General features: G+C 41.7%; 2 protein-coding genes across 2 annotated transcripts; one reads left to right on the top strand and one right to left on the bottom strand.

Annotated features, from left to right (window-relative positions):
* Positions 1-15,924: 15,924 nt before the first annotated feature.
* LOC130848758 (heat shock protein HSP 90-alpha-like) lies at positions 15,925-21,425 on the top strand. The gene is made up of 2 exons (XM_057727161.1): positions 15,925-15,966; positions 20,504-21,425. Exons 1-2 carry the CDS (start codon positions 15,925-15,927, stop codon positions 21,095-21,097), a joined length of 636 nt encoding a protein of 211 aa, XP_057583144.1. The 3' UTR covers positions 21,098-21,425.
* Positions 21,426-22,687: 1,262 nt separating this feature from the next.
* On the bottom strand, positions 22,688-48,887 carry LOC130848757 (pregnancy-associated glycoprotein 2-like). Its single transcript, XM_057727159.1, has 9 exons — positions 48,835-48,887; positions 47,593-47,743; positions 46,507-46,624; positions 46,276-46,394; positions 44,853-45,043; positions 43,821-43,937; positions 42,192-42,333; positions 42,008-42,106; positions 22,688-22,870 (listed from the first exon to the last, which is right to left on the bottom strand). The coding sequence occupies exons 1-9, from the start codon at positions 48,885-48,887 to the stop codon at positions 22,688-22,690; spliced, it is 1,173 nt and encodes a 390-aa protein (XP_057583142.1).
* Between the last annotated feature and the right edge of the window lie 23,202 nt (positions 48,888-72,089).

The raw sequence follows: 72,089 nt of genomic DNA, 5'->3' as shown, positions 1-72,089 counted from the left end.
AATAGAAACCTTAGTAAAGACCCTGGAATGTGGAATATCAAGATTTCAGGCTTGGCCAAAGGTATCCAGCCAGTGATTTTTAAGTAAACAGCATTATATAGTGTCTAAATATCAGATACAGTTTTCTGAAAGCTAGGTAAGATCTTCAAAATTGTTTATAAATAATTTACCAAAATAAGAGGCCACTGGTCTGACTAAGCTGACCGTAGATGATATTTGGGGTCTGATAGGAACTTTGGAAGAGGCCTTCTCTCTTAAGCTAAATGAGGAAAAGTAAAACTTTCGAACATAGGTGAATGTGTATGTGGCCTTCAATATCATTGAGGTAATCACCTAATTCTTTGAAAAAAACAAAACAAACAAACAAACAAACAAACAAAAAACTCTCCTTGTTTTACCTATGCAGTCTTTAGAAGACCAGGAATGTGTCTCCAAAAATCATCCAAAAACCACCAATCTTTTTATCTCTCCTAAAACCTTTCCTATTTCTCTTAAGAGTCTTGTAAATATTAAACAAAGGGGAAACAAAGGTAAGCTAAGAGGAACTTGCCTGTATCTTTGAGATGAAAATATCTTATTTTGTCTTCTCAGGAACCCTTATCTCTGTCATGTTTTTAAATGCAAATTTTAAAAAAGAAGGTAAAGTAATTTAGAACTTCACTTGTCAAGGATAAATAGAAATCCCATGTGTCTTTTCTATAAGCACTAGTAAAAAGAGTATAGCCATCTAGATAGGTGACCTTGATTTTTTCCATCTACCAGAGGCTCAACTGAATTCACCCTCTTGTAACTGTTGAGTTCTATGTTGTACCTGTCGACTTAACATCAATGCATAACATTAGAGTTGCAAGCTAAGATTTATTTGGGGGAAAATGAGGAATGCAGCCTTGGAGTTAGCATCCCAGATAGTTCTGATTAACTGTTCCAAAGAGGCAGTGGGAAGGTCAGTATACATGTGATTTTGGTGAAGAGGAAGTACATGAAATTTACTATATATATATGTATATATATTTTAGCAGAAGGTCTCTGCTAGCTACAAGGAGAAGTTGTCACCATGAAGGATTTTAGAATTTTTCTAGATATGAGAAGGTACAAGAATTGGGCTCATAAAATCCACTCCTGAAAATATCTGACTATCTGAAGACCTATTCTGCCAGGTTTTTATAGAGCACACATTGCCTCATTTTAGATCTCAGCCCTGATTTTTCTTCAGGTTGATTTTGAAAATCAGTAGCTCCAGCAGTACATGATTTATTCCCTGCAGAGTTAGATGGTAAGTGCCAATAGTGAGTGCCAATTGTAGTTGACATACCTGGCTCAGGACTGAGATTTTGGAATGGGAACTATGAGGCCTCAGTGATTGTGGCTGTGTGTTCATATGCATATATGTGTGTGTTGTAGATGTATGGTATTGCCAAAAATTAAGTTGTAAAGAGCTCTATTTAATTGACATAAAGGAAATTAGGTGCTTATATAAATACTCAGAAATGGAAAATAATCTGGTCAGAATGAATTTCAGGTTCATGTCATCTGGAAACTATTGAGTACTAAACTGATATCTGGTATTGAAGATGGCTTAAACTTGTTAGTTTGATTAATATAGACATGTCTTTATAGTCATCCATGTTGAGTATAATGCTTCTGTTGTACCTTGGTTTAGTAGAGATCAAATGACACCTTATTTTGTTATAAGTTTGTCAACAAGTAAAGTAGCTCAATGTTAAAAATAAAAACTTATAAGGAATGTACAATATATGTTTTCAATAAAAGAAGGTGGGAAGGATGAGGAAGAAAGTACTGAAAATAGCTTTGCATGATCAGGATTTTCTAGGATTGGATTAAATGTAGTTGGGTATATGGATTTTGTTGGGATTGGGCTGGGCCAAGACTGAATTTGGTATCTCCCTTGAAAGTTTTCTTGAAATGCTATGTTTAATAACAGGTACCATGAGTTACTTTGCATTATCTTACCTGTATTTCCTTTTGAGATCATTTGTACCTTTGGTTAAGGAATAAGTAGTGTCTCACAGTGACCTAATATCTTATTTGACCAAGTATTTCAAAAGTTTTTGACAATCTCCCCAAGTAACAAATTTAATTGAGTTTCCAGCTAACTGTGGGGTACTTTAGAGGGCCTCTGAGGTATTTAAAGATAAATATTTTAATAGGATTATTTTGTTAAACATAGTTAAATATAATAAAATATAATCACTCATAATCCTGCTTATTGTAACCAATTTTTTTTGTTATACTGTAATGAGATGTACAACCATGCCATTTAAATCTTCTGTCATTTATACATATTTTTGTACACTGGTGTTGGTACAAAAAGTGTTTCTTCATCATGGAGATTCATAGGAAAACTATGGTAGCAATTACAAAGAGTTCCACACAAGGATTATGACTATGTGAGTATTCCAGCCTATAGTGACTTAAAACAAGGAGGTGTGCTGAACTGAGGGCCCCTAGATCAGGCATCCAGAGATTTTTACTCCCTGACAGGCAGGACTGATGCCCCTACTCAGCCCTGAAGTAGTTACAGAGGATGGACCATTGCTGTTCTGCTTCCCATAAGAATATGGGAGTAAAATCTCTGAAGGGGGAATGAATCAGGAGGGAAAGGGTCAGGTTACAACCTTTGAAAGAGTGACATAGCCCAAGAAGATGACGTAAATTGTGGAGCTCTAAATGGGTCCAATTTGGGGACATGTCAACTTCCAATTAGACTTGAGCCTCAATAATACAAACTTAGGATCAAAAAGTGGGCAGTGGTTCAATTCCTGGAAATCCCCACCCCTTCCTGGAATAGCTGGAATATTCCTCCCATTCATTAGCTAATGAAATTACCCAACCCTATAAAAACTGACAACACCATACCCTGCTGCCTTTCTCACTTTCTGAGATGGTTCACAGTCTGTCTGCAGAGTATGTTTTTCTCTAAATTAATCCAATTTTTACTTATTAGTTTGTCTTTCACTGATTTTTTTCTGCAATGAGACATGAAGAACCTGAGCTTCATTAAGTACTGAAACCAGGTGTGTGATCTCAGTTGGAAGACTTTGGGTTTTGGCTGGGTTCGAGTCTTGGCAGTGTGGGTTCAAGTCCCAGTCAGGGTTTTGGCCAGGTTTGAGCCATGCCACATGGGTTCCAGTCCCAGTCTGTGATTTGGCTGGTTGTGAGTCCTGGCCCTGTGCATTCATGTCTCAGTCAGGATTTTGGAATGGTTTGAGTGCCAGCCACCAGGGTTCAAATCCCAATCTGAGCTGCAAGGTTTCAATTTTATCATAAAAAGAAATTGATTGAAACAAGTATACAAACAGCCATGATTGGGACTCCCATGGGGGCACGGTTGAGAAGATTCCACACTGGCAATTCAGGTGCTTGGGTTCAATGCCTGGTTAGGGGACTAGATTCCACATGCCAAAACTAATAGTTCATATGCCCAAAGTAAAAGTCCTTCATGCCGCAACTGAAACCCCCAGGTGCTGCAACTAAGTCCCCATAGAGCCAAATAAATGAATAATTTTTTTTAAGCCCGAAGTATAATCTTATGTATGTCTCCACCACATTTTCTTTACCCATTCAACTGTTGTTGGATCTATGTTATTTTTACATCTTGGCTATTGTGCATGATGGTACAATGTACATGACATGAGACATATTCTTTTGAGATCACAATTATAATTTTTTGGAGTAAATACCCAAATGTGAGATTGCTAGATCAAATAGGAATTCTCTTTTTGACTTTTTTGAGGAATCTCCATTATGTCGTCCAGCAGCTAAACCATTTTACATCCCCACCATCAGTGTGCAGGGTTCCACATCCTCATCAACAATTGTTATAGTTTGTTTTTCGATAATGACCATCCTAAAAGATGTGAGATATCTCATTGTCATTTGATTGCATTTTCCTGATGATTAGTGAGGGAGGAACTATCCTCCCAAGTTTACAGAATAGGAAACTGCTGTCCAGAAATGAACTTATCAAGGTCACATGATCGGTAGGTGTCGGAGGTGGAATTTGAACCCAGACAGGAAAGCTCCAGGATGTACATGCCTGGTGAGTTCAGTGCACTGTCTTCCATGTGCTTAGCAAATCTGGGGTCATGCTGTTTTCTATTCTGTTCTTTCCTCTCAACGTCATATCAGAACAATTTCTCCTAAGATTAAATAGTCTCCTAAAACACAACTTTAAGGTGGCTGGTGGCATGATGGCCTACTTATGCTGTGGACACTTTATGTTTATGGGCCTTGGGATATCCCAGATTTTCCCTTTTCTAAGAGATTCTGAAGACTACACCTGGCTTATTCATGTTTGCAGGGTCTTCTGTCATCACTTTCGCATAAACCTTAGAAGTTAAATAGCTGGGGCAAATACCATACATATTTTAAGTCATCTCCAAAAAGATTGTACCAATTTACACTCTTCTGAGAAGGGTTCAAAATCTGTCTTTTCCCTGTTTTTTCTATCTTTTCTGTCACTGGTGGCCATAAAACTCTATGGACTGCAATCGGTAAGTAACAAATGTGGAAGGTGGGAGAAGATAGTTGCTTTGAAGGTCAGGCTTTGGGACTTCCCTGGCAATTCAGTGGTTAAGACTCTGCACTTCAAATGCACAGAGCGTTGATTTGATTCCTAATTGGGAAACTAAGATATCACATGCCTGCAGTGCACCTGAAAAAATAAAAATGATGAAGGTTAGAATTTATCCTCCTGTTGGTGTCACAGGCTACAAATATAAAGCTCCCAAAATAGTGGGCTCATTAATAGATAAAGCTCCTGTCCCAGGCTTAGGCTCATCTAGCAAGGCAAAGCCTGAAGTTTGCTGGTTGATATTATGGTAGTAAGCCCTGCTGACACGTTATGTTTCCCGACCTGAATGCAGCAGTGTGTTCTAGTGAAAGCAAAATGAAATCATAGAATTCATTTATTCAACATATATTTAATGGTGACCTACTATGTGCCTTTAACCAGTCCTGGGGCCAGAAGTTGGGAGGAGACCTCTTTCATCTGTACAATGGGAATCATGCCCTGCAGGGGCTCATTGGGAGTCAGGGAAATGACATATGTAATTACCCAGAACTATTATTCTTACTCTTATTGGTAGTGTGTCACCAATGGAGAGACATTGCTTCTGGTTCCCTGAAGAGCACTTGGGAAATGAGTTTGACAATCTGTTCATTTAAGTCTCCATTAAGCCCAGATCATGATACTTAGTGTAAAAAAAAAAAAACAAAAAAAAACAAAAAAAACAAAACAAACAAACAAACAAACCTGTTCTGCTCTCAACTTTTCCCCCTTTATAAGCTCTGCAACGTGTCTGCTTTCACTCTCCTCAAGCCAATCACAATCCAGTGCCATCCCAAACGGACCAAGCAGATGTAACCGTGGACACATGGCAGGTCTGTACACACATGGTAACTGCAGGGCTTAGGGGTGTGTTTCAGGATGGGATGGCAAGACTGAAGCCAATTCCCCACCCCAGCTTTTCCCAAGCCTTTCCCTGCTTCCCTGAGAAGGAAGCCCCTCACTCCTCTGACCTCTTATATACACTTCAATTGTCCTCTGAATCTGGGCCTCGCCATTGAGTGTTGCATATTTATCAGTCTCCATGAACCATGGATGAGTTCCTAAACTTGCTCTGTATCCCTGGGCTTCACCACAGCACCTGGCACACAGTACGTGCTCAAAAAATTTGTCCTGAATGAAAAGAGAAGGAAGGAAGGGAGAGATTCCTTCTGCTGATGTTTTTCTTGCCTGCATAAAAGCCCATCCTATGCATTATGTTGGGGTGTGTTTTCCACCTTATTTATTCTTTCCTGCTCCTTCTCTCATCTGGGTCTCCATCCACCACTGACCCCTGCTATCCCCATCCAGTATCTCCAGGGGGGAAGAAGTGATGCTTCCACTCCAATTGTGCCAAACCATGGCAGCTTGAACCAAATGGTTTGTAATTCTGCCCCTGGAGGAAGCTCAGAAAGGCTGAAGGTTTTGTGCACCCTGGGTATCCCTTTACATCAGTGGTGTCCTCCTCAACAGCCTTGGAGCCCAAGTGAAGGGACATAGTGGGCCTTGGAGGGGTGGGGCTGGCTCAGTGATGCACAGGGGCCCATCACTTGGATCACATGCCAAGTGGGACTGTAAAGGTCCTCCACTGTGTGGGTGGCAGAGAGCTGGTGAGTGGAGTATTTGACTAAAGGGAAAACATCTCAGCTTGAAGGGCCTCACCAAAACCCACCCCCTTCAACAGAAGGCCATTGCCAAAGTTCCTCTGAGATGGGAAAAATAGAAACTGCTTTCCTTACCCTTTATCATCCCTTGAATGAAGAGGTGGCAGAGTTTTGGGGCCCTCACAAACTCTTTCATGGGCTAGAATACAACCCTGCCACTTCCTTTGGGGATACCTCACCCCAGGTCCAGTCATGTCATCCTGGAGGAAACTTAATCATGTTGGGCAGGGCCATGTGTCCAAGTAAAGCCAGTCATAGTACTCCATGACCCCTCCAGGATGGATGTTCTAGGCCTGGACACATGATTAGAGATGGACCAATCAGAGTCCTCTCTGGTACCCTGTTTCCTGAGCCTGTTTTCTTATGGATTAGAGGTCTTGGCAATACACGTGTAGAAGCCTGAGGGAAGAAAGCTGTCAGGCTAAGAGATTAAAGATGAGAGATGGGAAAGAGCAAGCGAAAGAAAAAGTGAGCTGATGGTGTCTGATTTCTTATGTCCAGTCACTGAGATGTGTGGATCCACTCTGCTTCCTGTGTCCCAGATCTCCAGTGTCCCTCCAATAAATCTTCCCTTTACTTGAAGCCACTTGGAGTTGGCCTCCTTTCAGTTGTGGTTCAGATGAGGTTCTACCTCTTGCCTAGTTATGATTCACCTCCCCAACCCAAAGAGAGTCACCCATTCGTATAAGCACCATTGGGAATGGAATCCTTTATTCTACTGAGAATAGGGGATTGCTGAGAACCAAGCATAGTTCACCACCATCTCTCAGTGGTATTTCCCTATGTGTGAGTGAGTGTGTGTGTTTGGAGTGGGCCTGCTTGATTCCTAAAGCAGCCCCAGCAGTTACACTGCAGGGGTGAGGCCAGTCCTGTTGTTTTCCCAAATGTAAACTGTGGAATACAGCCTCAGGAAGATGTCACCTGTAATCCAGTTCTCCACGTCTCCAGGTGCAAATTCTCTGTGCCCCCTCAAAAGTTGCTAGCACAGTAGTCCTGACAAATCTTGGGGAGATGGAAATACACCCCAGTCAGCCTGATTCCTTATCTTCTCCACCAACCCCAACTTCAGTATCCAGAACTGGAATCTTCTTGGTTTTATTTCTCTCCTTTAGAAAGAAACTAGTTTCTCTCTCAGCAGCTGTGGAAGTGTGATGCCCTTCCAAGAACAAGAATAGCTAAGGCATGTGGTTGGCCTAGGGGGCAGGGAGGGAAGGATTGGGTTTGGGATTAGCAGACGCAAACTACTTTGTAGAGGATGGATAAACAGCAAGGTCCTCCTGTATAGCACAGGTAACTATATTCAATATCCTGTGATGAACCCTAACAGAAATGAATAGGGGAAAAAAAAAAAAATATATATATATATATATATATATATATATATATATATATATATATCTGAGTTATGTTGCTGTACAGTGGAAATTAACACAACATTGTAAATCAACTTTACTTTAATATAATTAAAATAAAAAGAAAGAGTAAGAATGGTTCATAGTTCCCCTGTTCTTTCCTTCTGACCATGTGTGCTGTTTTCTCTGCAGAGCATGCCATTTTTCTCCCTCTTCCCCATTATCCATTCATTTAAGACTGTGCTCAGCTCCTTTAGGAAGCATTCGTGGACCAATGCTCACCCTCTCTGGCCACTCCAGTCTGGGTTTGGTGACTTATCCTGCAGTTCCCCTTGTTTGTAGCCTTCATCTCTCATAATCTGGCCCCAGCACCCCATGGCACAGCCCCCAGAATTGCCATGTGCATGGAGTCTAGTGTAGATTTGCCCCAACCTAAGCAGGCCTCCTCATGCCTCCATGAGGCTGGAGGTTTTTGATTACTGAAATTATCTCTTTCTCAAAGCCTTCTTTGAGCCCATCATCCTCTTTGAACTCCCATAGGGAGCTGACATGAAGCCTCAACCCTGTACCAGGACTGTGCATTCACTGTGAACCCTATACACATGTAAGCATCCAACCTCCCCACAGAGGGTCTGGTAGCCCAACATATGGAGTGGGAACTGGCACTTAGCAAGGGGAAGTTGCAGCCAAGGACTAAGAGAACCATTTAATTGGCCATCCAACCAGGACCCTTTTAAGATGAGAAGGGATACCATTAATTATTATGGTGTGACAGCACACAAACTATCTCCAACCAACCCCATTTATCACTTGGCCTGTTTAAGGAATTGCTATAGCTGAATTTCCATGTTCATTCACCTGAGGGCTCTGGTGGAGCTGAAGCTCTTTGAGGGCAGAACCCTTAGTGTTCCACTCTCCTTGTGCCTCACACCATATCAGCATGGGTTGGTATGTCCCTTTATTCCAGGTTGATGGATGTCCCAGACTGTCCTTTACTCTCAAGTGATTGATTTTGTGGGAGGTATTGGCCCAGCCACAGGGGTTCAGCAGCATCTGTGGTGGTGTGGTTTGGCCTTCAGAGGGCCCCTTCCTGCCAGCAGCAACCCAATGGTTCCTGCAAGTTCCACATTTGAGAACCAGCCCCCAGAGTTGATTCCTCACCTTCCAGATGGAAGCAGGAGGGGGCACTGGGAAGTCATTACCTTTGGTGGGGAAGATGATCGTATGCAATTGTGTGACAGAGATACATGGAACCATGTACTGTTAGAGAAAGAGGGTGAGAGGCGAACCCATCTCATCCCTGGTGAGTGGATAGACCTGGAGTGACCCTGGGGCATGTCCTTTCAGATCATGAGTGAAAGGCCTGGTGTCGGTGAGTATGTAGATGATGGTGTCCAGTCTAGTTGGGCCAAGCAGCAACATGGTACCTGTATCAACATTGTCTTGGCTGTGTGCAACAACCCAGATCCAGCCCTTGCATGGTGATTTTTATTTACAAAACTCAGTTCGGGGTCAGATGTCACCTTGGAGCCATATTATGCTCATGTAGACAGTCTCTCAGTCAACTTCTGCATCAAGTGTTCTATACTGTTTCATGTAACTTGAAGCATCTTACTATGATTTAAAGACAGGACTTGTGAAGCTCAGACTTATGTGGTCAAGTAGAACCCAAAGACATGCTCCAAAATGACTCCTCTTCTAGTCAGGTTGTGGAAGACAGAGGTGCTCCCTCGGAAGGTGAGCCTGGGGTAGCCCAGGCTCAAGTGCCAATAAAGGGTGAATACTCCATCCCAAACCAAACTTGCACAGGCCAAATGCCTGGACCACATTGACAAGGTTCCCGATCTGTGTGAGAGAAGAGTGTTCCCACATAAAAGTTTGGGAAGTTGCACTGAGACTGGGCTGGGATGAAGATGCCATTAACACTGAAAAAGAGACCTGAGGCCTGGCTGTGCCCTGGGTTGACCTCAGATGATTAGCCCAAGCTTGTACAGGACTTTTGGTTCCATTTGTGCAGGGCTGTGCATTTTAACCAACCCCTGCACATCCTGCACACACTATCTGAAGGGAGTCAATTTGGCCTCACATCTTCACTATAGGTGGGGAAATGGAGACTCAGGATAGGACCAAATGGTTCCCACTTGAGAAGAAAGTGAGTAGAGAGCAGGGTAGTCTTGTCTTTGGCATCACTATGATCAGATGACAGAAATGGACTGAATTCATTGCAATGCATTGTGGATTCTGCATCAGCCCAGGAAGACAAAAGCCCATTGTACAATGTTGCTGCCAGAGTTCTTATGAAAATTCTGCCTGGGAAACATGCTTTTCAGATGTACATGTTTGTATATTTCTGTGTGTGTGTGTGTGTGTGTGTGTATGTGTGTGTGTGTGACAGGGAAAGAGAGACAGGGAGAGAGAGAGAGTACTGTAACCCATTCCACATCTGTGGTCTCCTGCTTTCTCCTCCCAGACACCTGAAGCCCTCCAATGCCCCCAGGGCCCCAAGATCAGGTTTATCCTCTCCCCAGATAGCCCACATCTGCATGAAACTTGACTGGCCACCCCAGTTCCAACACTTACTAGATGCATGAGCTTGCCAAGACCCTGGATCTCTGTACTTCAGTTCCCTCCTCTGTATAATGGAATTAATGATAATAGTTGCTGTGTGGGGTTGTTGCAGGATTAAATATGGTATTATCATGAAAGTGTTAGGCACAGTCTGAGAATAGATAAGTGGGTTTTTTTTTTAACCCTCTCTCCCTACTCCCAGCAAAATAAACCTTGAGCTGCTCATGGGCAAAGGAGCTGCAATTCCACACCCCAAGGCACCCTCTAGGTTAACCATTCTGAGAGTTTGTGTGTCAGCCGGGAGGTTTTATCCACAAGGACATGCACTGCTTGGCTGGTGGCCTGCCTCTAGGGGCTGTTGGGGAAGATGGGCCCTCCCAGTTGGTCCTGAATGTGTTTTGTAAGCAGCAGTTACTCTCACAGGCAGCCCCGACTCAGCTTCTTGTTTCCAGTTACCCCAACAGAGTCATAGCCAAGAAATCCAAAAATCATTCCAGAGCTGGATTTGAAGTTGATGGGCCGGCCTAAGAGCCGGCAAGTTGTAGAGAAGTGAGGGTCGAAGAACTTGTATGTATCTGCAGACACAAGTGATGTGTGTCCACCAGGTGCCAAGGATGGAGAAGGGCATTGGAAGGGGAGTATAATGTGGGAGGGTGTGGTTTTCAGGGAGTCAAAGCAGGAGGGACTAGAGCAGTAGATGGAGGGCACCCACAAGTCAGATGAGCCACTGTGACCCTGAACTCCTAATAAGGCATTTCAGCAGTGATGTTGCCGATGAAGGCAAGCTAGTGTGGCTGGGGAGGCGTGGTTAGGGCAGGCCTGGCTGCACTGGCCACCCTTAATTCCTAGAGGGCTGCCTCCCTGGAGGTATCCCATGTCTCCTGAAATCACTTCCCAACCACCTCACCTCACAGCCTCTGCTCAGACTGGTGCCTTCATTTGATTTTCCTTTTTTTTTTTGTTTTAATCCATGTGGGATGTTCGTTCTCCAGCCAGGGATCTAACCTGCATGAGTGCAGTATTAGCTCTGAGTCTTAACCACTGGACCTCCAGCAAAGTTCCAATGCCTTCATTTGAGAAGCTCTCCAGTCTCCAATTTGAGGTCCAGCCTGAGTATTTTCTTCTCCGGGCAGCCCTCCTAGGTCACCCCAGGCCACTTTCTCTAAACTCAGACCATGTCCTATCAACACCACACAGTTGGCCCTTTTATTGGACATGTATTTACTCTTTGCCTATCACTCAGCCTGGCCTATGCATTCTTGAAGGAGAGACAAGACCTTTTTTAAAATCAATAACAATAAACAGAGTGTCAGATTTTTATGGTGTCACAGGCCATAGAGCTCAGTAACTTTTTTCTGGTGTCCTTCTTGAATCTGCAGAGGCTGACCTTCCTCTTCCTGGGGTTTCAAACTTGATGTGCAGTTGCCTTTATCTTTGGATCAGACATAGCTCACCTTTCATCTGTAACTCTGTGGCTCACTTAGTTCAGAAAGAACAAACTCCCTCAAACCAATGAGATATCTTTGGCACAAAATGGATACTACCTGCTACCTGGTCATTGCTGGGCACAGTCACCACAGACCAAGAGCTGAGGATGAAAGTGCCTTCTTCTTTGGGAATGGGGTCCCTTCCCAGCACCAACATCCAGCCAGGTACCTCCAGATGAAACCCAGTGTTAGGCCAGAGCACCAGGGAGTGCTGTGGAGTGCCATCCTCCCAACACACTCACATCCATGGTGTTCCTAAGGGGTTGAAGAGAAATTTGGGGGTCATCACTGGCATTCTGGGACTTGTCATCAATGTTTGCCTCCAGGGAATTTGTCAGCAGGATTTTCTCCCTGAGAGTTTCTCACATGGACTTGATCTTCTTTAGAGCGCTATTTCACTGGGCATGGGGAAAAGGAAGCAAAAAAAAATGCACCGAACAACTCCAAGGAACACCATTTTCACATAAATCATGATGTGACTGGCATCCGCAGAGTTGTGCAAACCTGCAGGTCAAAACGATGACCCTTGGGCCCGCTGGTGCCCAGGGAAAGTTATTCATCTATAAGTGTGAGTTGAGCTTTAAGATTGTCAGGGAATGATTACATTTCCTTCTAACCCTGATGTGTGGATGAATAAGAGGACAGGAAAAACCCTAGAAAAGGAGATGATGCCACTTATAGTCCCTGTATTTACATGACTATGTGTTCTTAGAGGACCACCTTCCTGAGGATCCCAAACCACTTCATGTTTCTTTCCTGGGTCTAATTACTCAGGAAAAAGCATGCAGTGGTGGGCAAGAGCTCCTAGTTATACATGCTCTGACCTGCTCTAATTGTCCCCATTAAGTCATTAATGGATCTGATAAGAATTACTAACCTATTGATAAACTCTTTACCTCCACCAGTGTCCATGGTGAGTGGACTTAGAAAATTCTCATAATACAGAGATTTCTACTATAACCTCTTCTTTGGGTCTTGGTTGCAAACTGGACTGCATGGACTAAGAGTGGGTAGACTCTTGCCAACTTGGATATAAAACACTGTTACTCCTAATCTCTCAATATATTGGGATTGCCATATATACATTACTAATAAGAAAAAATTATATATAAAATTGTACACTTTAAACATGTGCAGTTCATTATATGACAATTATATCTCAATACAAGTTCTTAAAAAATAAAACACGGCTACTAAAGTGATAAAAGTACTTGCTAGGGGCCACACTTGACATTCTTGATCTCATGTGGTCTTCCTAGCAACTTCATGAAATGTTCATTGCTGTCCTCAGTTGGAAAGGAGACTGCTAGGAGGAAAAGAGTTCAAATGGCAAAGTGAAGTTTGAGGGACAGCACACAGACATCAAGTAGCATTAGGTAATGGGAGAGATGGCAAAGATGGGGGCAATTTTAATGCCAATCTGCATCAAAAATCTAGGCCAGAGTAGTATTACACTGGCAGAGTTTCACTTTTGGAAGAAATGTGATGCATGCTTCCACAAGATACTTTCTGTCATCCAACAGACATATATAGAGAACCAAGTGTGCTGGGTTCTGGGTTAGATGCTAGGACATCAAAGTCGAGTAAGACACAGGTGGTACTTATCTTCAGGGAGCTAGCACTGTAGGGCAGTTGTCACAAACACATGGCCCAGAAGACAAGAGAAATGAATGGAAAAACTGGGTGGGTATCATTGACTTGGGGCAGACAGCACATGCCCTACCAGTGGGGGCAGCCTCTCCTCAGCTCCAACCAGTGTCTGCCATGCTGAAAAGCAGTCTGGTTGGCCAAGAATTCAAGAGAAGGAAGAAGTGTGGATATTTATATAAAATCCCCTGATGTTAATTGTTAGCAACTATTTCTTTTTTTTTTCCCCCACAAATCATTGTGTGAGACAAATGAGAAACAACTGTGTGCTGGATTTAGCCTGCAGGCTGTGCAGGATTTTATTTCTGGTCTAGAAGTGGGAATAGAGAGGGGACAGAGAGGAGCTTTCACTGATGTCATCGAATGAATAAGAGACAATGCATCTTAACAATGTTGATTTCCCTTTCATGTGTAAAGAAAAGTCACCAGAGTCCATAAACCAATGAATTAAATGATGTCCACTTGCTGAGCATTTGATATAATTCTGCAATAGAATCCATGCCTTGAAACATTTTGTCTACAAAAACAAACATATAAAGGACTAATTTTTAAGTGTCTTATCAATCAAAGAAGCCAGCAAAGAACACTCAGAGTTCCTGCTCAGCCTGAGATGAACAGGCTACCTGTTAGACTGTTATTCCACCAAAGTAAAGACAGTAGAGTTTTATGGGTCCTTCCAGGATTCCCAGCACCTGGGTGTTCCTGGGTGAGATCTATCCAGGCTTGTCCCTTGGGTCAAACAATGGGAGGCTGACCTGGTCAGCATGTGGGTGATTGATGAGGTGTGGCATCCCCCTACTCAGTTTTGCATAGTGTTACAATTCGGTGTTGCTGGTTCAATCCTATGGAAGAGACTTGACAGCACCTGACATATAACACACAAAAATGCCATTCAGCTCAGCAATTCTACTTCTAGGGATTTGTCTCAAAGATATACTGGCAAAATACAAAAAGACATACACAAGAGGTATTCACCACAAGGTTGTTTGTAAAAGCAAAAGATGAGAAACCTACCTGAAGAGACTATCCATGGGGGAGTGCTGAATAAGGCATAGGGCATCTGAATAGTTGGGCACTACTGGTATGGAGGGAGAAGTGGAATGGGTGAGATCTTCGAGGTATAGTGTTTTGTTTTTAAAAAAGAGGACCCAGAAAAGTGCTTATAATTTATTGCTTTCCCATACACATAGATGTCTATTTTTGATAAGAAAGAGTGGAAGAATTAACCAAAAGCTAAGAAAAATTGTAATTTATGGGGCAGGGGCAGGGACAGAGGTATTTTTCTTATTTTGTAGTTTGACTTTTAAACCATGTATGTGTTACAGAGTCAAAACACAGATGAACAAAACACATTTGTTGAAATTGAGAACCAAGATGAACATAATTCTATGAAATTTGTGATACAGACCCACAGAAAAACATATTACTTAAGCAGATTTAAAGTACAGAATTTAGATACTACCTTCAGAGTTGGATATCTTCTAAGGAAAAGGCAAACAAACAAACAAAAACACCTTCTCTCCAAACAAAACAAAAAACCAAAAACCCAAGAAATCTGAAACTATATTTAATAACGACTCTTGGTGATATTGCTACTGATATTTTTAAAATATCATATGTATGTGTGTACAATTATAGCAGGTAAGTCATTAACACTCTTCTTTTTATGAAGGAAGACTTTCAGTGGAAGAGAGAAGAGAGATTTAATTTACAACCAAAAAGCTTAAGTAAAACCTTATGGTCTGAAAAACAAATTGGAAGATTAAGTTTGTACCAAAGAATTATTTTCCTTCTTTTTTCAAAAAGTAATCTGTACTTCCTGGCCCTGACCACCGAAAAGCCTAGACACAATGGCATCTTGATAACAGTGAGTATCCTGAGCCCTAGCTTGAGGCCTCTAAACACCATTTCCCACTAGAGGATCCACAAATTCTTACAGAGATGGGTGATGTCAGGCCTGGACCAAGAAATGCACAAGAAAAACCTGGGAATCTTGAAGGACTAGAAAGCTGAGGGCCTTCAAAGTCCATCGGGGGCCAGACAAAAATTTAAGAAACCATATGAAGAGACCAAATGTGGGAGAATTTTGAAACATGAGGGAAGGGGTAGGGCACAACCTTTGAAAGAATGACATAACCTGAGAACATGACATAAAGTGAGTAGAACCAAATGGGTCCAAGATGGCAGAGAAGGTGACTTCCACTAATCTTTGATTCTCAGTAGTACAAATATAAGGATCAAAAAGTGGTTGGCACCCATTTCCTGGAAATCTGCACCCCTTCCTGTAATAGCTGGAATATGCTTCCCGTTCATTAGCCTGTGAAAATACCCACCCCCACAAAAACTAACAACCCCATACCCTGGAGTTTTTCTCACCTTCTGAGATGGCTCACTGTCTGTCTATGGAGTCTGTTTCTCTCTAAATAAATCCACTGCTTACCTGCCAGTTTGTCTCTCACTGAACTCTTTCTGTGATAAGACATGAAGAGCTTAGCTTCCTTAGGTCCTGAAACAAGGTGTGTGACCTCGGTTGAAAGAATTTAGGTTTTGGCAGGCTTCGAGTCTTGGCCACTTGGGTTCAAGGCCCAGTCAGGTTTTTGGCTGGTTATGTGTCCTGGCATGTGGGTTCAAGTTCCACCATGAGGCGCACTGTTTCAGGTGGTGACCAGAAAGTGACTGTGGTAAGGGAATAAAATGTTGAGAGTTAGGTCTTGGTCCTAAAGTGGCGCCTTTTACTGATCTCAGGGATGCAGCAGTTAGCAGTGGTGTAAAGCAATATCTTAATTCCCTGCCCAGGAACTGAACCTGGGTAGCCTGCATGAAAACTAGGAGTCCTAGGCACCAGACCAGCAAAGGCTAGTGCCTGAAGATATTGTTCCTTAGCTCTTGCCCTCAGTGAAAAATGCATTTCTGATGGAGCCTCAAGCTATAAAAGCAGTTACAAAGTTTATTATTAGACACATAGCATAACAACAAGTGGGAGAGCACACAGAGAAACCGTGTGTCTATTTAAGACAGAAGCAAGGCAGAGATGCACACCCAGAGAGAAAGCATCCTCCCTAATGGGCATCCTCCCTAATGAGGAACAGTGCAGCCAGAAGCAGTTAAGTTATTTACATTGAGCAGTTCTTCCCAGTGTTGGTTTACCTTTGGCCAATTACCTAATTTGTTTCTTCATACCTGACCTGTCCCAGGACCCACCCAATCATGCATGCACAACTTTTTTCCAAGATGGATTTCAGCCCAGAGGCCTATAGGAATAGCATGATACATTACGGGGTGTTGTCCCCTCTGTTATGACCTCCAAGGAGCATTTCTGTGCATATGTAGTATCTCCCTTATCCCAAGAATGGGGAGATTATGGCCTCTTGATCTCTTAACGGGGTTTAGCACCTCCCTGTCCATGCCAGAAAAGTGTCCAATGTTCAGTTATTTACCCTATTTCTTTTGCTGTGCCTTATATCAAAGTGCAGATAATGAAATATAGACAGGAGTCTGCTCATAAATACGTAGTCCTCAAGCCCATTTGTATTTTGCCTCAGGAAAAGTAAACAGGGGCTGCTGATGAACGTCTGGCCTGGAGCTCTTCTTATTCTCTCCCTCATGAGATGCAAATGAGGGGACAGTTTTCAAGGACAAGCCTGGAGCTCATCTGTCTCTTGCTCAAATCCTCCCTGAGAGATGAGAACCCCAATAAACCTGTATTGTGAAGAGGAAGGGTGAAGGTCTCTCTTCTGCATGACCTCTCTGCTTCATTGACCTTACCTAGTTGGGGTTACATAGCTCTCATTTGGTCTCACTAAGTGCCCTGGGTATTTCTGTGTTTATTTCAGCATGAGTTGTTCTGACGACTGGCTGGAGTCTCTGCATTACCATCATCTTCTCTGGGAAATTGGTGTGTCCTTTAGGAGAACAAACTAGATAAGTAGATTTAGAATGCAGAGGCCAATCATCAGTTAAAAAAAGAAAAAAAGTATTGTAAACAGTGGTCCAAGCAGAAGTAGTCAAAACTTGGGTTACCCTCTCCAAAGAAATGGAGCCATTCGTTATGGTCAAATACAAGTTTGGTGCCCTCCCTTATTCGCCCAGGGTGATTGATGTAGGTATAACAGCCCATTTAGAAGTAGTTGGAGGAGTGAAAATCTGAACATTAAGAGAAAAAAAAAAGTCTTTTTTTTTTTTTCTTTTTTTTAAAGGAGAATAAGCCTTAAACCGGGTCTGGACCTGGCACTTTGGGGAGACTTCTAGCCAGGTAGCCTGTTGTCTAGTTTCATCTAAATAGGTTTGAACTTTTGGTGCGGTATTAACACAATAACAAGCAGGTGCTATTGGTCTGAAAATTGTCTCCTTAATAGCCAAAGCAGAAGTTAAGGTTCATGATGTTAGTGTTTTATCTAGGGTTGAGAAGATGCAAGGATGTTGGCTCATACAATCTTTTTCTGAATGCATCTTACTATCTGGAGGCCTCTTCTGCCAGTATTTTCCATAGCACAGAGTGGCTCATTTTTGATTTCCACACAGAACTCCCTCCTGGGGGTTTTGAAGTTCAACAGGTGCAGTGGCCATGCTTTAGTCATGTAGAGGTATATGGCATGTCAGTTTCCAGTTTGCAGGCCCCTACATGTTCACAAGTTTAACCATGGTTTGGGGGACATTTCATGACCATTTCATCCCATGGTACTAGGAAGGCTCTATCCTAGGTCTGGTAAAGTTTTCATTGACCTGACATTCAATATGCTGGTACTTCACTAACCCCTGCTAACAGTATCTAAATATCTCTGGACCACCTGCCTAGGCTTTTATGGTTCAGGAAAATATTCCTTCTTGTGGCATCTTTCCATATCTAGAGTTACACTATCAGCATCATTGATCTCATATGGACCTATATACCATCATTTTATCAGAGGCTCAGCCACACATTTGACAATGCAAAAAAACAACCATTTCTTGAAACAGGCAATATAGAAAATAACATAGCTAGCTGTATTAGTAAGGTCATAAGTAAGAATGTAAGTCAAGAACTTCGATTAGGTGCAGTCTAGTAAAAACCCCCATTATCTGACTTCATCTGTTCTGTAGTAATCCTTATTTTTCAGGGAAATTATGTATTGGCATTGTTTGTAAGGCATTTAGCCCAAAATTTTCTAGTGTAACTAGACTGATTATCCTTAGGATGATTTAATTGTTCCCAGTACAGAGGAGCTGATAATGGTGCTGAGAATCTAAGAGTTTGTAATCTCAGGAGGGATGAGGCAGAGAGAAAAATAATTGTTTTAATTTTACCCACCAGTGTAAATTACCAAGTTACTGTAATCCATAAGTAGCTTGAGGAGAAGAGCTTCTTTATCTCTGATAAAAAACAAAGATTAAAATCCAGCAATCTGTGAGTCAAAATTCATAAAAATGATCTCATATTTAGCAGTTTGTTTAATCCTATGTAACTAACTTTTGTTCTGTTTGAATCCAGTGAAGTGGGTACCTTGTTCCCTAGAAATTGTAAAAGGCATACCCCAAGTGGAGAAAACAATTTTAACCATTTGTTTGCATTGTGAGGGCACCAGCCCTGCAGTAGAAAAGGCTCTAACCCATAACATTTTTTAAAAAATGAGGTTTTTCAGGGAGCCAGGGAAAGCCGAGGCTGCCTTGAGCTTCCCATATCCCTGACTGTTTACTTCACAGCTTTTGTTGGCCCATTTTAAATTCCTTAATTTAGGAGTAGACCATTGTCATGCTATAAAGACATCAGGATGGCAAAAGTCTGGCAATGAGGGATTTTCATAGAAGCATAATTAACTTTATCTATACCTGCCATGATGTTCATAGATCATTGTGAAATTCTACTTATTCATTCAATCAAAGTAACAAAAGATCTTCAAAGGAACTATAAATCACTTAAAGGCAAGGTAATTTACACTGGCTGTTATCCAAAGCACCATTCCAAGACAACTTTATTTTCTTACCAGACAGAGAAAACCCAATTCCAGTCTGATACCAGCTTACTGTTAATCATATATTTATTTATCTAATTAATTTTAATTTATTCAGAGAGAGTCTTTTTTATAAATCATAAAGAGGCAGTATCTTTGCAAAGGCATCAGAGTGAAACCATAGATGTCTATTATGACAAAATCCTTAAGAAGGCACGTTTAAAATCTGATTACAATGCATTTCCTAAAGTAACTTGGTTACTATTTTGACATACAATATTTTTAGATAATTAATAGAACTGTGACTGATAATGTTTTACCAGGACATTTCAGAATTTCAAGAAGTCCATATCATTTCTAGAATATTCACATTAGGAAACAATTACCATACAATATCAATAGGGTTTAGAACACTCAGTCAGATAGGATAAAATATCTGAGTGTGGCCTCAGATATATTTATCAATAATTTTAAACATTTTCTCTGTAAAAGGAAACCAATTTCCAGTAGTTAATGTTTAGTATCTTGTTTTTTCCTAAACTATTCACCCAAAGTTCTTATCTCCTTTGCATTTTTCCCAAAAAGCTTTTTTACACTGAGTTATTTTCACTGCTGACAAATTTGCAGCAGATAGCTTATATTAAACCAAGGTACAATAAAACTGTTATGCTTAATCTTGATAATTTTAAAGACATGTCTACATTAATTAAATCAACAAATATTAACACCAGGTATTAATTTAATGTTGAATATTTCCCAGTTCAGGTGAACCTGGAATTTATTCAGGTTAATTGCTCTTGCATTTAGCATTCTTTCATTCGTAAATGCTTACTTTTCTTTAAGGCCATTAAATAGAGCTCATTTGCAGATTAACTTCACCAATATTATACAAAGACAAAGACTCATACTGAGACATACACATATATCCAGACAGACAGGGATCTCATAGTTTCTGCTTGAGAGTTAAAATACCTCTTAGGGTTCCTCCCTTTTTTTTTCCCCTATACACTTGAAGTTCTACTAATTAACCCAAGGCTGAAATCTCAGGCAAATATGGTCTGTAATTGTATCTCAAGGGCCTGGTAACAGTTAACTTCAATCTTCCTCCTAGGCATATTTTTTTTCTCTCAGGGTTAGAATACTAAAAAAGATATTTTAACAAGCTAACTGTTTTTAATTACATATGCAAACAGAACCGGTTTTGTCCTTTAAAAAAACAAGTATCTTAACCAATTTTCTCTGAAATCTAAAAAATATTGTGGCCACACTGTCAAAAGTTCTCCTTCTCGAGTTTGAGGGAAAGACCTTAGTGTCAGTCACCAAAGAGGGCCTGGAACTTCCAGAAGACGAAGAAGAGAAAAAGAAACAGGAGGAGAAAAAGACAAAGTTTGAAAATCTCTGCAAAATCATGAAGGACATCTTGGAGAAGAAAGTTGAAAAGGTGGTTGTGTCAAACCGGTTGGTGACATCCCCATGCTGCATCGTCACAAGTACATATGGCTGGACAGCCAACATGGAGAGAATCATGAAGGCTCAGGCCCTGAGAGACAACTCAACAATGGGTTACATGGCAGCGAAGAAGCACCTGGAGATAAACCCCGACCATTCTATCATCGAGACCTTGAGGCAGAAGGCAGAGGCTGACAAGAATGACAAGTCTGTGAAAGATCTGGTCATCCTACTGTACGAGACAGCTCTCCTGTCTTCTGGCTTCAGTCTGGAGGATCCCCAGACACACGCCAACAGGATCTACAGGATGATCAAGCTTGGTCTTGGTATTGATGAGGATGACCCCACTGCTGATGACAGCAGTGCTGCTGTAACTGAGGAGATGCCACCCCTTGAAGGAGCTGACGACACGTCCCGCATGGAAGAAGTCGACTAAGCTCTGCCTGAGGACTACGTGGCTACGTGTTCAACACTCTGTCTCCATTCCCTCTGATAATATGTTTTCAAGTATTTTATTTTTGTTAACATTTAAAAATCTGTATGGCATGACAACTACTTAAGGGGAGGATAAGATTTCTTTCTACTAAGCATGATACTGTGATCCTTTAGGCCCTAAAGCAGAGCTAGTTTTTCTTTTCTAGTTTCATGTTGGCTTATTTTAACAGATGGGAGAAGCGTTGTTGTAAGGTGTATGTAACCTATGTTAACTTCGTGTTCTGAAGTGTTTAGCTATGAAGTGGATTCTTTAGTAGACCAAATCTTCTGTCACTGAAGTGTTCTGAAGTATATACCTTGATGTTTAAAAGAAAAATACTTGTGAATGCAACTTTCATCTTCTGGGATTTACTTTTTAAACCTTCCTTCTCCTGTAGTTACCGGCTGCATGTTCCAGGCCTCTAGAAATTAGTATGTTAAGGCGAACCAACTTGATGGGAGTCACTGTCCATACATAGGACTTGTTTTCCAAAGAAAAGTATTGTTTAGAGTAGCAAACTTATAAGCCTGTCTAGGCATGTTGTGAAGCTGTTTGAAAAGTAACTCGAAGCAAGTTTTGTGAATGGAAACGTAGTATTCAAGTCACTTTCTGCTTTAAAAGTTGTAACAAATACAGATTAATTTAAAAAGTTAAAAAAAAAAAAAGTTGTCCTTCTCTTTCTGTTCTCATGGTTTCATAGCTAAAATTTAAATGAGATTGTACTAAAATTGGCTCTGATAACAGGGACAGAGTCGCTAATACAAAATTGTCCCAGTACGGATTGTCTCTCTAGGGAAGTTGGGTCTTTATTTGACCTTAAGGGTCTGAAGGAGAAAGGGAAATTTCAGGAGTTGTGGAAGCTTGGTTTCTCACCACTGAGAGTTGGGAGAAATCAGTAGGGGATTCCTTAGAATGTTAGGAGAGTTTTTTCTGATTTCTCAGGCTTTTGATTATAGGAGAATTTCCTGGACAAACGAGAACCTCAGTCCATTTTCCCATCCTGTGGTAATAAAGATCTAACTGTAAGAGACCCATTTTCAGGCCATTTTTGCATCCCCCAACTTAAATAAAGCCAGCCACTGTTAAAGTAGAATCTAAGTTTTTCCTTTTTCTCAGCCCATCTGGCTTAGAAAGAGGATCCTCCAATGTCAAGGAAACTGTAACCAACAGTAAGAGAGAACTCCTAGAATGGAATCCTGCATCCCAGAAACACTTACTAGGAGGCTTGTGCCTGAAGGAATTTGGGGCATCACCCTAATTCCCTTCAAACATGCTGGGGTTTTAAGTGTTTTTTTTTCCTACCAAAGGCCTCATCAGACATCTCTGGTCCCCAATGAAATCTTGTGCAAGGCACCCAACCCATCATGGCTGGAGAAGGGCTGTTGAATGAGTACAGACTAGTTTCCAGGACTTTTCTTAAGGGCGATCCCTTATCTATAGAGCTAACTGCACTGGAGTGTATTCCTGGAGACTGAGCATCTGCAAATTCTAGGATGTAGGCTGTTTGGAAAGGGCCAGCTGAATAGGTACTTTGTTATAGCCTATGGGCTGTTAAGGCCTGGAGTGAAGGCAGAACTCCTGGAGGAGCTGGAGTTGGCTGTAACGGAAAGTGCCACAGGGGTCAGGATCTGAAGGCTGGAAGGGATATTCCCATTGAGGATCTTTGGACCCAGAGTAAGGTGGAAGATTATTCAGCAGAGGAACCCCAAGTCTATAAATCTGCTTGTTTGCCACCTAAGGTAACAAAGAAGGAGACAAAAGGCTTAGGTGAAAAAGAAACCTGCTCCCTGAGTAGAGTAATTCAGAAAATCTCAGGAAAGAAAAGTGAAAGGTGGGGTGTGTACCTGGGGGGCTGCTCAGGGAGGAAGACACTGGAAGGCAGGGGGCCCAGGGGAGGTAGTTTTTCTTCCCTGAGAAATAACATGTGGTGCATAGAGGGACACAATTTGTAGGAGACAGCAGCAGTCAATAAGCTCAGACACCTAGTGCACTGCTCCCAATTTTGTTGAAGAAGAACCCCTTGTGTGGGGGGCATGCTGGGAGTTGTAGTTTAGGCAGAGCATTAGAAAGAGGGAGAGGGGAGAGTTCCACCAAATGAGTGAGAGAGGGAGTGTGAGTGAGAAAGTGTCTCCTTGGGCTCCTGATAGGAAAGGGCCAATATTAAGCCCTTCAGGTCTTGGAAAGAGAACAAAGCAAAGAGATGAGAGCAAGAAAGTTCTCATGGGACAGAAAGTGAAAGTCAGAAGTCTCCAGCCAGCAGTTTGTGTGATACCTGCAGTTTACTTTCAATTCTGGGATTTTGGCACCATCTGATTTCAGTGATGAAGCAGTGAGCAGTTGAATGAGGGAGACCTTAATTCCCAGCCAGAAACTGAACTTGGGTAGCCTGCATGAAAACCAGGAATCCTAGCCATGAGGCCACCAAGGGCTAGAAGCTAGAAGCTATTTTTCCCTGGCTCTTGCCCTCAATGAAAAATGAATTTCTCATGTAGGCTAAAAATGTAAAAGCAGGTATAAAGTTTATTATTAGACACATACCACAAAAAAAAAAAAATAGTGGGAGAGCACACAGGAAAAAAAAATGTTCAGTTAAGACAGAAGCAAGGCAGAGATGCACACCCAGAGAGAAAGGGTGTGGTCATCCTTCCTAATGAGTAGCACAGTAAAGAGGTGGTTATGTCATTTATATAGAGCAGATCTTCTGGGTCTTTGGTTAGCTTTGGACAATTACCTGGTTTCTTTTCCCACACCTGACATTTCCTAGGACCCACCCCATCATGCATATGCAATTGTTTTCCAAGGTGGATTTAATCACAGAAGCCTATTGGAAAGCCTTATCATGACACATTATGGGTTGGTGTTCCCCCCTTTTTGACCTCCAAGGAGCCTGTCTCTGCATGTCTAATGTGTGCCTTGTTCCAAGGTTGGGGAGTATATGGACTCTTGATCTCTTAATATGCTTTAGCCCACCCTGCTTCTGCCAAAAAATATCCCATGTTCAGTTATTTACCCTTTCTCTGTTGCTGTTTCTTATATCAAAGTGCAGATATCAAAATACAGATATGTCCAGGCATAAATGTGTAGTCTTGGAACCTGCTTGTGTCTGGCCTCAGGTAATGTAAATAGGGGCTGCTAATGAATGTCCAGCCTGGAGCCCATCTTCTTCTCTGCCTTATGAGGTTTAACAGGGAGGCCAGCTGTAAATGCCTAGCCTGGAGCCCATCTTTCTCCTACCTCAGTATGTCCTGTGCCAGGTATCCGGGGGAGGACGCTCTGCTGATGTCTGCTCATTTTTGACTAACAGGTCAACCTTGCATGCTTATACACATAAAATAGCAGGTCCAGGACAAAACTGTAATCCTCTGTACTCTTTTCCTTGACTCAGAGGTTTTTCTCCTACATTCTTACATTTTTTTTTCTTCCCTGCTCTATTTCTTCCTTCTTCCTCCCTCCAGCCCATCCTCCATCCTTCTCTCTCCTCCTTCCTTCATTCCTTTCTCTTTCTTTCCTTCTTTCTTTCCTTCTTTCTTTCCTTCTTTCTTTCTTTCTTTCTTTCTTTCTTTCTTTCTTTCTTTCCTTCCTTCCTTCCTTCCTTCCTTCCTTCCTTCCTTCCTTCCTTCCTTCCTCTGTTAACCTTAGAAAACCTGTGTGACAACCAAAGTGTACTTTATATTACTTTAATTCCCATGCCTCTGATCCTTACAAGTGCTGACCCTTTATTCCCAACATATGGCGAGACCAACTGCTGCTCATCATGCACACCACTGGGAACATCTTTAGTATTATTTCATTGTGACAGCCTTTGGGGCACTAATGCCTAGTTGGGAGGCTACCTTGGAAGGGATACCTTCTAAAATCATAAGTGCAAATGTTGACCATATTGTGTGGTTGATTTGGACTTGAGAGTGGAATTTTGGATAGCTCGGGACTTAGAGATATAACTTCAGGCTTGTCTGAAGTTTGTTAGGCTGCATCAATCCCAAACAATACCACTCCGGGCCATATACTCTGGGATTGGGAAAGAATTGGACAACAGGAATTAAAGGGAAAGAAAAAAAAAAAAAAAAAAACTTAGTAGTTTATGTGGTCAGGTTTGGCCACAATTTGTCAAGAAATTTAAAATGCAGTGAAGTACCCTATGTTCAAATGATCATAGCCTTGTGTGTAGGCAATGGAATCCAAAAGGAATTTAAGGCATGTGTAGCTCTAAGGGATAACTTCATGAAGGACACAGAGGACAGTTTAACTGTCACATCCTACAGGGCCATGGATCCCAAGCAAACATGGATCTCTCCTCCCCTGAGTTTCAGGGCCTTTTGATTATGCATTCGCTAGGCCAGTCTACCCCAGACATCAGGTGGGAAATTCAGGAAACAACAGCTGGTTCTCAGAGCCTGATGAATGATTTGTTCCAGTTGGCTTATTTGCTTTTCAGTAATAGAGATATGGTGGGAAATGCTTAACACATCCAGAGAAATATGCGAAAGGCCCAATTGATGGCAGTAGCTTTATCTTCTCAGAGAACAACAAATGGGAAGCTGGCTTCTCTGGGTCAATCTGGCCCTGGCAGACCACAAGGCCCACAGGTACCCATATAAGGCCAGTGAACCATGTATGGACAAAAGGGGAACTGAAGGAGGATTGTGATCAAGGTGCCCTTTGCAAACAGCCAAGGCATTGGAAGATGTAATGCTCCAGACACCAGAGAGCAATGCTGGCCCCTTGGCCATTGATGATTTTGCAATCAGAAGGCTGTGGGGGTGCAAGGCAGAAAGTGGGTCTGCACAGAGATAACATCTACATAACTTATGTCGAGACTTCAGGGGCTATTGATGTGGTGGGCCAATTGATAGAATTTTTCATAAAATCTGGTGCAAACTTCTTGACTTTAACACAAATTTATGAGAAATTCTATAAAACGTTAACCCCATTATGTTTTCCTTAGCAGTCATAAGGAAAACATAATGCATTTGTCAGGGAAGGAACAGGGGCACACTTTCCTGCAACTCCTTTTGTGCAATATCAATGGCCACCTGTTTTACATTCCGTTCTGTTTGTGCCTGACTGTCCCATTCCTTTAATGGGAAGATATTTATTAACTAATTTGTGGGCCACTCTATTTCTTGAGGGGCGAGGGAACCACCCTCATCAACAAATGATGATAACAAACAGCAAAAAGGACCAATGAAAATCTGAAGCTAAAATAGAAGCCTTAGGAAAGACCCTGGAGTGTGGAATAGTAAGATTCCTGGCTTGGGCAAAGACATCCAGCCAGTGATTATTAAGCGAAAAGGGTTATATAGTGTCTAAATATAAGGTAGAGATTTCTTAAACTTAGGGAAGATCCTCAAAAATGTTTGTAAATAGATTACCAAAATAAGAGGCCACTGATTTGACTAACCTGATCCTAGCTGATATTCAGGGCCTGATAGGAATTTTAGAAGAGGCTTTCTCCCCTAAGCTAAATGAGGAAAAGTAAAACTTTCCAACATACATAAATGGGTAGGTCAGGCATTCAGTATCATTGAAGTAACCACCCAATCCTTGGAAAAAGAAAACAAAACTGTCCTGATTTTTACAGGACCAGAAGTGTGGCTCCAAATGCAATCTAAGGCCAACTAATCCTTTTACCACTTCCAAAACTTTTCCTATTAATCTTTATAGTCTTGAATTCATTAAGCAAAGAGGAAAAAAGTGAAATTAAGAACAACTGGCTTGTACCTTTGAGATGCAAATGTCCTATTTAGTCTTCTCAGGAACCCTTATTTCTGCCACCTATTTAAATGAAAATTTTGCAAAAGAAGGAAAAGTAATTTAGAATTTGACTTGTCAAGGATAAATAGAAACCCTAAGTGTCTGTTCTGAAAACACTAGTAAAAAGGGTTTAGATATGTAAATAGGTGAATTTGATTCCTTCCCTCTGCCAGAAGCCCAATGTGAATCCACTCTCTTGTAACTGATGGGTTTTATGTTGTCCCTGATTTAGGACTATAATTTTGGAATAGGAACTGTGAGGCCTCAGTGTTTCTTTGTACTTCTGTGTTCATATATACCTATCTGTGTGTCATAGATATATGGTATCACCAAAAAATAATTAGTAAAAGGGCTTTATTTCATTGACCTCAAGAAAATTAAGTGCTCATACAAATACTCAGAAATAGAAGATAATCTGGTCACAATGAATTTCACGCTGATGTTTTCTGGGAAATAGTCAGTACTGAACTGGTATCTGGTATTCATGGTGACATAAAGTTGTTGGTTGATTAATATAGACATGTCTTTAGAATCATTCACGTGGAGTATAATACTTCTGTTAGGTTTACTAGGCTTCAAATAAACCTTAGCCTGTTATAAACTTGTCAACTGGAAAGGTAATTCCATGGGGAAAAATAAACCCTTATAAGGAAAGTAAGATGTATATTTTCAGTAGAGATGGTGACAGGAATGAGGAAAAAAACATACTGAAGAGTTATGCATGATCAGGATTTCCTAGGATTGGATTCAATTTAGTTGGGTATGGAAGAGAGGTAACTCCTATCCTTCTCAAAATCTTCCGAAGTATAGCAGAAGAAGCAACACTCCTAAACTCATTCTATGAGGACACCATCACTCTGATAACAGAACCAGGCAAAGCTGTCACAAGAAAACAGAATTACAGGCCAATATCACTGAAGAATAGAGATGCAAAAATACTCAACAAAAGAATAGCAGACAGAATCCAGCAGCACATTAAGAAGATCTTACACCATGATCAAGTGGCATTTATCCATGGAATGCAAGGATTCTTCAACATACACAAACCAATCAATGTGATACATCATATTAACAAATTGAAGAATAAAAACCGTATGATCATTCAATAGATGCAGTAAAATCTTTTGACAAAATTCAACATCCCTTTGTGATAAAAACTCCTCAGAAAATGTGCATAGAAGGAAATTATCTCAACAGAATAAAAGCCATATATGGAAAACCAACAACCAACATTATTCTAAATAGTAAAAAACTTAAAGCATTCCCTCTGAGAACAGGAACAAGCCAAGGGTGCCCACTCTCACCATTAGTATTTAACATAGTTTTGGAAGTGGTAGCCACAGCAATCAGGGAAGAAATGAAATAAAAGGAATCCAAATAGGAGAAGAAGATGGAAAATTGTCACTCATTTCAGAGGACATGATATTATACATAGAAAACCCTAAAGATGTCACCATAAAACTGCTAGCAATAATAATGATTTCAGTAAAGAACAGAATACAAAAGTAACGCACAGAAATCTCTTGCATTCCTGTGCACTACCAACGAAAGAGCAGAAAGAGAAATTAAGGAAGCACTCTAATTTACCATTGCAACAAAAACAATAAAATACCTAGGAATAAAACTGCCTAAAGAGGTAAAAGACCTATATGCAGAAAGCTACAAGACAATGATGAAAGAAAACAAAGATGACACACACAGATGGAGGGACATACCATGTTCTTGGATGGGAAGACTCAACCTTGTGAAAATGACTATAGTACCCAAAGCAATTTACAGATTCAAGACAATCCCTATCAAATTACCAATGACACTTTTCACAGAATTAGAACAAGATATTTTACAATACATAGGGAAACACAGAAGACTCCAAAACCCAAATCAATGCTGAGTAGGAAAGATGGAGCTGGTGGCATCAGGCTTCCTCACTTCAAACTATACTACAAGGGTACAGCGATCAATACAGTATGGTACTGGCACAGAAACAGAAATATAGATCAATGGAACAGAATAGGGAGCCCAGAGATAAAGTCATGCACATATGGGCACCTTATCTTTGACAAAGGATACAAGAATATACAATGGAAAACAAGACAGCCTCTTCAATGAGTGGTGCTGGGAAACTGGACAAGTACATGTAAAATAATGAAATTAGAACACTTCCTAACACCATACACCAAAATAAATTCAAAATTGATTAAAGAGCAAACTGTAAGGCTAAAGACTATAAAACACTTAGAGGAAAATCATAGGCAGAAGAGTCTAAGATGTAAATCAAAGCAAAATTCTTTTTGAACCACCTCCTAGAATAATAGAAATAAAATTAAAAACAAACAAAAAAAAAGCAAATTAGACCTAATGAAGCTTAAAGCTTTTGCACAACAAAAACAAAAGTCATAAATAAGACAAGAAGGCAATCCTCAGAATGGGAGAAACTATTTGCCAATGAAGCAACAGACAGAGGATTAATATCCAAAATATACAAGCAGCTCATGCAGCTTACTACCAAAAAACAAAACCAAATAACCCAATCCAAAAATGAGTGGAAGACTTAAGTAGACATTTCTCCAAAGAAGACATGCACATGGCTGACAAACACAAGAAAAGATACTCAACATCACTAATCATGAGGGAAATGAAGGTCAAAGCCACAATGAGGAATTACCACACACCAGGCAGAATGGTCATCAACAAAAACTCTAGAAACAATAAATGCTGCAGAGGGTGTGGAGAAAAGGGGACCCTCCTGCACTGCTGGTGGGAGTGTAAGGTGGTACATCCACTATGGAAAACAGTATGGAGGTTCCTTAGAAAACGAAAACTAGAACCACCATATGACCCAGCAATCCTACTACTGAGCATATACCCTGAGAAAACCATAATCCAAAAAGAAACATGTACCACAAGGTTCATTGCAGCACTATTTACAATAGCCAGGACATGGAAGCAACCTAAATGTCCATCATCAGTTGAATGGATAAAGAAGTTGTGGCACATATATACAATGGAACATTACTCAGCCAAAAAAAGGAATGAAACTGAGTTATTTGTAGTGAGGTGGATGGACCTAGAGCCTGTCATACAGTGCACAATAAGCCAGAAAGAGATAAACAAATACTGTATGCTAACTCATCTATATGGAATCTAAAAAAATGGTACTGATGAACCCAGTGACAGGGCAAGAATAAAGTAGATGTAGACAACGGGCTTCAGGACACCATGGAGCGGGGGTGGGGGTGTGGGCGTGGAGAAGTGAGAGTGTAGCATTGACATATATACACCACCAATTGTAAAATTGATAGCTAGTGATGCTTCAGCAAGGAGATTTATAGAAATGCTATGAAAGCAATTGCAATTCCACACCAATATGATGGCTATGTGAATATTGCAGTGTATACTGACTTCAAACAAAGAGCTGTCCTGCTCTGAGAGCCTGTAGGTCAGGCATCCAGAGAATTTTACTCCCTGAAAGGCAGGGTTGATCCCCCTACTCAGCCTTGAAGTGGTTACAGAAGATGGACCATTGCCTTTCTGCTTCCCATAAGAATATGGGAGTAAAATCTCTGAGGGGGGAATGAAACAGGTGGGAAGGGGGCAGGGCATAGCCTTTGAAACAAGGACATAGCCTGAGGATATGACATGAACTGAGTAGAGCCAAATGGGTCCAAGATATTAGACAAGTCAACTTCCACTACAATTTTAGCCTCAGTAATTCCATTATAAGGATCAAAGTGTGGTCGGTGGCTCAATTACTGGAAATCTCCATGCTTTCCTGAGGTAGCTGGAATACTCTTCCCAGTCATTAGCCTATGACATGGCCCAACCCTATAGAAACTAACAACCCCATACCCTGGTGCCAAATTGATTGCAGGAAGTAAACTAGATAAACAGGAATGACTTGGACTTCCCCAGTTTCACAGTGGAGAAAACACCACACTCCCAATGCCGGGGGCCTGGGTTCAATCCTTGGTCAAGGAAGTGGATTGCACATGCCACAATTAATAGTTTGCATGCTACAATTAAAGTTCCTGCATACCTAAACAGAAGAGCCCGTGTGCTGCATATAAGACCAGGTACAGTACTACATAAATAAATAAATATATTTTTAAATGTTGAATAATATTCCATTGTGTTTCTACCATATTTTTTTTTATCCATTTAACTGTTGATGGATCTAAGTTGTTTCTATATTTTGTTTATTATGGATGATTCTGCAATATCATGACAGTCATCTCAGAGAGATAGTAGTAAGTTGTCCTGAAGAGAGATCTGAATTTCCTACCCAGGAATTGAACCTGGGTAGCCTGGAGGAGAAACCAGGAATTGTAACTGCTAGACCATTAGCAGATAGAGGCTAGAAACCAAGTGGTCCTAGCTCTTTCTCCCACTGGGAAGCAAGAATATCTCAAGGAGGCAAAAACTGTCAGATCAGATTCAAAGTTTATTATTATTTGAGGCAGCACAATGTATGGAAGAGTACACAGAGAAGTAGTTTATTTCTTTAAAAGTGAAGACAGAAATACACACCCAGAGAGAAATGGTATGGGCATCCTCCCTAATGAGGAGGAGCACAATAAGAGAGAAAGTAGATAGAGATATACATTTGGAGGATTGTGGGCATCCTGAACTAGCAGTGCAGGAAAGAGGTGATTTAAATGACTTGTATAGGACAGCCCTCATGGGTCCTTGTTTACCTTTGGCCAATTATCTTTTTTTTTTTTTTTTTCTCACACCTCACTGGTCCTAGGACACTCCCCAAAATTCATGTGCAAAGTTTTGCCAAGATGGATCCCATTAAAGAGGCCTATGTGTGCACGTCCCCACTTGTTATGGGGTGGTGTCCCCTCCTTGTTTGACCCCACCAAGAAGCCTTCCTATGCATTTGCAGACAGGGAAGTTTTCCTTGACCTCAGGAGTGAGACCCTCATCTCTGTCCTTCAGCAGAACTCAGCTTTTGCCCCTAGCTTTTTCCTTGGAGTGCCTGGGTGGGAATAAAGCCTCAGTTTAACTCCACTTGACAAATACTAGCTGTCCAAACCAGGGGCCCATTTATCTCCTATCTCAACAGAGCAAGTATCCATTTGAGATCATGATGTTAATTTTCTTAAAATAAATACCCAGAAATGGAATTGCTGGAGGAAATGGGAATTCTCTTTTTAAGTGTTTGAGGAACTCCCATTATGTTCTTCAGAGGCTACACAATTTTACAACCCCACTAACAGTGTACAGCCTTCCACATGTTGGCAACACTTGTTATTTTTTGGTTTTTGGTAATGGCCATGCTAATATATGTGAGATCGTATCTCATTGCCTTTCATTTTCATTTTGCTGCTGATTAGTGAGGGAGGACTTAACCGTCACCAAAATTTGCAGAATAAGGAAATGATGTCCAGACATGAACTTATCAAGGTCACATGACTGCTAGGTGTCAGAGGTGGGATTTGAACCCAGGTAGAATATCTACAGGATGTACATGTCTGGCTAGTATGCTGTTCTGTCTTCTATGTGCTTAGCAAACCTGGGATCATGTCTTTTATTATTTTATTCTTTTCTCTCAATGTCATATCAGAGTAATTTCTCCTAACATTAAATATTCTTTTAAAACACAATTTTAAGTCAGCTGATTACATGATGGTGTCTCTATGCTGTGGACACTGTGTTTAATGGGCCTTAGACTGGCCCAGTTTTTCCCTTTTGAAAGAAATTCTGTGAACTACACCCTTGCTTATTTATGATTTGTGGTGCTTCTGATCATTGCTATAGCATTAACACTGAGGTAGGTTCCCTCTATGCCCACTTGTTGGAGAATTTTTTGTATCATAAATGGGTGTTGAATTCTGTCAAAACCTTTTCTGACATGTATGGAGATTATCACCTGGTTTTATAATTCAATTTGTTAATATGGTGTATCACATTGTTTGATTTGTGTATGTTGAAGTATCTTTGCATTCCTGGCATAAAGCTCACGTGATCATCATGTTTGATCCTTTTGAAGTGCAATTGGATTCTGTTTGCTAGTATGTTGTTGAGAATTTTGTGTCGATCTTCATCAGTGATATTGGCCTGTAATTTTCTATTTTTGTGACATCTTTGTCTGGTTTTCATAACCAGGAGATGGTGGCCTCATAGAAGGATTTGGCAGTATTCCTCCCTCTGCTTTATTTTGGAAGAGTTTGGAAGCATAGACATTAGTACTTCTCTAGATGTTTGGTAGATTTTGCCTCTGAAGTCATCTGGCTCTGGACTTTTCTACATTGGAATATGTTTAATCAGAGTTTCAATTTTAGTACTTGTGATTGGTCTGTTCAAGTTTTCTATATATTTCTGGTTCAGTCTTGGAAGTGTGTATTTTTCCAAGAACCTGTCCATTTCTTCCAGATTGTCCATTTTATTGGCATATAGTTTCTTGTAGTAGTCTCTCATGATCCTTTGCAGTTTTTCAGTGTCAGTTGTTACTTCTATTTGTTCATTTCTGACTCCGTTGATCTGAATCTTCTCCCATTATTTCCCTGATGAGTCTGTCTAATGGCTTATCCATTTTGTTTATCTTCTCAGTGATCCAGCTTTTAGTTTAAGTCAGGTTTGCTGTTGTGTCCTTGATTTCTGTTTCATTTATTTTTGATCTGATATTCTTAATTTATTTCTTTCTTCTAACTTTGGGATTTTTTTGATCTCTTTTATCTAACTGCTTTAGATGTAGGGTAAGTTTGTTTATTCAAGATTTTTTTTGTTTCTTGAGATAGGATTGTAGTGCAATGAACTTTCCTCTTAGAAATGCTTTTGCTGCACCCCATAGGTTTTGGGTTAATATATTTACATCGTCCTTTGCTTCTAGGTATTTCTTTTTAATTTTCTTCTTTGATTTCTTCAGTGATCTCCTAGTTATTTAATAGCTTGTTGTTTACCCCCCATGTGATTGTATTATTTACATTTCTTTTGTCCAGTAATTGATATCTAGTCTGATAGCACTGTGGCCAGAAAATATGCATGATAAATTTTCTTAAATGTATAGAGGCTTGTATTGTGACCCAAGATGTGATCTATCTTGAAGAATGTTCCATGTGCACCTGAGAAGAAAGTATATTCTGCTGTTGTTGGAAGGAAAGCCCTATAAATATGAATTAATTCCATCTGGTCTAATGTCTCATTTAAAGCTTGTGTTTCTTTAATTTCAGTTTGGATAATCTCTCCACTGGTGTAAGCAGAGTGTTAAAATCCCCTACTATGTTTGTGTTACTATCAATTTCCTCTTTTTCAGCTGTTAGCATTTGCCCCTGTATTGGGGTTCTCCTGTGCTGAGTCCATATATAATTAGAACTGTTATTTCTTCCTCTTGGTTTAAGCCAGTTATCACTATGTAATGTCCTTCTTTGTCTCTTTTAAGTCTTTATTTTGAGGTCTCCTTTGTCTGATGTGAGTATTGCTACCCCAGCTTTCTTTTCACTTCTCTTGGCACGGAATAACTTATTTCCATCCCCTCACTCTCTGTCTCTATGTGTCCCGAGTTCTGAAGTGTGACTCATGTCAACAACATATATATGGGTCCTGCTTTTGTATCCACTGAGCCAGTCTGTGTCTCTTGTTTGGAGCATTTAAGCTCTTCACATTTAAGGTAATTATTGATATGTATGTTCCAATTACAATTTCCTTAATTTTGGGGGGGGGGGTTGTTTCTGTAAGTCTTTTCCTTCCCTTGTCTTTCCTGAGTAGAGAAGTTCCTTTAGCATTTGTTGTAAAGCTGGTCTGGTGGTGCTGAATTCTCTTAGTTTTTGCTTGTGTGTGAAGATTTTAATTTCTCCTTCCAATCTAAATGATATCCTTCCTGGGTAGAGTAATTTTGATTGCAATTTTCCCCTTTCATCACTTTAAATATATCCTGTCACTCCCTTCTGTCCTGTAGAACTTCTGCTGAAAGATCAGCTGTTAACCTTCTTGGTATTCCCTTGTATGCTATCTGTTGCCTTTCCGTTGCTGCTTTTAATATTTTTCTTTGCATTTAATTTTTGGGAGTTGGATTAATATCTGTTTCAGTGTGTTTCTCATTGGGTTTATACTATATGGTACTCTCTGTCCTTCCCGGATTTGATTGATATTTCTTTTCCCATGTTAGGGAAGTTTTCCTTTATAACCTTTTCAAATATTTTCTATGACCCTTTCTTTTTCTCTTCTTCTTCTGGGACTCCTGTAATTTGAATGTTGGTGCATTTATTGTAGTCCCAGAGGTCTCTGGGACTTTCCTAATTTATTTTCCTGCTTTTTTTTTTCTTTATTTTGCTCTGTGTCAGTTATTTCTAACATTCTATCTTCCAGGTTACTTATCTGTTCTTTGTCAATTACTGTGTCTCCATTCTTTCTAGAGTAGGTTTAATTTTTGTTATTGTGTTCTTCATGATTGTATTTTTGCTCTTTAGTTCTTCTCATTCCTTGTTAAAAATGATTTTTTTTTCATTTGCTCTACCTCTGCCTCCATACTCTTTCTGAGATCTTGGATCAACTTTACTATCATTATTCTGAATTATTTTTCAGGTAGACTGCCTATCTCTTCTTCATATGTTTGGCCTTGTAGGTTATTACCATCTTCCTACATCTGCTGCATCTTTCTCTGCTTTCAATTTTTGATTAAATTACTGTGTTTGGGGTCTTCTTTTCTCAGGATGCAGGGTCATAGTTCTTCTCAACTCTGTTGTCTCTCCCCAGTGAGGAGATTGGACCAGTCATTTTGGTAGGCTTCCCTGGGGGACATGGTATTGGTGTCTGTGTTTTTGTGTGTGGAGCTGAATCTTATCCTTCTGTTGTGCAGGGACATGGCTGTTGGTGTGTTTTGGTATGTCTGTGAGCTTAGTATGTCTATAAGCTGTCTGTCTTCTAACAGGTGGGATTATGTTCCTGTCTTGCTAGTTGTTTGTCTTGAGGTATCCTGCAGAGGAGATTGCTAGACTTTAGGTGAATTTGGAACTTAATATTGAGAATGAGGCCTCTGGAAGAGCTCTTGCTGATTACTATTCCATGGGGTGGGTAGATCTCTATCGGTCTGAGGTCCTGGTTTAAGCTCGGATGCCTTGGACGTCTAGCGGACCCCTGGCCGGGACACCAAGACCCTGGAAGCTTCACAGCATGGAGAAAAGGTAAGAAGAACTAAAGAAGAGGAAAAAAAGAAGAAAGGAAAAGAAAACACACACCCCAAGAAGGGTAGTAATTGCAACATTAAGCATTCAAAAACACACAAAGTGATGTACACACTTGCACTCAGAAAAAGAGAAGAAAAGAGAAGATAAAAAAAAAAGACAGGAAAAAGAAAACAGAACAGAGAATAGTCAAACCAATAAATGCATACAATATATACATTAAAGATTAAACTAGCAAATGCATAAAATAGGAACAAGTGAAACAAACCAGGAAGTCCTCCAATATTTCTAGGTAGGTGTCTGCACCTGCTGTGGGGACCATGGAGAGCTCAGACTGTGATATGGAGTTCACCTTGCATGTATTTGCTACCCCAGTCCACAGTTGCCCTCTAAGTCCACAGCCTGTACTATAGAAACACTCATCAATTCAGGTTATCCACAGATGCAGGGTCTATCAAGCCCATTGTGGTTAGTAAACCTGCTCCTTCTGTGGCTGTTTCCCTTTGTCTTCTTTGGTCCTAGAGTGCCTGGGGATCAGTTTTCATTTTCATCCCATCTGCATGTGGTTTGCTCTCAGGAATCAGTTCCCTGCACAGGCAACTGGGGGTGAAAGAGGGTGATAAGGGCTCACTTGCAAACTCAGGCTGGGGAGAGGTAGGGATATGGCAGTTTAATTGAAATTTGCATGAGGGCTTGCAGCAGTGGAGTTTGGCAAAAGCCTGAGGTGTGCCAAGCATTCTCCCAGGGAAATTGGTTCTGAATGTAGGACCCTTGGCAGTGGAGGGTTTCATCTGCTGCTGTGAGGGTGTGACAAATGATCTGGGTTGCACACAGAACCAGTGGTGGCCTCAGTGGCAGGCTCTGTGTTCCCATTTAGCAGGCATGGCTTGTGGTGATTTCTGCACAGGGGCTGCTTTGCAGCCTGTGGGCTTGTGGAACAGGAAGCTCTTCTTGAGCACCCTGAAACTAAGGTCTCCTGCCTCTCTATCAGGCCCAAGCTTTACCCCAGGCTCCACCCCACTTAGCTGTGGTGCACTAGCTCTCCAAGCTATTGTCTTTCAGCCAGCCCCAGTTTTCTCCTTGGTGTCTGTTCTCTGAAGTCCAAGCCTTGGGGTTCAGCCCCCACTCACCACTGTGGGTGAGCAGACTAGCCTCTCAGGCTGGGAGTGTTGCTTGTCACAGATTCTCCGTGCAGGAATCTTTCCACTGTGCCCTCCGTGCCCCTGTTGTTGCCCTCCCTGACATGGGTTCTGAAGTTCCCCAAGCCATCCCCTCTAGTGAGGGGGCTTCCTAGTGTGTGGAAGCTTTCCCTCCTTCACAGCTCCCTCCCAGGGGGGCCCATTTCCCCAACATGCCTTTGTCTCCTTTTTATTACTTATGTTTTTCTTTTTCACTACCAAGTTACATGGGGATTTTCTTGCCTTCAAGTCTGCGGTCCCTTGCCAGCATTCACAATGGGTTCTATAGGAGCTTTTCTACCTGTAGATGTATTCTTGATGTACTTGTGGGGAGCTCACAATTTAAGGTGATTGGTTGCATGGCAGCCTATCTGTGCTGTGGACACTTTATGTTGAAGGGGTCTTGGGATATCCCAGATGTTCCCTTTGTTAGAGGCTCTGATGACTCTATCCTTGCTAATTTAAGGTTTCGGGTGCTTCTGATCATCATTTTAGCAGAAAGGTTAGAAGAAAAATTGCTGGGACAAAGACTATATATATTTTAACAATAAGTCATCTCTAAAAAGATTGAAACATTTTAGAAGTGTTCAAGATCTATGTTTTTCCTGTTTTTCTCTACCTTTTTTCTCACTGTTGGCCATAATCCCTCTGGTATGCATTGGACAAAGGATAAAAGTGGAAGCTGTGGGAAGATTGTTTCTTTGAAGCTCAGACTTTGGGATTTCCTTGGTGGTGCAGTGGCTAAGAGGCTGCACTTGCAATGGGGGGATATGGGTTTAACCCATGGTTGGGGAACTAAATATCCACATACTGTGTGGTATGGCCGAAAAAAGAAAACATAGTTGATGACGATTAGAATTTATCCTCATATTAGTACCACCGGCTACAAAAACAGAGCCTGAAGAAGAGTGGTCTCATTAACAGACAAGCTCTAGCGGTGGCCTTAGGATTTTCAAGGGAAGCAATGCCTGGCTTTTTCTGGTTGATGTTATGAGAGTAAGCCTTGCTGACACCATATGCTGCCCCACATGAATGTAGCAGTGTGTTTTAGTGGAAGTGTCTATGAATTCATTCATTCATTCATTTATTCAACATGTATTTATTGAGGGCCTACCATGTGCCTGTCACTAGTACTGGGGCCAGAACAGTGGAGGAGACTTCCTTCCCCTGTAAAATGAGGGTCACGCCCTGCAGGGGCTCATGGGAAGACAATGAAATGGTCTATGTGATTAATCAGAGCTATTACTCATACACTTATTGGTGGTTCTCACCAACAGAGAGGTGTTGCTTAAGGATCCATTAAGACCACTTGGAAAATGAGTTTGAGAAACTCTTAAGTTGAGTATATATTAAGCCCAGACCAAGATACTTACTGTTAAAAATTTTCCAGTTCTGTCCTCACCTTTCCCCCTTTTATTACCTCTGCAACTGGTCCTCTTCTACTCCCCTCAAGCTGATCACAATCCAGTTCCAGTCCAAAGGGGCCAGGCAGACATAACCACAGAGATACTATAGATCTGCACACACATGGTAACTGCAGGGCTTAGGGGTGTGTTTCTGGCAAGGTGGTCCCCCTTCCCCTTCCCCTTCCCCAGCATTTCCCTGGCTCCCTGAAGAGATATCCCTCACTCCTCTGGCCTCTGTCCCTCAACCTCTGTTTTCTCCTTCTGGCCATCCCCACTGGTGGTTGTCTCTTTATTTGACTCCATGAACCAGTAGTGGGTTCCTAACACAGCCCTTTATCCCTTGTTTCCACCATATCACTGCCTCACAGTAGAGGCCTAGTACATTTGTACTGAATGAAAAGATGAGGAGGGAAGGCAGACTTCCCTTTTGCAGATGTTCCTCTTGCCAAGGTAAAGGAGCATACTATGCATTTCATGGATGTGTTTTCCATCTTATATATTATTTCCTGCTCCTTCTCTCATCTGGGTCTCCTTCCTCCTCTGACCCTTGCTGTCCCCATCCTGGGTCTCCACCTAGGGTCTCCAGGTGGGAAGAAGTGATGATTCTACTCCAAATGTGCCAAACCATGGCAGCTTGAGCCAAATACCTTGCAGCTCTGCCCCTAGAGGATACACAGAAAGACTGAAGGCTTTGTGCACCTGGGTCCCCATTACATGAGTTGTATCCTCCCCAACAGCATTGAAAGCCAAGGGAAGGGGGAACATTGGTTCTGGAGAGGTGGGGATGGCTGAGGGATTCACATGGCCTGTCACTTCGGAAGTGGGACGGGAAAGGATTCTGCATGTGTGGATGGCAAAAAGGTGGTGACTGGGGAGTGGGGACAAAAGGGGGGCATCTCTGGTTGAAGGGCCTCACCCAGAACCTCCTGGAGGAGAAGGCCACTGCCAAAGTTCCCCTGAGATGGGAAGAAAAAAAAATATTTTTTGTATCCCTTACAATCCCGCTGAATGTGGAGATGGCGGAGTTGTTGGGGATGTCTCTGACTCTACCATGGTCAAGAATACCCCTCCATCCACTTTATGTTTGGCTAACTCTTTCCAGCTCCAGTCATGTAGTGCTGAATGAACTGTCAGTCACATTGGGCAGAGCACTGTGTCCAAGTAAACCCAATCATTGTACCTCATATCCCACCATGATTGATGCTCCGGGTTTGCACACATGATCTTAGGAGGATCATTCAGGGCCTTCCCAGTTACACTGATGCTTTCTGAGCTTCTCTCCTTATGGGTTAGACTCCTTAGGAATATCCATGTTGAAGCTTGAGGGAAGAAAGCTGTCAGGCTAAGAGAATCAAAGAGAAGTGAAGGGAAAGACAGAGGGAGAGAAAGAGTGAGCTGATGACTTCTGATTTCTTGGGTCCTTTCATGGCAATGTTTGGATCTGCTGTGGTTCCCATGTCACAGATCTCCATTACCCTTCCAATAAGTCCTCCCTTTCCTTGCAGCCAGTTGGAGTGGGGCTCCTCTCACTAGTGGTTCTGATGAGGTTCTGGATCCTGCCCAATTATGATGTACCTCCTGTCCCAAAGAGAGGCACGCAATCATATTAGCACCATTGGGAATAGAACACTTTATTCTTTACTGCAAGTAGGGCTTTGCTGAGCACCAAACACAGTCCACCACCATATCTGGGCAGGAGTGTCCTATGTGTGAGTGAGTGTGTGTTTGGAGTGGGCCTGTTTGTTTCCAGAAGCAACCCCAGCATTTACACTGCAGGAGCCAGGCCAATCCTGTTGTTTTCTCGATCATAAACAGAGAAATACAACCTCAGGAAGGTGTCACCCAGGACCCAGATCTCTGACCTTTTCCATTCCTCTGTGCCTGCTACAAAGTTGCTGAAACAGTTCCTCATATCATCCTAGAAGAGACAAAAATACACCCCATTCAGTGGGATCCCTTTCCTACGACCATACTCAGTGTCCAGAGCAAGCAGCTTCTTGGTTTTATTTCCCTGCTATAAGAAGAACCAAGTGGCTCTCTCAGCAGCTGTGGAGGTGGTATTACCATCCAAGAACAAGACTGGCTAGAATCTCCATTTGCCCTGAGGGAGGGCATAGGGGAGGGAAGGATTGGAGTTTGGGATTCGCAGATGCAAAGTACTCTATAGAAGATGGATAAACAACAAGGATCTCCTGTATAGGACAGAGAAATATATCCAATAACCCATGATAAACCATTATGAAAAAGACTAGGAACAAGAATGTGTATATATATACACATATATATATATATATATGTGTGTGTATATTTACACATGCATTACTGAGTCATTTTGGTGTAAGTAGAAATGAATGCAATATTGTAAATCAGCTATACATCAATATCAAAAAGAATAAAATAAAAGAATAGCTGGTAGTTCCCCTGTTCTTTCCATCTGACCCATGCCCACTGTATTCTCTGCAGTGAATGCCTTTTCCTCTGCCTCTTCCCCAAAACCTCTTATTTAAGACTGTGCTCAGCCCATCTAGGAAGATTTCCTAGACCCACGCTCACCCTCCCTGGCCACTCCAGGCTGGGTTGGGTGACTTCCCCTTGGGCTCCCCTTGTCTGTAGCCCTCATCACCCCTAAACTGGTGGTGCCAGTTGCATAGAGTCCAGTGTAAATTTACCTCAACAAGAGCAGGCCTCCCCGTGGCTCCTAGACGCTGGGCATTTTGAATTACTGTTATTGTCTGTCTTCCTCAAAGCCTCCTTTCAGCCCATGAGCCTTTTCTGAGGTCTCACAGAGAGGAGACATTAAGCCTCAACTCTGTGCTGTGGCTGTGCAGTCACTGTGCACCCTTTGCTCATGTGAGTATCCAACTTCCCCACAGAGGGGTCTGCTAGCACAACACACAGAGGGGCAGCTGGGGTTGGCAAGGGGAAGCTGCAGCTGAGGACAAGGGGAACCATTTACTTGATCATCCAACCAGAAGACGTGCGAGATGAGAAGGGAGACCGTTAATCATTATGGCGGGAAAACACACTGAGACTGTCCCCAGCCAAACCCGCTCTTCACTTGGCCTACTTCAGAGACTGCTAGAGGTGAATTTCTGGTTTCAGTGATCTGAGGGCTGTGGTGGAACTGAAGGTCTTTGACAGCAGAGGCGCTCTGTGTTCCTCTCGCCTTGGGCCTCACCCCATGCCAGCACATGGTGGTGTCTCCATTTATTCCAGGATGATGATGTACCAGACTCTGCTTTACTCTCAAGTGGTTGGTGTTGTGGGAGGCACTGGCCCAGACTCAGGGGCCCAGCAGCATCTGCAGTGGTGTGGCTTGGCCTGCAGAGGGGCCCCTCTTCCCAGCATCAGCTCAATGGTTCTGGAAGTCCCACATTTGAGACCAAGCCCTGTGGGTTGGCCCCTCACCTTCCCGATGTAGGACTGAGCGGGCACCGGGTAGTCATTGCCATTGATGGTGAAGATGATTGTAGGCAGATGCCCGATGCTGTTACATGGGACCATGTTCTGTTAGAGAAAGAGGAGAGAGGTTGCCCCAGCGAATCCCTGGTGCATGGAGAGCCCCAGAGTGACCCTGTGGCATGTCCCTTACCTTTGTTTCAAAAGTGCTGGCACGGATGAGATTGTGGATGGTGGTAATCACTCTAGTTGGGCCCATCAAGTATGAGTTTGCAGTATTCAAAATGGCTTGGCAGCCGTGGAAACAACCAATAACCTTCCCCAACATGGTGATGCTGAGAGACAGTGGGATGAAGTGGGCACTAGCATCATTCTGAAGTCTCCCCCCATGACTGCCGCCCTCCCTGACTGTCTCCAGAACAGCCCTTCAGATCATGCCCTGACTCTGTTTTTCTTTGCTCTGGTCACATAAACTTATTTGACTTCCTCTCAGTTTTTGAATGCACCAAGCTCTTTTGCTCCTCGGGGCCTTGGCCTGTGCTGGTCGCCTTTCTTAGAAGACCCCCATCCCCTTTGCCAAACTAATTTCTCCTCATCTTACAGGTACCACCGTAAAAATCACTTTTCCAGGGAAGCATTCCCCACAGAATAGATCTGGCTTCTGTATTTTTCACTCTCTGTAGACTCTTCCTCAATTGTAGCAAGTGTGAAGTGGTAGTTTATTATGTGTGGGAGACGTTCCAAGTACTACTGCCTCCCTAGATGTATGGTAAAGTTGTAACCTCAGTGCCTTCCTTAAGTGCCCATCACACAGTGGATGAATATTGTATCATTCTTGATTGAATGAATGAATGAGGGAGTGAGTGATGAAATGCATGAGGAATAACCAGAGACCTGTGTCTGGTGTCTGACCAATAATGTGTCAACCCACATAATAAAGACATATCCTCTGGGGCAGCAGATGCCAGAGTGCTGAGGAGGGAAAAACAGGCTGCCCTCAGAGAGGTTGTTTTCCAGCTTGGCCCCCTCAACTGGCTCTGATACTAAGTCCCTGGACATGCGATGCCCAAGCTAGCCCAGGGGGCCTCCAAATGACCCATAAGCTTCTGTCTGAGGATATCACAGAGAATCCCATCAGCTATTGCTCCTTGTTCTCAGGACCCTTCTGGGTCCCAGCTTCCTGATTCTCTCTGTCACAGCCCCTTTGCTACTGTGTGCCCAGGATTGGGGGGGGGGGGGGGTAGTTGTTTCTGGTTAGGTGGCCTGCACGTTTTATGAGTTGCTTTCAGGTCTCAAGAATGCAGCCAGCTTCTCTCCACTGCTGGTATGTTTCTCTCTAAGGAGATCCATTTTCAAAGTCTGCCCACAACTTTCCTGTTTTTAAAGAAGCAGTTTTGAGAACTCCTTTGGTGTATCCCTGGACAGTTGGATGTTTTTTCACAACCCTGTTCAGGCTGGTGAAATTCTCCCTGATCCTCTGTTCAACACACTCTAGGGTCCTCAAACCATGCCATCTGCCTCACAGTGCAGACATGAGACCTCTGCTCTCTGAGCTGCACACATCTTTCAGGAACATATTCAGGATGCTGCTCAGGGCCCTGGGTAGGAGGCCTTGTGTGATTATGAGCCCAGAGATGAAATATGTACCTGTGTGTTTGTGTGTCTGTGTGTGTATCTGTCTCTGCATTTATATGTGTGTGTGGGTGGAACATATGTGTCTGGGTGTGACTGTGTGTTTGTGTGTGCATTTGTGTGTGTCTGCCTGTGTTCTGGTGTAAGAGTGGGAGTATCACTTGGGGTGGCCTCAGAGGCAGAGGCTTACCGGTTCATGGCTATCTGCCAGAATTGGGTTCTGGACACTGGTATCCACTTGAGCTTTCCTTTGTGGTAGTTGTGGTCCACTCCACCAAACATCACCACACTGCCATTCTCTTTCCCACTGTGTAGAGAAGGAAGAGGGAGGGCTACTTGTTGGAAAATAATGCCACTCTCTGTCTGAGGTCCGTGCTTTTCCACCCACTGGTGACACTACTATGGTTTCCATTTTACAAAGGTGTAAATTGAGGCACAGAGGGATTGATTACATGACCAAGGTTGGTCACTGACTAATGAGTGACAAAGAAGAGGTTCAAAGTTGCACAGCCTGACTGGGTTCCAGCCACCAACCTTCTTAATAGGGCATGGTCCCTTCCAGCAACCACAGTGCTCAGAGATACCCCTAAAAGACACCGCTCTGGAGAGGTCACCTTTATGTAGCCTGTCATTTTTTCAGAAAAGGCAAGGCCCAAGGACATTAAGGGTGTGGGTTCAGGCTCACCAAAGTTTGGCTCCATGGGCCTGTGACCTGTACAATCCATGGGGCACCACATTCTGCAGGGTGCCCTGCTTCTGCTATCCTTGTCTTGAAATTCCTAATACTTCCTGAACAGGAGTTCCCATGTTTATATCTTTCACTGGCTCCTACCAATTGTGTAGCTGGTCCTGGGCTACAACGGACATGTTAGTGAGGAATTAAACATTCCCACCATCCCTGTCTGTACTTACATACCAAATCCATCAGCAAATCCTGCTGTTTTCTCCTCTAGCTTGTATCATGACACCTTTCATTGCTCTCCCTCTTCCCTTCATCTTCCTGGACCAAGATCCTGCCCTTGAGCCCATGAGCATGGTTGTGTTCCAATAAAACTTTATTTACAGAAGCTAGTGGGGCACCAGATGTTGCCCAGGGGCCATAGTTATGCTGGTAAACACCGTCTCTCAGGAGACTTCTATATCAAGTTGTCTATACTTTTTGATGCAACTGATAGCCACTTACAGCTGATTTAAGGAGAGTACTTGTCCAGCTCAGACTTACGTAGTCAAGTAGAAGGCAAAGACAGGCTGAGATATGATGCCTCGGGTCTTCATGGTATCGAAGACGAGGGGGACCTTCGGGGAAAGGCTGGGGTAGCTAAGGCCCAGGATGCCATCAAAGTTGTCATGTTGCCACCAAGTATGTGTCACGCTCAGACCAAATGCCTGGTCCAGGATGACAAGGTTCCCGATCTGTGGGAGAGGAGAGTGTTCCCACATTAAGGTTTGGAGAATGTGGCTGGGACTGGGCTGGGTGGAGATGTCATTAGCCCTTGAGAATGACTGAGGCCTGGCTGTTCCCTGGATTGACCTAAAATGGTTAGACCAAGTTGGGACAGGCATTAGGGTTCCATTTGTGCAGAGCTGTGAATTGTAACTACCACTGATCTTCCTGGACACACCATCTGAAGTGAGTCACATTGGCCTCATGTCTCCTATACAGGTGGTGAAAGTGAGACTCAGGATAGGACCAAATGATTCCCACTTGAAATCAAAATGAGTAGAGAGCAGGGTAGTCTTGTCTTTGGCATCATTCTGATCAGATGATAGACACAAACTGAATTTATTGCAATGCATTGTGGATTGTGCATCTGCTCTGGAAGCCAGAAGCCCATTATACAATGTGGTTGCCAGAGTTCCTATGAAAATTCTGCCTCGGACACATGGTTTTGAGGATGTGTTTGTGTGTCAGAGAGAGAGAAAGAGATAGACAGAGACAGAGACAGTAAGACAGAGAGACAGAGAGAGGCAGAGGGCACTCAGGCCCTTTGGCGGAGTCAGGCCATAGATTTTATTGGACTCTGAAAGGCCCCCTAGAGTGAAAACCCATTTGTCAATCCCTTCCCACATCTGTGGCCCCCTCTTTCCCTGCCCACATACCTGAAGTTCTTGACTGCCACCAGGGGCCCAAGATCAGTTTTATTCTCTACCCAAACACCCCAAACCTACATGAATCCTAACTGACCAGGCGAGCTCCACCACTTACCAGATGCATGACCTTGGCAAGGCCCCAGCTCCCTGGACCTCAGTTCCCTCCTCTGTACAATGGAGCTAAACATAGCACTTGCTGTGAGTGGTTGTTGCAGGATTAAACATGTTATTACCATGAAAGTCCCTGGCACAGTAAGAGAAAAGTGGGTGCTTTTATTCCTCTCTCCCTGCTCCCAACAAAACAAACATTGAGGTGCTCATGGTTAAAGGAGCTGCAAGTCCACACCCCAAGCCACTCTCTGGGTTAGCAGTTCTGGGAGTTTGAGTGCCAGCAGGGGCGCTGTCTCCCCAGGGATATGTGCTGCTGGGTGAGCAGGGGCCAACCACCAGGGGATGTTGAGAAAAGTGGGCCCTCCCAGTTGCTCCTGCATCTGCTTTGTAAGCAGAGATCACTCTAAGGGCCAGCCCGGACTCAGCTTCTCCTTTCTAGTTACCCGAACAGTGTCAAAGGCAATAATGCCAATCATCCTCCCATAGTCGTAGGCGAGTTCGAAATGATGGGCTGTGGACCGATAGGTGGTAGATGAATGAGGGTTGAACAGCTTGTGTGTACCTGCAGACACAAGTGATGAATGACCCTCACATGACAAGGATAGAGAAAGGGGTGAGAGGGTACTAAACGAAGAGCAAGGCGGCAGTGGCGGGGGGGGGGGGGGGGTACTCACGGCAGAAGGGACTGGAGCAGTTGATAGAGGGCACACACAAGACAGATGAGCCTGTGTCAAAGATGACCCTGAACTCCTGAGGAGGTGTTCCAATGGTGATTTTTCCAACGTAGTGCATCTGGTGGGGGGGGGGGGTCAAGGAGGGGTGATTGAGGCAGGCCTGGCTTCCCTGGCCATCCTTGATTCCAGTAGTGCTGCACCCCTCCAGGTGTCCCATGTCTCCTAAAATAATTTTGTACCCACCACACCTCACAGCCTCTGCTCATACTCTCACCTTCATGTGATTTTTCTTTTCTTTCATATGCAATCTTCATTCCTGACCAGGGATTAAATCAGCCTCAGTGAAGTATTAGCACAGAGTCTTAACCACTGGACCTCCAGGAAAGTCATGGTGCCTTCATTTGAGAAGCTCTGCAATCTCCCCTTCAAGGCCCAGCCTAAGTGTTTCCTTCTCCAGAGGTCCCTCCTACATCATGCTGGGCCACTTCTGCTCAACTCAGACCATATCCTATCAACACCAATTTGGCCCTTTTATTGGACATGCATTTACTCTTTTCCTATCACTTATGTTGGCCTGTGCATTCTTGAAGAAGAGAGGAGACGTTTTTAAAAAATCTATAACAATAAACAGAGTATTATATTTTTATGGAGTCACAGGACATAGGGCTCATAAACTTTTTACCAATGTCTTTTTTGGATCTGCAGAAGCTAAATTTCCTTTGTCTGGGGTTTCAAACTTCATGTACAGTTGGCTTTATCTTTTGATCAGACAATGCTCACCTGTCCTCTGTAACTCTGTGGCTCACTTAGTTCAGAAAGAACAAAGCTCCCTTAAACTAATGAAGTATCTTTGCCAAGAAATGAATGTTTACCTGCCACCTGGTCATTGCTGGGCACTGTCACAATAGACCAAGGGACAAGGATGAGAGTGCCTTCTCCTTGGGGAATGGGGTCCCTGTTCCCCAGTGTTTCTGCTTCCTGCATGAGTCCCAGCCCCAACATGCTGCCTAGCAGCTCCAACTGAACCCCAGTGTTAGGCCAGAGCACCAGGGGTACTCTAGAGGACCATTCTCCCAACACACTCACATCCTGGTAGTTCCTCAGTGGTTGAAGAGACATTCTTGTGTCATCATTGACATTCTGGGAACTGTCATCAGTGTTTTCCTCCAGGAACATTGTCAGCAGATTTTTATCCCTGAGAGTTTCTCGCATGGTCTTGATCTTTGTGAGAGGGATTCTTTCAACAAACATTGGGAAAAGCAAAGGAAGAAGGGGCAGCAGTAAGCTGTCCATTTTATTGTGTGGCTGTCATACCTTGCATTGTAATGGTGCTGTGTATTTTCTCAGCATTTTCATGAGTGTCATGTTATTATCAGGACACCATGTGAAGACCAGGGCAAAGTCCTCCGTTTGAATACAGGTTCTGTTGTGTAATCATGAGTAAGTCCTAATACCATTTGGAGTCTCAGATTCCCCATCAGCAAACAGGTGGAGTATAATAACCCCCATCCCCCAAATAGAATGTTGTGGGTATTAAGTGAGATGATGGATAAAATGTACCTGATACGTAGGAAGTCTCAACAGTGGCAGCCATTATCATTGCTAATGTCATGCCACTGTATCTTTCTCAATGAAGCTCTTGGAAGCACATAGAAGGGGGATCATTATCTTCTTTTCACAGGGGAAGAATTGGAAATGAAGGGAGTTTGTGACTTGGCTCTGGTTACCCTGCATTTTTGAGGTAAAACAGTCTAGAAGTAGACTTCCTGAGTCTTTCTCCAGTGTTCAAAGAGAAGAGAGGGGTGAGAAAGGAAGCCAGGACATGTGGTATAAATTAGGAAATTAAGAGGCTAGAGAAGCAAGGAAGAGTCCGAATAGGAAGAAAATAACTCAGAGTGTTCTGCGGGCACAGAAAAAGACAAAGAGATAGACAGATAAAAGAGAGATATAGAGATGAAACAAAGATACTTTAGTGAAGAAATGCAGAGAGAGCATATGGAAGACCTAGAAAGAAATACAGGGGAATTGCTGTTCCATAGGACCACACTTACAATTGAAGAGGTTTTTCAGTGAACAACTCCGAGGAGTGCCATTTTCACATAGCTCATGCTGTGACTGGCACTTCCAGAGTTTTTCATCCCTGCAGGGCAACCCCAAGACCCTTGGCCCCACAGTGCCCCTGGCATAATACTCATAAATAAGTGTGAGGTGAACTTTAAGACTGTCAGGGAATGAATCCATTCCCTTCTAACACTGAAGGGTGGAAGAGTAAGATTACAAGAAAAACCCAGAAAGTGGGATGATGCCACTTACAGTCCCCGTACTTACCTGACTAAGCACTCTGAAAAGGCCACCAGTCCGAGGATCCCAAGCCACTTCATGTTCCTTTCCTGGTTGCAATTTCTCAGGAAAGAGCATGCAGTGGTGGCCAAGAGCTCCTAGTTATATATGCTCTGACTTGCCCTCATTGTCCCCTGTAGGCCACGAAAGGATCTGATAAGAGATATGAACCTGTCCATAAAATCTTTACCTTCATCAGTATTTGTGGGGTGTGGACTTCAAAAATACTTAAACACACAGATTTCTAGTGGAATCTCTTCCTTGGGGCTTGGCTGAAAAACCAAACTGAACCACGCAGACTAACTACAAGTGGAGATATTCTTCCTAAGTTGGAGTCAGAACAGTGTTACTAACATGATGACAATAAATGCTAGGGCCATGTTTGACATCAGTGATCTCATGTGGTCTTCCCAGCAACTTCATGAGATGCACATTGTTGTCCACAGTTGCAAAGGAGATTGCTAGGTTGAAAACAAGTCAAATGGCAAAGTGAAGACTTGAGGGGCAACTGAGTGACATATGAATGACTCAATTTAGGTAATGGGAGAGATGGCAGAAATCAGGGTCACTTATGATGCCAATCTGCATCAACAATCTAGCCTAGAGTAGTACTACAATTGCAGAGTTCCACTATTGGAAGATAGGTGATGCATGCACAGGGTACTTTATGTTATCCAAAAATCTTATACAGAGGACCCTGTGTGCTGGGGTCTGTGTTAGATGTAGGAAAGCAAAGTTGATTAAGACACAGATCATCCTTATCTTTAGGGAACTAGCAGTCTAGGGCCATTCTCACAAATTCATGGCCCAGGAGGCAAGAAAAAATAGGGGAGGGCCTGAACGGGCATCACGGACACAGGGCAGGCAGCACACATCATACCCATGGAGGCAGCATGTCCTCTACTCCACCTGTCACCATGTGAGAAAGAAGCCTCACTGTGCAAGTTTTCAAGACAAGTCAGAAGTGTGATGTTTAGGTAAACATCTCCTGATTTTAAATATCATGGGAGCCAAAACTGAAACAACTGTCTGCTGGATTCAGCCAGCAGGCTGCGCAGGTTTTTATTTCTAGCCTAGAGGTGGGTGTACAGAGGGAACAGAGAGGGGGTTCAATTCATGTTGGTTGAAGGAGTAAGAGACTGGATGCATCTTAACCATGTTAATTTCCCTTCCATTTGTAAAGAAAGATTACCAAGATCATATAAACCAACAAATTTAATAATGTCCCCTGCTGAGTACCTGATTTATGTTCCCAATAATCCATGCCTGGAAACAACTTTTCTACCAAACCAAACAGAGAAAGAAATACATTTTAAAGGCTTTATCTCTGAAAGAAGACAGAAAAGACCACTCAGAGATCCTGCTCAACCTGAGATGAAGAGGCTACCTGTTAAACTGTTATTCCAGACAAACGAAAGACAGTGGAGTTTTATGCCTCCTTCCAGGATTCCCAGGGCCTGTGCCTTTCTGTGTGAGATCTATCCAGGACTGTCCTTTGGGTAGAACAATGGGAGGCAGGTCTGGTCACCAGGTGGGTGATAGATGAGGTGCTCTGTCTTCATATAAGTGTTTTCACATTGCAAAAATTCAGCTTTGGTGGTTCAATCCCTGTGGAGGGGATTTGACAGCATCTAGCAAATTACACACAGAATAACATTTAGCTCAGCCATTCTACTTCTAGGGATTTATACCATGGATACACTGGCAAAAATTCAGAAAGACAAATGTACAAGGTGTTCACTGCAACATTGTGTGTAAAAGCAAAAGTTTAGAAACATGCCTGAAGTGACCATCCATTTGGGAGTGTTGAATGAGGCATATGGCATCCAAACAATTGAGTATAATGGGGATGGAGGGAGGTGTGCAATGGCTGGTGCTTCATGATGTACTGTTCAGTTTTTTACAAAGAGGGAAGAAAAGTGTTTATACTTTGTTGCTTCTCCATACACATATATGTTATATTCAATAAAAAAGATTTGAAGAATAGAGCAAAAACTAATAAAATTATAATTTATGGGGGAGGGGCAGGGACAGAGTGAGATTTCTTTTGTTTTATAGTTTGACTTTGCAAACAAGTAAATGTGTTACAGAATCAAAAATAGATCAATAAACACATCTGCCAAAATTGAAAAGTAAAACAAATGAGCCTAATTCTATCAAGTTGATGTGATAGCCACACAGAACAAAACATTACTTAAGTGGGTTTAAAATGCAGAATTTTGACTCTACATTCAGAGTGGGCTGTCTGGCAAGGGCAAAGACAAATAAAGAAAGAAAAACACCTTCTCTCTGAAAGGAAACCAAAAAACGAAAAGCCAAAGAAATCTGAAACTATATCCAACACCTTATTATTGGTCATATTGCTACTGTTATTTTGAAAGTATAGTATGTATGTGCATACAAGTCAAAGCAAGTAATTAATTAACCCACATGTTGTTATGAAGCAAGACTTTCAGTGGAAGAGAGAAAAAAAGATTGAAATACACAACCAAAAAGCTTAAATAAAACCTTGTTGTCTTAAAACTTGAATTGGAAGTATAAGTTTGTACCAAAGAATTATGTACTAAAAAAAAAAAATCTGGGGCTTCGCTGGTGGCACGGTGGTTAAGAACCGGTAAGCCAATGCAGGAGGTACGAGTTTGAGCCCTTTTTCGGAAAGATCCCATATGCTGCGGAGCAATTAATCCTGTGCAGCAGAACTAATGAGCCTGTGCTCTAGAGCCTGCCAGCCACAACTACTGAGGTCATGCACCACAAATACTCAAGCCCTTGTGCCTAGAGCCCATGCTCCACAACAAAAGAAGCCACCTTATTTGGAAACCTGAGCGAGATCCAACAAAAGAGAAGTCCCTGCCTGCTGTAATGAGAGAACACCTACAGGCAGCAATGAAGATCCAACCCAACCAAAATAAAAAAGTATATTAATTCATTAATAAAAATGATGACAAATAAATATTTAAGTGAGAAAAAAAAAGATCTGTACTTGTTGGCTTGGATCACTGAAAAGCCTAGAAGCAATGGTAACGATATCAATGAGTATTGTCAAGTATAAATTGGAACTTGTCATCTGCCTAGACAAGTTTTAAATCACTTTGTGCTGCTGTAGCTACTGACCTTCCGCATCCTCTGAAGGGAACTCAGGGTGGAGGCCAGTAATGAGGCATTCTGTGCTTTGGAGGATGGGCAGAACAGGTCTTTAGATAGATAGATATTTTAAGGAGATGACTTTACGAGCCCAACCCTTGCATCCTCTCATATCTAGAGAAGCACTAAATCCCTACATGGTGAGGTCTCCTCCTTGTGACTAGCAGAAACCCCCTACAAAAAATTGTATCTGATTGCATATACTCCTTTTCCAAAAATACGTATATACTAATCTTCCCCCCTGCCTCTTTGGAAGTTTCTCAGAGCTATCTGGGATGCTGTCTCCTGGGTTGCAGTCCTAAGTTTGTTCCAAATAAACTCAAGTTGCAACTCTTATTCCATGCATTTTTTTTTAAGTTGACAGTTTTGATGACCACAAATGAGGGACCCAGGGTGCACTTCTTTCCTTCACTTGAACTCTATGAGGAACCAGAGCCTTGGTACCAGCAGGGGCCCCTTGAGCCCATCCACCTTCTTGGGGAGTCCAGGCAAATTTGGGTAAGTCTCTCCGGGTTCTTGGATCTCCTTTATTGGTTGATGATCCTGAGTTTTATTTGGTAGTTTAGTGGGTACCTAACTCCTCCCAGTTGAAAAATACTGGGGGCACCCTGGTTGAAATATACCAAGGAAATACCCACCCAGCGGAAAAATACTGGGCGGGGTGGGGGGGGTGGCTTGGTTGAAAGATACCAAGGAATACCCACCAGGTGAAAGATCCTGTGGAGGCCTGGTTGAAAGACACCAGGGGAATACCCACCCAGTTGAATGATACCAAAGAATAGTCACCCAAGTGAGAGCTACTGGGGGAGCTCGGTTGAAAGATACCAGGGAAAACATACCTAGGTGAAAGATCCTGGTGGGGGAGCTGGCTGAAAGATACCAGGGTTTGCTCTGTTGTAGGAGACTGAGGGGTCTTGGCTGAGTGGTTAGACAAGAGGCTGATCGGATGCCTTTCCTCAATTTGGCTGCCTCAATTGAATCTGTCAGGATAAAGTGAAGATATTACATGAGAGCTTTGCTCTGAACACAAGGGACAAGACTCCTCCTGGCCAGTATGGCTCTCTCAGGCGACTGAGGGATTTATGGGAGTGGTGGCCCCATAGGGAAACCCACTCATTACTTGAAACACTTGCTTGCCATGGGTCACAAAATAACAATTGGCCATTCAGCAACCTGAGCACCCATGGTACTCCTAGATTACCAAAGGGAGGACCGAGGCATGTAAGAGAGCTGAAACAACTCTGGGGTGATGCCTAGAGGAGTTAAGCTCACAAGCAGCACACTGACCCACCACACAAATTCACTACTTTTTTTTTTTCTTTTTATCCCAGAAAAATTCAACCTTAAAATGGGAAATAAAACTTCTCACAGAAACATGGGGCATCAGAAGGCCAGTTCCTTTCCAACATCTCAGCCAGACTTGTGTACATACAGAAAATTATACTTGCAAGTACCTACTTAATTGGGAAAGTTATACTAAGGGAGATCTCAACCCAAAATGACCAAATTGGGGTTCTTTTGATATTTCAAAAAAATATTTTTGCTTGCACACTTAGAAGAAAAAAAAAAAAAAAAAGCCGGCCATAAGATCAAACATACTGAATGGAATGCTTGCTTTGATTGTTATCTGGAAGCTTCTAAAAGAGGACATCATAGAGTAACTTCTTTGTGGAACACCCAACAATTAACTACTTGAAACTATGTCAGACCAGATTTTCAAAACTATTCAAAAAAAAAAAAAAAAAAGGAAAATGTGCATCTATGAAAATTATGAATGTTCAATTGTGTCAATTAAGTACACAATGCCAGTCGAAGGTTTAATCGACCCTCATTTAATTCCCAACCAGTAGAAAAAGCTAGTTTGAAAAAAAAAAATCTACAGAATTCTGACCCTAAGGGAATAAGACCTACTAGGGAGATCCTGATTTTCTCTTCCTCTGCCCTGAGACCAGAGTTCTTAGAAAAAAATATCTTACCTAAACCATCTCTAATTCCTGAGATTAAAAAGGAAAAAAAAAAAAGTGGAAGAGGTCCTTTATTTTTTTATTATTCCAGCTGTTTATAAACTAGTGAATTTCTGCATTTGATGTCTAATTCATGACTAATTTTGGATAATGAAGTTTTGAGTTCCTGTCTGTCTGGATATATGTATGTCTGTGTGTCTTTGTTTTTAGATATTGTTGTTGAGGTTAATTTGTAAATGAGCTCTATTTGAGTGTCTTAGGGAAAAAGAGGCACTTACAAATTGAGCAATTCTTAAGTACAAGAGAAATTAAGCTAAATAAATTTCAGGTTCACCTGAACTGGGAAATATTCAGTATCAAATTAATACCTGGTATTAATGTTTGTTTGTTAATCTAAATGTGCCTTCAAAAATAATCCAAATTCTCCCAATTATTTTACCACTCTCCAAAACCTTCCCTATTTATATTAAGAGGCTCCTAAGTGTTAAACAAAGGGGAAACAAAATCATCTTAGGAGGAAATTGCTTGTACCTTTGAGAGGTAAATGTCTTATCTGGTCATCTAAGGAATGGTAATCTGTGCTATATTTTAAATGCAAATTAAAAAAAAAGGGGGGGAATAATTTAGACCTTGTCTTGTCAAGGATAAATAGAAATCTTGTGTCTTTTCTGTAATTAGTAGTAAAAGTGTTTAGCATCTACATGACCTCCATTTTTCCCATCTGCTAGAAGCCAATTTGAATCCAACCCTTTGTAACTGTTGCCTTTTATGTTGTACCTGACTCAGAGCTAAATTTTGGAATGGGAACTATGAGGCCTCTGTGTTTGTTTGTGTGTTCATGTGTGCCTATGTTTGCTGTAGGTGTATGGTATTGCCAGAAAGGAATTCATAAAAGAGCTCTAATAGTCTTAAAAAAAAATAAGTGCTTATATAAATACTCAGAAATAGAAAATAATCTGGCCAGAATGAATTTCAGGTTCATGATGATGAGGAAATTGAAACTTCCATACTTGTAATTGCTTTCTTTCCTCTATCTTGCAAAGGCCTGCTCACCACTCTCAGTTAAACAGTAAAATGAATTACTAAGAGTGATCAGATAAGGGAAGAATGTCTTGCTCACAGGCACCCACCCCAAGCCTTTGTTTGAGACCCTTTGCACATAGACTTGTTAAGTGACCATTAACTTCAACCTGCACCCAATATGAGAATGCAAATTGGGACCTTAGTCCTGATAGGAATGGAATGTCCGGCTCCTACAAGTTCCTGTTAGGACCCCCTACTATGTGTGTAACACCTGGCAACTCCCGTGCTCTGTAACTGCCCGTGACCTATAGTAATTTGTAGCCAATCAGTTTGTACCAATTATAGCTGTATGTTTTAACCTATATAAGGAGAAGACTCCCCTGAAACGGGGCCCCAGAATTTTGGAGCGTTAGCTCGTCTGGGTCCTCCAGCTCAATAAACCTGAGTTCTCCAACTCTCCGAGTGTTGTGCTTGGTTTCTCGTGGGATCAGTTCTTTTCTGCAACATTTTTGGAGGCCCCAGCAAGATTCCAACCACGCCGGCCCCTTGAGCCACTGGACAGGTGGCTTGGCTGGGTCGGGGTGAAGGAGCTCTGAGACGAAAGAGGAGGCATGCCACCCAACGGTATTCCAGGTTCTCTGTCAGACCGGAGCTCCAACTTTCTGGACGGCCGGCCCCGACCGGACTCATTAGAGAGGCAGACCAGCTCACCTGGATTGGTCGCAGGACCAGGTAAGATTCCCAGGGGCACTAAGCCCAGGCACTGAACCCAGTCAGGTCCCGTCTCCAGTCGGAAGAGGAGCTTGATTACCTCCTATGGTCTTCAGTAAGAAGACCACCAGTGAGGGACCTTCCCAGAGGGGTGAGGCACCCACCAGCCAGGGACCTTCCCAGAGTGGGGAGGCACCCACCAGCCAGGGACTTCCCAGAGCGGGGAGGCACCCACCAGTCAGGGACCTTCCCAGAGAGGGGAGGCACTGTGATAAACTCTGGTGTGAATGTGTGTGTGAGTGAGCGCCCTGGTTCGTCCTTGTTCCAGGGCGATTGTGTGGCTCCACGGCCTTCGTGGCTATGGAGTCCGAGTGGGCCCTAACCTGCGGTTCCGTAGTGACCTCATATGCCTCAGGGCGGTATCTGTCTCTGGGGGACCCAGTCCCTCTCTACGAGTCAGATTCAAGTGGGACTCTATACCACCCACCAAAGCTAAGAGGCACCTAAGCTCCCCACGGGGACATGGCCAGGTGGGCACCTGAGTGGCCTTCTCCTCGGAGGGGACACCCATCCTTGTTTGTCTTTGCATCATTGACACAGGGGGGAATTAGTAACTGATTTGATTTAGCAATTGTGCATGTCCAAATGGCCCTTTTGCCCTAGGGCCCTCTGCCAAAGTTTTCTTAATATTTTAAGGCTCACTCACCCCTTCCATCAGCTGACTCTTTGAGCTGACTTATTGAGAAATTAGGTTTTCCTCCAAAGACTTGCCCCTTTTGCCAGACAGATCTGCACTTCTCTCTAGGCCCCCTGGGCTGGTCCGTGTGGAGCGGCACACTCTGATGTGTTCTTGTATAATTTTGGATTCTCATTATGAGGCTGCCTTCGTCTGTAACCTTTCCTTCATAATCCCTTGATTCCCCAAGGATTTCAGGCTCTTCACTTAGGCGAGGAGTACACATACTGCTCCTCCGCCTGCTCAGTGCCCTCGAGAGGGTCAACCACCCCAGACCCCCTCCGGAGCCCCACCTGAAGTTATTCCTATGCGAACCCCATTACAGGGGAACACCTCCTTTCAGCCCTATCTCCCTGAGACATTTAATTTAGGGCCATCTTCAGGGAGGCACTGTCTGTCTGTCTGGGAATACTGGGCTTTCCAGGAGTGGCGACATCAGTGCTACCTAGGTTATTAGGCCCTAAGACAAGGCTCTTTACGTGCGTGCCCCTCTCCTTCCTGGTCAAAGAAATAAATTACATTTGTCAACGAAGGGGAGACAAAGTCATTTTAGGAGGAACTTGCTCGTACCTTTGAGAGGTAAATGTCTTATCTGGTCATCTAAGGAACACATCTCTGCTATCATTTTGAATGCAAAAAAAAATAATTAAAATAAAATAATTTAAAACTTGACTTTCCAAAGAGATAAATAGAAATCCTAAGTGTCTTTTCTGCAAATAGTAAAATGGTTTAGCCATCTAGATAGGTGGATTTCTCCCCTCCAAGGCTCTAATTGGATGACTCTTAGAAAATCTACTCTAGAGAAAGAGAAAAAATTAGGGTTTTGTTAGAGGGATCCTCTTGCTTTACTAATTAATAATACTTGCTCTGGCCCTGGTCATAAATTAAAATTTTCTTTTACACTCACTCAGGCTCACTCAGAATGACAACTAAGTGTCAAACGAAAACTGTTACCTCTCGTCTACTAAAGGGAAATCTCCCACAATTATGGGATGCATTTATGTGGTTAAGAGCACACTATGATTATTGAAATTAGGCTGGGTGCCTTATAAACAATACCTACATGTTATTACCCTTAGACACAGTGATTGGAGTGGAACTGACTGACTCAGATGACCAGAGATTCACTGGCTTGCACCTAATGGAATTCATTGGATTTGTGGTACAAATTTATGGCCTTGGCTTCCACTGGGATGGGTAGGAAGATGTACCCTAGGATTTGCCTTGACTGAACATCATATATGTAACAAATGAGAGACCATTGGCAGGAGCTGAAGGGTCAAGTGATCTGTATTCTGCTGGTATGATGATATAGCAGTTACGTTTGCACCTTCTAGTTGGCCATATCAAAGCCTTAACAAAATTCACTCAACGGACCTTAAATGATAGTAACTAGGCAATCAGCCTATTGAATTCTGAGGTCTCTATGATGAGAAAAGCAGTGCTATAATACCACATGGACCTTGACATTCTTACAGCATCTCAGGGAGACACCTGTGCCATAATTCAAGCTGAATGCTGTGTTTTCATTGTCAATTAATCCTTTAATGTAAAACATTTAATGAAGCCTATGAAAAATCAGATTTCTGCATTAAGCAACCCACTCCCAAATCTTGACTTCTTCAAAAACTGGTTTGGTATGGGAAGCTCTTGGCTTAAATATTTACTTTTAACTCTATTGATGTTATTAACTAAATTGCATTTTGCCTGTTTCACAAGATTGTTGTTTTTTGTATTACCAAATGTGTGACTGAGCCTCCAACAAAAATAATGATGACAAGGCTATTCAAAGCTGTTGATCAAATATATAGTTCTCTATGTGATCAATGATTGTAATAGTGTAACTCTGGATATGGGGGGATGCATCAAGAGGAGATTTTTCCTGGACCATAAGAGCTTAGGAATACAGGTGTTCCGGGGAACTTGACTTTTGTTACAAAGACCTAGCCCAGTACTGGCACATTGAGTGGCCTATCCACAAAATACTCATCAGACCTAGGAATGAGGCTTCCTAGCACCGTTGGATGAAATGGTCATGAAATGCCTCTCAAAGCATGGTTAAATTTATGACCATGTGGGGGCCCTGTCAAGTATATATTGGAACTTGCCATCTGCCTGTACAAGAATTAAATCACTTTGCACAGCTGTAGCTACAGACCTTCCACATCCCCTGAATGGAATTCAGGGTGGAAGCCAATAATGAGGCACTCTGTGCTTTGGAGGATGGGCCAAACAGGTTTTTAGATAGGTAGATGTTTTCAGGAGATGATTTTTTGAGCCCAACCCTTGCATCCTCTCATAGCTAGAAAAGCACTAAATCCCTGATTCTGATATCTGCTCCTCATGACTAGCAGAAATTCCCTGAAAAAAAAAAAAAGTAACTGATTACATGTACTCCTCTTTATCAAGTATACATATATACTAATCTTCCCCCTGCCTCTGTGGAACAGTTTCTCAGAGCTATCTGGGATGCTGTCTCCTGGGTTGCAGTCCTAATTTTGCCCTAAATAAACTCAACTCACAAGTCTCATGTTGTCCTTTTTTTTTTTTTTTTTTTTTTTTGTAATTTGAATGCATCCTGAGGCCTGGCTTCTGGCTTCTAAATGCCATTTTCCAGCAGATGATCTGTAGATTCTTGAAGAGATGGCTGATTTCAGGGCTAGGCCAAGAAATGCACATGATAAGCCTGGGAATCTTGGCGGACCAGAAAGCTGAGGGCCTTCAAAGTCTACCGAGGGCTGAACAAAAAGTTTAGGAATCCATATGAAGAGTCCAAAAATGCCACACTTTTGAAACAGGAGGGAAGGGTGCAGGGTACAACCTTTGAAAGAATGTCCTAGCCCATGGCCATGACATAAACTGGGAGAACCAAATGGGTCCAAGATGGTGGACAAGTTATCTTTCACTAGACCTTGAGCCTCAGATATACAAGCATAAATATCAAAAAGTGGGCAGTGGCCAAATTCTGGGAAATAGTTGCCCCTTCCTGAAATAGCTGGAATATCCTTCCCACTCATTAGCCTATGGAAGTAGCGACCCATATGAAACATGACAACCTCATATCCTAGTGCCTTTCTCACCTTCTGAGATGGCCCAAATTCTGTCTGTGGAGTGTGTTTCTGTCTGAATCAATCCACTTCTTACCTGTCAGTTTTTCTTTTTCTGAATTCCTCCTGCTATGAGACATTAAGGAGCTGAGCTTCCTTCAGTTGTGAAATGAGGTGTCTGATCTCAGTTGGAAGACGTTGGGTTTTGGCCAGGTTTGAGTTTCAGTAGTATGAGTTCACGTCCCAATCACGGTTTTGACTGGATTCATGACCGGGCACATGGGTCCAAGCTCCAACCCCAGGTGCTGGGTTTCAGCTGTCCACCACAAAAAGACAGGGAAAATGTAAGAAAATATTGAGAGTTAGGTCTTGAATCTAAAGAGACCCTTGCTACACCATGATTCATGTATACTGGGGAGGATGTTCTGCTGATGTTTGCTCACTTTTGACTGGTGTGTCAACTTCTATGATTATACACATTTGACAGCAGGTCCAGGACAACTGTCAATCTCTATACTTTTCTCCCTGACTCTGTGCTTTGTCTCCTACATTTTTACATTCTTATTCTTTCCTGATCTCTTTTCTTTTTTCCTTTTCTTTCTTTCTTTCTTTCTTTTCTTTCTTTCTCTCTCTCTCTCTCTCTCTCTCTCTCTCTCTCTCTCTCTCTCTTTCTTTCTTTCTTTTTTCTTTCTCTCTCTCTCTCTCTCTTTCTCTCCTTCTTTCTTTCTCTGTTAACCCCAGAAGACCTGTATGGTCACCAGTATGTACTTTTTATTGCCTTCACTCCCACCCTCTGCTTTACATGTGCTGACCCTTTATTTCCAACTTATATGTAGAACAACTCCTGCTCATTGTCAACACCATTGTGGACATCTTCTGTATCATTTCCTTGTGACAACTTTTAGGGCACTAACACCTATTTGAGAGACTACCTTGCAAGGGATAGCATCAATATCATAAGTGCAAATCTTGGCCATGTTGTGTGGCAGATTTTAATTTAAGAGTGGAATTTTGGGTAGCTCAGGACTTAAGAGCTGTCACTTCAGGCTCATCTGAAGTGAGTCAGGCTCCATCAGTCTCAAACAATACCCCTTAAAACCATGTACTCTGTGATTGGGAAAGATTTGGAGAACAGGAATAAAAAGGAAAAACAGGAAGAATACCTTAGTAGGTTTTGTCATCAGATTTGGACACATTATGAGTTAAAATATTTAAAATGGAGTGAAGTACACTATGTTCAATTTGTCATGGCCTTGTATCTAGGCAATGGCACCCAAAAGAAATTTAAACCTGTGTAGCCCTGAGAGATAACTTCCTGAAGGACACAGAGGACAGTTTAACTGATACACCCTATAGGGCCATTAGTCCCAGGCCACCCTGGCACCCTCCTCCCCCATGTTTCAGGCCCTTTGGGCTCAACATTTCTAACCCAGCCTGCCCAAGACCTTTGGCACCAAATTCAGGAAACACTGGCTGTTACTCAGACTCTGATGAATGGTGTGTTCTGATTGACTTTTTGGTTTTTAGTGTAGCGTTATGGTTGAGAAGGCTGAACACCTCCAGAGAAATATGCAAAGACCTAGATGATGGCAGTGGCTTTTTCTGCTCAGAGACCATGAAAAGGAAGCTGGTTTTCTTGATCAGTCTGTCCCTGTAGACCACAACGTCCATGGGTACCCACACAAGGCCAGTGTCCCCTGTGTGGAAAAAAAGGACACTGAGGGGAAATTGTGATCAATGTAACCTTTGCAAACAGCTTCTTTGAAGAGGGAATGTCCTAGACACCAGAGATCAATGCGGGTGCCTTGTCCATTGATGGTTTTGCAAACAGAAGACTGTAGGGGTACAAGGCCAAAAGTGGCTCTGCCTTGATATACCATCTACATAAGTAATATAAAGCCTCGAGTGATCATTGATGTGGTGGTCCACTTGATAGAATTTCTCATAGACATGGGTGCCACCTTCTTGGTCTTAACCCAAAGGATTGGAAATCTTAGCAATCATATGGAATATGTAATGGAGTTTAAGGGAAGAGACAAGGGCACAATTTTCTGGAACCCCTTTGGTGCAAAATCAATGGTCATCTTTCTTTACTTTCTTTTCTGTTTGTGCCTGACTGTCCCATCATTTTAATGGGAAGAGATTTATTAACTAAGTTAGGGGTCACTCTGTTTCTTGAGGGGCAAGTGATCCACCCTCATCATCAAACATTTCTAACAAAAAGCAAAAAGGAAAAGATAAAATCCGAAGCTAAATTAGAAGACTATGTAAATAGAAGACATCCTAAGTAAAGACACGGGATGTCAAGGTTCTGGGCTTGGCCAAAGATATGCAGCCAATGATTATTAAGTGAAAAGTGTTACATAGTATCTAAATGTAAGGTAGAGATTTCTTAAACCTAGGGAAGATCCTAAAAATGTTTGTAAAGAAATGATCAAAATAGGAGGCCATTAGTCTGACTAAACTGACCACAGCTGATAATTCGGATTGATGGGAACTTTGGAAGAGGCCAACTCCCCGAAGCTAAAAGAAGAAAAGGAAAACTTTCCAACATAGGTGAATGGGTATGTTAGGTCTTCAATATCATTGAGATAACCACTCAATTCTTTGAAAAAGAAAACAAAACTGTCCTTTGTTTTTCAAATATAGTCTTTACAGGACCAGGGGTGTGGCTTCAAAAGTAATCCAAAGCCCACCAATCATTTTACCACTCCCAAAACCTTCCCATTGTAATTTAAGAGGCTTTAAGTATTAAGCATAGAGGAAACAATGTCAAACTAGGAGCAATTTACCTGTACCTTTGAGATGCAAATATCCTATTTAGTCTTCTCAGGAACCCTTCCCTCTACCATTTTTTTAAATGCAAATTTAAAGAAAAACAGGTTAAAGTAGTTTACACCTTAACTTGTCAAGGATAAAAAGAAATCCTAAGTGTCTTTTTTTTGTAAACAGTAGAAAAAATTATTTAGTTATCTCCATATGTGACCTTGATTTCTTCCATCTCCAGAAGCCCAATTTGAATACACTCTCTTGCAACTGATGAGTTTTATGTTGTACCTGACTTGGGACTAAAATTTTTGAATGGGAACTATGAGGCCTCAGTTTTTGTTTGTCTTTGTTCATATGTACCTATGTATGAGTCATAGGTCTATGATATTGCCAAAATTAATTGCTAAAAGACACATTTATTTGACTTAAAGGAAATACAGTGCTTATATAAACACTCAGAAGTAGAAAATAATCTGTTGGGAATGAATTTGAGGTTCATGTGATCTGGAAAATATGCAGTACTAAACTGATATCTGCTATTGAAGGTGGCTTAAACTTATTGGGTTGATCAATATAGGCATGTCTTTAGAGTCATCCATGCAGAGTATATTTCTGTTGTACCTAGGTTTTCTTGAGGTCAAGTAAAACTTTATTCTGTTATATATCTGACAACCAGAAGATTAATTCTATGTGTGAAAAACAATCTTTTAAGGATAGTAAGATGTATGTTTTCAGGAGAGAAGAGGTGGAGAATGAGAAAAAAAATACTGAAAGGGGTTGTGCATGATCAGGGTTTTCTAAAATTTGATTAAATGTAGTTGGGTAAACGGATTTTGTTGGCAGTGGGATGGGACAAGACTGAATTCAGTTTCCCCCTCCCAAGCTGTCTTGAAATGCTGATTTTAATAAGAGATAACATGAGTTTCTTTGACTTTAAGTGATCTGTATGCTCATCTGAGTTCTTTTGTAACTGTAGTTAAGGAATAAGTATTTCTTCACAGTGACCTATGATCTTTTTTGACTAAGTGTTTTAAAACTTGTTGACAAACTTCCCAAATATCATTTTTTAATTTTTAAATTAATGTAATAGCTTTAACAACATAGAATTAACTGCATAAGTGTAAAGTGGATAATTTGATATTTTGACATATGTATACCTCCCTGAAACCATCACTGTAATAAAGAGAATGAAGATATCATTTTTCCCCAAATCATCCATATGTCCATTCTCTTTTATTTTTAATTGTTTCAGTTCTTTATTGCAGTATAACTGCTTTAGACACTTGTGCCAATTTCTGCTGTACATCAAAGTGAATTAGCTGTATTAATACATGTTCTCTCATACCCCCTCCCTCCCGTGACTCCCTCCCACACTCTCAATGACAGCCCTCTAACTTACCACTCATCATCAAGTTGACTGCCATATGTTATGCAGCAGATTCCCACTAGCTATCTATTTTACATTTGGTAGTGTATATATGTCAATGCTAAACTCTCACTTCAGCCCAGCTTCCCCTTTGCCCCCTCCCTTGCTCCATGTCCTCAAGAACCTTCTCTGCATCTACATCTTTATTCTTCCCCTGCCACTGGGTTCATCCATACCATGTTTGTAGATTTCATATATATATGTGTTAGCATATGGTATTGTTTTTCTCTTTCTGGCTTACTTCACTCTGTATGACAGACTCTGGGACCATCCAACTCTCTACAAAAAACTCAATTTCATTCCTTTTCATGTCTGAGTAATAGTCCATTGTATATATGTGCCACATCTTCTTTATCTATTCATCCATCAATGGGCATTTAGGTTGCTTCCATTTCCTGGCTATTTTAAATAGTTGTGCAATGAACATTGTGGTATATGTGTCTTTTTGGATTATGGTTTTCTCAGGGTTTGTGCCCAGTAGTGGGATTGCTGGGTCATATGGTAGTTATATTTTTAGTTATTTAAGGAAACTTTATATTGTTTTCCATAGTGGCTGTATCAATTTGCATTCCCACCAACAGTGCAGGAGGGTTCCTTTTTCTTCACACCCTCTCCAGCATTTATTGTTTCTAAATTTGTTGATGGTGGTCTTTCCTACTGGTGTGAGGTGATACATTATTGTAGATTTGAATTGCATTTGTCTAATGATTAGTGATGTTGAGCATCTTTTCATGTGTTTCTTAGCCATCTGAATGTCCTCTTTGGAGAAATGCCTATTTTAAATCATTTGCACGTTTGTGGATTTTTTTTTTTTTTTTTTTTTAACCCTGAGCTGCATGGACTGCATGTATATTTTGAAGATTAATCCTTTGTCAGTTGCTTCTTTGGCAAATATTTTCTCCCATTCTGAGGGCTGTCTTGTCTTGTTTATGGTTTCTTTTGATTTGCAAAAGCTTTTAAGTTTCATTTATGTCCCATTGGTTTATTTTTGATTTTATTTGCTTTATTCTAGGAGGTGGGTCAAAGGATCTTGCTTTGGTATATATCATAGACTTTTCTGTTGATGTTTTCCTCTAAATATTTTATATAGTTGGGCCTTACATTTAGGTCTTTAATCCATTTGGAGTTTATTTTTTGTAAGGTGTTAGGAAGTATTCTAATTTCATTATTTTACATGCATCTGACCAATTTTCCCAGCACCACTTAGTGAAGAGGCTGTTTTTTGTTTTGTTTTGTTTTGTTTTTCATTGCATATTGTTGCCTCTTTTTATCAAGGATAAGGTGCCCATATGTTCATGGGTTTATCTCTGGGCTCTCTATTGTGTTCCATTGATCTATATTTCTGTTTTTGTGGCAGTACCTTATTGCCTTGATCACTGTACCCTTGTAGTATAGTTTAAAGTCTGGAAGCCTGGTTCCACCAACTCCATCTTTCCTTCTCAAGATTGCTTTGCCTATATGGGGTCTTTTGCATTTTCATACAAATCATAATATTACTTGTTCTAGTTCTGTGAAAAATGCCATTGGTAATTTGATAGGGATTTCATTGAATCTCCAAATTACTTTGGGTAGTATAGTCATTTTCACAATGTTGATTCTTCCAGTCCAAGATCATGGTATGCTCCTCCATCTGTTTGTATCATCATTGATTTCTTTCATCAGTGTGTTATAATTTTCTGCATACAGGTCTTCTGGCTCCTTAGACAGGTTTATTCCTAGGTATTTTATTTTTTTTCTTTTTGTTGCCGTGATAAATAGGAGTATTTCCTTTATCTCACTTTCTGATCTTTTGTTGTTAGTGTATAGGAATACAAGAGATTTCTGTGAATTAATTTTGTATCCTGCTACTTTGCTAAATTCTTTGATTAGTGCTAGCAATCTCTAGGTAGAATCTTTAGGGTTTTCTATGCACAATGTCATGTCATCTGCCAAGAGTGACAATTTTAATTCTTCTTTTCCAACTTGGATTCCTTTTATTTCATTTTCTTCTGTGATTAGTGGGAGACATTTCTCCAAAGATGACATGCAGATGGCTAACAAACACATGAAAAGATGCTCAACATCCCTAATCATTAGAGAAGTGCAATCAAAGCCACAATGAAGTATCACCTCACACCAGTCAGAATGACCATCATTAAAAAATCTAGAAATGATAAATGCTGGAGAGAGTGTGGATAAAAGGGAACCCTCCTGCCCTGTTGGTGGGAATGTATGTTGGTACAGCCACTATGGAAAACAGTTTGGAGGTTTCCCCAAAAAAATTAAAAATGGAACTACCATATGACCCAGCAATCCTACTACTGGGCATATAGCCAGAGAAATCCATAATCCCAAAAGAAACATGTACCATGATGTTCATTGCAGCACTATTTATAATAGCCAGGGCATGGAAACAAACTTCATGTCCACCAACAGATGAATCAATAAAGATGTGGCACATATATACAGTGGAATATTATTCTGCCTTAAAAAAGAATAAAATTGAGGTATTTGTGTTGATGTGGGTAGATCTAGAGTCTGTCATACAGAGTGAAGTTACCCAGAAAGAGAAAAACAAATATGATATGCTAAATTGAAAAAAAATGGTACTGATTAACCCAGTGACAGGGCAAGAATAAAGATACAGATGTAGAGAATGGACTTGAGGATACCAGGAGGGGGAACAAGGGGAAGCTGGGACGAAGAGTCAGAGTAGCATTGACATATATACATTCCAAATGTAAAATTGATAGCTAGCAGGAAGTTCCTGCATAACATGTTCCTCCCATAACAGGGAGATAAACTTGAGGATGGATGATGACTTAGAGGGCCAGGATAGGGAGGTTCAGAGGGAGTTGCAGGAGGGAGGGAATATTGGCATATATGACTAAATACAGCTGACTCACTTTGGTCTACCTCAAAGCCTGGCACAACAGTGTAAAGCAATTTTATTCCAATAAAAACCTTAAAAAAATAGGTTCCCTCTATGCACACTTTTTGGAGAGGTTCTATCATAAATGGGAGTTGAATACTGTTGAAACCTTTTTCAGCATCTATGGAGATTATCACACTTTTTTTTTCCTTTGTGTTTGTGCATCACATTGATTGATTTGCATGTAATGAAGAATCCTTTCATTTCTTGATATACTCCACTTCACTGTGGCTTATGATCCTTTTAATATGCTCTTGGATTCTGTTTGGTAGTATTTTGTTGAGAATTATGCATTGATCTTAATCACTGATATAGACCTTTAATTGTCTATTTTTGTGATGTCTTTGTCTGGTTTTGGTATCAGGGTGATGGTGGCCTCATAGAAGGACTTTGGGAGTGTTCCTCCCTCTGCTATATTTTGGAAGAGTTTGAGAAGGATAGGTGTTACCTTATCTCTAAATGTTTGAAGGAATTTCCCTGTGGGAATTCGCTCTGGTCCTGGGCTTTTGCTTGCTGGAAGATTTTAATCAGAGTTTCCATTTCAGTACTTGTGATTTGTCTGTTCATGTTTTCTATTTCTTCCCAGTTCAGTCTCAGAAGCTTGCATTTTTTGAAATATTTGTCCATTTCTTCCTGGTTGTCAATTTTATTGTATATAGTTGTTTGTATTACTCTCTCATGATCCTTTGTATTTTGGCAGTGTCATTTCTTCCTTCTTTTTCATTTCTGATTCTGTTGATTTGAGTCTTTTCCCTTTTTTCCTGAGCAGGCTGGCTAATGGTTTATCAATTTTGTTTATCTTCTCAAAGAACCAGCTTTTATTGTATTGATCCTTGCTGTTGGTTACTTAATTTCTTTTTTGTTTATTTTTGACCTAATCATTATTATTGCATTCTTCTGCTACCTTTTTTTTTTCTTTTTGTCTTCTTTCTCTAATTGCTTTAGGTGTAAGGTTAGGTTGTTTATTCAAGATTTTTCTTGTCTCTTGAATTAGGATTGCATTTCAACAAATTTCCCTCTTAGAACTTCTTTTGCTGTGTATCAGAGGTTTTGTGTGGTAGTATTTTCATTGTCATTTGTTTCTCAGTACTTTTTGATTCTGTTTTTGATTTGTTTTGTGATTTCCTGGTTGTTTAATAGCATATTGTTTAGCTTCCATGTGCTTGTATTTCTTACACTGTTTTTCCAGTAATTGACACTGAGTCTCATGGCACTGTAGTTGGAGAACATGCTTGCTATGATTTCAATTATCTTGAATTTACTGAGGTTTGATTTGTGACCCAAGCTGTGATCCATCCTGCAGAATGTTTTGTGTGCACTTGAGAAGAAAGTGTATTCTGTAGTTTTTGGATGGTGTGTCCTACAAATGTCAATTAATTCACCAATCTAATGTGTCATTTAAGGCTTGTTTCTCCTTATTTATTTTCTGTTTGGATGATCTATCCATTGGTGTAAGTGGGGAGTTAAAGGTTCCTTCTATCATTGTGTTACAGTCAATTTCCCCTTTTATGGCTCTTAGCATTTGCTTTATGTCTTGAGGTGCTCCTGTGATGAGGGAATAGTTATTTAGAATTGCTATATCTTCTTCTTGCATTCATCCCTTGATCATTATGTACTGTCCTTTCTTCTCTCTGGTAATAGTCTTTACTTTAAAGTCTAATTTGTCTGATATGACTACTGCTACCTCACCTTTCCTTGACGTCCATTTGCATGGAATTTTTTTTTTTCCATCCTCTTACTTGCAGTCTGTATATGTCCCTAGGTCTGAAGTGGTTTTCATGTAGACAGCCTATATAAGGGTCTTGTTTTTGTATCCATTCAGGCAGCTTGTGTCTTTTGGTTGAAGCAATGAATCTATTTACATGTAAGGAAATTATTGACATGTATGTTCCTATTAGCATTTTCTTAAATGTTTTGGGTTTGTTATTGTAGGTTTTTTATTCTCTTGTGTTTCTCACCTCGAGAAGTTTCTTTACACATTATTATAAAGCTGGTGTGGTGTTGCTGAATTCTCTCAACTTTTGCCTGTCTGTTAAGCTTTGATTTATTCATGAAAACTGGATGAGATTCTTGCTGGGTAGAGTATTCTTGCTGGTAGCTTTTTCTCTTCCAAGACTTCAGGTATATCTTGCTACACCCTTGTGGCCTGAGGAATTTCTGCAGAAAGATCAGGTGTTATCCTTATGGGTTTTTGCTTTATGATATTTGCTTTACTCTTGCTGATTTTAGAACTTTTTCTGCTTTATTTTCATTAGTTTGATTCATATGTTCCTTGATAGGTTTCTCCTTGTGTTTATATTGTATAGGACTGTCTGGGTTTCTTGGACTTGATTGATTATTCCCTTTCCAATGCTGTGGAAGCTTTTGACTATAGTATCTTCAAATAATTTCTCACACTCTTTCTTTTCTTTTCTTTTCTTTTCGTTTCTTTTCTTTTCTTTTCTTTTCTTCTTCTTCTTATTGTGGGACACATATAATTCAAATGATGGTGCACTTAATGTTGTCCCTGAGGTCCATACAACTGTCTTCCATTATTTTACCCTTTTTACATTTTCCTGCTTTCTGGCAGTGATTTCCACCATTTCTCTTCCAACTCACTTACTCGTTCTTTGTCTCAGTTATTCTGCTATTGATTCCACCTAGAGTAATTTTAATTTCAGTTATTGTGTTGTTCACTACTGTTTGTTTGCTCTTTGGTGCTTCTAGGCCCTTATTGAATGTTTCCTGTATTTTCTCTATTTTGATTTTTAGATTTTGGATCAACTTAAGTATCATTACTTTTGGATTCTTTTTTAGGCAATTTGGCCTGTTTCTTCTTCATTTATTTGGTCTTGTGGGTTTTTATTTTGGTGCTTTGCCTGTAAAATGTTTCTTTGTTTTCTCATTTTGTCTAATCTACAGTACTTGGTGCCTCCTTTCCCTAAGCTTCCTGGTGGTAATTCCTCTTGTTTCTGTTCTCTGCTCCCTGTGGTGAGGTTGCTGCAGTGTTTTGAGTAGGCTTCCTGATGGGAGCATCTGCTGCCTGCTTCTGGTTTGTGGATCTGAGTCTTTACCCTGTGCTGAGCAGGGTTGTTTCAGATGGTGTGATTTAGGGTGTCTGTCATCTTAGTATGGCTTTAGGTAGTCTGTGTGCTGATGGGTGGGTTTGTGTTCCTGTCTTGTTTGTTGTTTAGTGTGTGGTGTCCAGCATTGTCAGTTCCAGCCAGTCAGGTGAAGCTGGGTCATAGATAATGATAGAGGCATGCATGGTAGCTCTCTTCAATTATTATCCCCTTTGGCTAGGGATTATCTAATACTCAAGCATCCAATAACTCAGTATTCCCTCCCTAGTGACTCATGCTTGTCTTCCAGTCAAGGAATCCAGATGTCACAGGTTACTTGTCTTGGCAATAAAGAGGATTAAAAAAGATGATCCAATCAACAGATTCATGGTAAAAGGTTATGTCAAACACACAAATACTGAATCAAGGAATCATGTACATGCACAAAATAACCAAAAACATTACTCAATAGAACATAAAGCCCTACAGCAATGAGAGAGTAGAACCCCAGAACACAATAAGACAAAAAGAAAACCAACAAAAGATTAAGACAAAACAAAACAAACAAACAAACAAAAAACCTAAGCAGAGTGGCAACTAAAGATGCATGCAAAGAAACAAAGCAAAATGACAAGCATGGTAAAGAAACAAACAATGAAAGCCTAATGCTTTATTAAATTTTAATGTAATTTTTTTTTTTTTTTTTTTTTTTTTTTTGGCACATGGGCTTAGTTGCTCCGTGGCATGTGGGATCTTCCTGGGGCAGGGATTGAACCTGTGTCCCCTGCATTGGCAGGCAGATTCTTAACCACTGCACCACCTAGGAAGCCTGAATTTTAATGTAATTCTTAATGCTATTATTTTTTCCTCAAATTTCCATGCTTCAGAACAGACACAAGCAAAAAAGTTTGGATTTAGACAGCTTCCTCTGAGTGGTTAAGAAAATCAGCTTTGTGCTCAGCACACTTAACAATTTTTTATTTTGTAATCTTTTAGCATCTTTAATATTTAGACCACAGCTAGGGAATCTAATATTCAATTTCGGTACCACTTTATACTTCCTTTGTAACCCTGTAAAATTGTGAGAGTAAACAAATTAATAAAAGTTGCTAAAAAGAAAAAAAAAGAAACAAACAATGAAAAAGAGTGACACAGAGAGGGGGAAGAATACAGTACAACACAAGAGGAATGCAGATGTGGAAATATAAAACAAAACTTTGAAAAGAGGAGAAAAGCAAAGGAAGCAAATGAAAAAGATAAACAAACAAACAAAACCCCAGAGGAACTGTGAAAATGAGAAACAAATATAACAGGGGTCAAATAGAAACAAGGAAAAAATATAACAATGAGCAAGAGAACAACCAGTTAGGCTGAAGATCCCCCAAATTAAATTGAACAATTATACATAGAAGTAAGGTAAAGAAAGAGCATAAAAACCAAAACCAAAACAGTGTGCCATTTGAAGAATAAACAAGGAAACAGAGCAGAACAATAAAAATCATTAAAAGAATAAGATAAAATAACATGAAATAGAGGGAGAAAGATGGCGGTGAAGTAGAGGGACGTGGAATGCATCCCTCTCCACAGATGCATTGGGAATGCACCAAAGGACACAATAATTCCCACAGAGAACCAGCTGAACACCAGCAGACGGCCTCGGACACCAAAAAGGACCACAAGGAGCCCCACATAACCGGTAGGGAGGCATCTACGAGGGCTCAAAGAGGGTGAAGTGGTGGAGCTATGGCAGACGGGAGGGAGTGAGAAACATATGGAGGGTCCGCAGCACAGCTCAACGTTCCCGGACCGAGCCGTCGATCCACAGCTGAACAGAGGTTCCGGGAGCAGGAGAGTGGGAACCAGAGAGCTGGTTCAGGGTGAGAAACATTGTTGCCAGTAATGTGACGGACCAAAAGGACAGGAGGGAAGAGGTCCGCAGCGAGGAGTGCCTGCCCCTGAGAGCTGCCCAGCTATGATGGCGGCTGGAGGCTGCAGGCTCATTGGCGGGGGTGGGGTCGGGAGGAGCCGCAGCCATAACCTCTCTCTCTCTTTTGGCGCCTCTGTAACAGGCAGTGGAGAGACGCCCTGCGGGCCACCTAAGGTGCTCAGGGATAACAAGCACCCTCAGGCACGCTGGAGGGGCTAGATTAAAACCCCTTGGAATGCCGGAAGCAGGGAGGCTGTCAAGAAAACAAAAAAAAAAACAAAAAAAACCTGAGAGAGGCCCAACTCTAAGACTTTCTGTTTACGCCTGAGCCACTGGCATCTCTCTGCAACAGGCACCTCCAAGCCCGACTGAAACAACAGTGCATCACTGCTCACTCACTCCCAGGAGAAGGAGCCACTATTGTACCCTCTCCCTCCCCACACACCAACGCTTACAGATGAACAATAGAGGAACCTCTGCTGGTCACAGAATAATGCAAAAAAACCCAAGGTGAGGAGAAGAACACTTACAGCTAAGACTCTAA

This window comes from Hippopotamus amphibius, chromosome 3 (genome assembly GCF_030028045.1).
Source record: "Hippopotamus amphibius kiboko isolate mHipAmp2 chromosome 3, mHipAmp2.hap2, whole genome shotgun sequence".
NCBI lineage: Eukaryota > Metazoa > Chordata > Mammalia > Artiodactyla > Hippopotamidae > Hippopotamus > Hippopotamus amphibius.
The sequence above is the reverse complement of the archived record's forward strand: the minus strand, read 5'-3'. Positions and strand labels throughout refer to the sequence as shown.

What these genes read in the sequence shown, in the direction of transcription:
- LOC130848758 (XM_057727161.1), top strand. Translation starts at nt 15,925, where the DNA reads ATGAGGCGCACTGTTTCAGGTGGTGACCAGAAAGTGACTGTG. An exon ending in GTGACCAGAAAGTGACTGTG is followed by an intron (nt 15,967 to 20,503) that starts GTAAGGGAATAA and finishes CTCCTTCTCGAG; the next exon opens with TTTGAGGGAAAGACCTTAGT.
- LOC130848757 (XM_057727159.1), bottom strand. Translation starts at nt 48,887, where the DNA reads ATGAAGTGGCTTGGGATCCTCGGACTGGTGGCCTTTTCAGAGTGCTTA. An exon ending in TTGCCTTTGACACTGTTCGG is followed by an intron (nt 45,044 to 46,275) that starts GTAACTAGAAAG and finishes CCTCTCCCACAG; the next exon opens with ATCGGGAACCTTGTCATCCT. An exon ending in CCAGCACTTTTGAAACAAAG is followed by an intron (nt 42,107 to 42,191) that starts GTAAGGGACATG and finishes TTTCTCTAACAG; the next exon opens with AACATGGTCCCATGTAACAG.